Source organism: Chaetodon trifascialis, chromosome 22 (genome assembly GCF_039877785.1).
Source record: "Chaetodon trifascialis isolate fChaTrf1 chromosome 22, fChaTrf1.hap1, whole genome shotgun sequence".
NCBI classification, from domain to species: domain Eukaryota; kingdom Metazoa; phylum Chordata; class Actinopteri; order Chaetodontiformes; family Chaetodontidae; genus Chaetodon; species Chaetodon trifascialis.
In genome coordinates this window covers 4919500-4990171 of record NC_092077.1, presented here as the reverse complement: position 1 = coordinate 4990171, position 70672 = coordinate 4919500, and the positions used below count along the sequence as shown (strand labels likewise).

General features: G+C 42.7%; 5 protein-coding genes across 6 annotated transcripts; 2 read left to right on the top strand and 3 right to left on the bottom strand.

Annotated features, from left to right (window-relative positions):
* Positions 1-30298: 30298 nt before the first annotated feature.
* Positions 30299-32281, bottom strand: phax (phosphorylated adaptor for RNA export). Its single transcript, XM_070991955.1, has 2 exons — positions 32106-32281; positions 30299-31923 (listed from the first exon to the last, which is right to left on the bottom strand). Exons 1-2 carry the CDS (start codon positions 32144-32146, stop codon positions 30699-30701), a joined length of 1266 nt encoding a protein of 421 aa, XP_070848056.1. The 5' UTR covers positions 32147-32281; the 3' UTR covers positions 30299-30698.
* Positions 32282-32995: 714 nt separating this feature from the next.
* pmpcb (peptidase, mitochondrial processing subunit beta) lies at positions 32996-37691 on the top strand. The gene is made up of 13 exons (XM_070991954.1): positions 32996-33117; positions 33431-33568; positions 33980-34066; positions 34314-34443; positions 34700-34898; positions 35090-35169; positions 35312-35424; positions 35683-35826; positions 35972-36132; positions 36276-36361; positions 36452-36540; positions 36783-36858; positions 37491-37691. Exons 1-13 carry the CDS (start codon positions 33034-33036, stop codon positions 37553-37555), a joined length of 1452 nt encoding a protein of 483 aa, XP_070848055.1. The 5' UTR covers positions 32996-33033; the 3' UTR covers positions 37556-37691.
* dnajc2 (DnaJ (Hsp40) homolog, subfamily C, member 2) lies at positions 37584-43068 on the bottom strand. The gene is made up of 16 exons (XM_070991953.1): positions 42864-43068; positions 41949-42139; positions 41462-41537; positions 41271-41369; positions 40959-41181; positions 40777-40842; positions 40603-40694; positions 40344-40465; positions 39535-39684; positions 39367-39455; positions 39166-39235; positions 38850-39040; positions 38578-38678; positions 38236-38346; positions 37985-38145; positions 37584-37781 (listed from the first exon to the last, which is right to left on the bottom strand). Exons 1-16 carry the CDS (start codon positions 42916-42918, stop codon positions 37713-37715), a joined length of 1866 nt encoding a protein of 621 aa, XP_070848054.1. The 5' UTR covers positions 42919-43068; the 3' UTR covers positions 37584-37712.
* A 224-nt stretch (positions 43069-43292) lies between these two features.
* Positions 43293-47212, top strand: psmc2 (proteasome 26S subunit, ATPase 2). Its single transcript, XM_070991877.1, has 12 exons — positions 43293-43460; positions 43750-43787; positions 43902-43983; positions 44091-44190; positions 44506-44637; positions 44743-44815; positions 44977-45072; positions 45327-45491; positions 45578-45665; positions 45905-46107; positions 46237-46333; positions 46926-47212. The coding sequence occupies exons 1-12, from the start codon at positions 43391-43393 to the stop codon at positions 47081-47083; spliced, it is 1302 nt and encodes a 433-aa protein (XP_070847978.1). The 5' UTR covers positions 43293-43390; the 3' UTR covers positions 47084-47212.
* On the bottom strand, positions 47171-66061 carry slc26a5 (solute carrier family 26 member 5). Of its 2 annotated transcripts, XM_070991875.1 has the most exons (18): positions 65841-66061; positions 64087-64386; positions 63085-63224; positions 62522-62632; positions 59370-59551; positions 58923-59087; positions 58544-58779; positions 58203-58350; positions 54895-55008; positions 54693-54770; positions 54336-54431; positions 53613-53719; positions 53388-53457; positions 53187-53279; positions 49548-49649; positions 48874-49080; positions 48641-48695; positions 47171-48171 (listed from the first exon to the last, which is right to left on the bottom strand). In XM_070991875.1, exons 2-18 carry the CDS (start codon positions 64266-64268, stop codon positions 48023-48025), a joined length of 2235 nt encoding a protein of 744 aa, XP_070847976.1. In that variant the 5' UTR covers positions 64269-64386; positions 65841-66061; the 3' UTR covers positions 47171-48022. The 2 variants fall into 2 exon arrangements, with proteins under 2 accessions (XP_070847976.1, XP_070847977.1); XM_070991876.1 differs by lacking the exons at positions 47171-48171; positions 48641-48695; positions 48874-49080; positions 49548-49649 and adding an exon at positions 53031-53115 and having other exon boundaries at positions 53152-53279; positions 65841-66026.
* Positions 66062-70672: the final 4611 nt, after the last annotated feature.

Here is a 70672-nt window from a genome sequence, read left to right as displayed (position 1 = left end):
AGCAGTATCTTAACCTCACAGGCCAACTCTTATTCAAACCCGCTGAGCATGCCTACTGGATTGATGGCGTCCCGGTGAGCTCTGCTCCGAACTAACTCGAAGATGCCCAGATGCTCGTCCATGGCTCGATCTGCTCGGTGGTCCGGTGGAAGGCCCAGGCACACCAAGGTGAAGAGCTGATGTTGGACGGTGATGTCTCTCGAACTGGGTTCTACGGTGTCGGTTACAGATAAGGGACGGCTCCGGATGGTTGTTAACCCAGACCAATGATCAACAGCTGGCTGCAGGGTTTTGGTTCGGTTGAGTCCGTGAAGGATTATTTTAGACTGATAGTAACAAAATTGATAGTCTCTTCGATGGCCGATCGAAAAGGGTCTACAAAAATTATTATTATTTGACTAAAATTTACTGACTAAAACAAAACGTGTGGCTTAGAAAAATGATAGCTTACGGCAAAACTATAGAAACACATCTTCGGAAAATTAAATCACGCTACTCGGTATGGCTTTTGCGTAGCTCGAAGACGGAAAAAAACTTAAAGAGCAAAACGACTGTACAAGACTAAGACAACTAAGAAGTAACAAACAAACTAAAACATAACGTAACATAACTTAAGACAAGACTGAGTAACGCGCACTAAATTCATGCTGCGGCTGCAGACATTTAAATCTCGCTCCAGGGCAGGTCTAATGGGCAGGCCGTCGCACACGTGAGATGGTTTGTGACGCGCAATGTAATCTCGCCTCATGGAGCTAGAATTAATTAATGACTCATGCGAGGGGCTCATCTGCTTCTCACTATGGTCAATCACATATATTTTGAATGGACGATTTTCAATGACATTTCAACATTGTTCACAACATGCGTTAGGCAATTCCTATGATTGGATGACAACATTAAACGATAATCATGGTGACAATTTATAATACTTGTCCTGATATGAATGATGACTCAAGGTATAACTAACACAAAATAAAGAAATAAAGAAAGGTAGACTATATTTGCCCAAAATGATTATCACTTTTACGGTTACTTATTAATAAATGCATCACGTCAAGCGTATTGTTATGAACCTCTAGATGGCAGTATGGTTCCATGATAAAAATTCAGTCAAACTTTATAAAACAGTTAAAATCACAACTTTGTCATACTTCAGGTTAGAGATACTGGGAAAACACCAATATTATGCGTACAATGAGTCCTGTAGGGTGAAAACATCAAAAGTTAAGTTTACATAGAAGTTTGGTTATCCTGGACTATTGAGAAAAAGCACACAAGCATATACCACCAGTTGCTTCAGGAATGTCCAATTTACAACCCATCAGCATTTGCTGATTTTGTGGATTCCTCTGAGGCATGTCATTTGTCTCTCCAGACAGTTTTATTGTCTTGAACCCTTAGGGCTATTGGGGGAGTAATTAGCATTGAGTGGGACATCCTGGGTAGGAGATAGGCGTTGAGGTAAAGGCGTTGACCTTTTGGCTCTCCCCCTTCAACGTGTGAGAAGGGTAGTTCACTGAGCCAGACATCCTGTCTCTCTCCGAAATCACATTTCATTATAAGTAAACCAGATGGTCTATAATTCAATCAGTTGGCTGGTTTACACCTCCGTTTCCCATGAGAAGTCAGAGAGGGTAAGAGAAGGTCAGTTAGAGGCCATTTCTGCTACATCAGTCGACCCATCTGGCAACTTTTTGAAACTAAACTTTCTATTCAGAATCTTGTTCGCATCCATTTCGACGTTTCGCGCTTGACATCCGCCTACACTTTCACAGCTAACGAGCAGGCAAGACCAAAACATGCGTGAGGCGTTCCCATTGTTTTACTAGCAGTGGCCACAGCTTATACAAAACTAGAGGTTCACTAGGTCACAAAGAACATTAATCGCAAAATTAAAACATCTTAACTGTTGAAATCAAATGCAAAAAAAAAATGAGCAGAACTTCCCCTATTTTGAATTTTTTACGTAATGTATTAATTATAACCAATTCTATTTTGTACAATCACTCTAAAACCTCTACCACTTGTGCAGGATCTAATCAACCAATTTAAGATACCTTTATATTTTCAAGTTAGTTTGATAAATAACTTTATTTTTGATTGCAATTATGAACATAGTTTTTTTTTTTTTTTTTTTCTTTTATCTTGCAATTTATTAAATAAGGGCCCAGGTCCTATTTGCTTTACAACAGATATGACTGGGCCCTGTTAATGAAAATGCCTTCACGGCATGTACAACTGCCAGATAGAAGAAAGGAGTGATAAATGTAGCGATCCCGAGCAACAGCAACATCAAGAAGTAGGAACAGGAGAAGCCCGAAAAATACCAAGGCCTGAAAGAGTGAGAAGATGTGGGGAATAAAGACAACAGTGGTGCCAGTGGAATCACAAGGGGCAGTGACCCACAAACTGGGAGAGTGGCTTCAACAGATTACAGCAACAACATCTGAGTTCTCTGTCCAGAATAGAACAGCTAAGATATAGCACAAACCATGACCATCATGGAAGAGTCATCCAAAGAAAACCCTCTTGTGTCCTCATCACAAAATTCAGTGTCACAAGTTTGCAAGAAACATCTAAACAAGCTGGATGCAATTTGGAAAGAAGTCTTGTGGACTGCTGAATTTTTTTTGATCATTGCAATTGTGTAGGTTGGCGAACCGGCGCACCTGGAGAAAACCCATATAGAGAACACAGACGGAAGCAGGGCTGGGGGTTGAAGCCTTACTTTCTTACAGTAAATACAATGCAGCCCTAACTCTCCTCTGGTTGATTCAGAAATGGCTTAGATTGGACCAGCTGTACGTCCAGCACATCTCCTGTCAGCCCTTGTACCTTTCTGGTCAGTCCAGAAGCTTCTTTGGATGACAAGGGGGACTGATGGGCCTGCTGCTCCCCCTCCTTCCCCTCAGTGTGCAGCTGGACACTATCTAAGCTCCTATCCTCCGCCTTCTTTTCCTTGACCTCGGCGTTTTCAGCCCTAACTGTCTCGTCTTGGACCTTGTCGTCCGGCCCTCCAGTGTCTTGTCTCAGGACAGCTATTCGTGGACATTCCTCATATCTGCCCTCAACACATTCAATATTCTGGAGCTCTTGATGGAGCTTTTGAACTTTGTTATGGAGATCAGAATTCTCTTGGCTGAAGGTCTCTGCAGCAGATGTGTTCTGAAGACTGTGCGGCAGAGCAGGTGATGAGCAGAGCCCGACCACTAGGGGCGCAGCCGCGCTCGGTCAAGCTGTATACTGCAGATTCACGAGAGAGAGGTAAACCTGTCGCGAGTAGTAGTTATCGTTTCGAGTGGATGACGTTCCTGTTGTGGCTTCACGTTAGTTTCTACTCTGGTTTGGCTAGATGTGCGTCCAGAGAAAAGTAAGTTTCAGTTGTGTTGTGTTTGCCAAAATGCTTATTATTGTCATGCTGCTACTCTATATGTAGTGCTAATAAACGTGTTGCTAATGATTAAGATGTTCGTTATCGCCAGAAACGGGACGAACGGTCATTCATTATATATTTATTTGCGTTACTGACCGTTCCTTTTTTTTCCTTCTCTTACACATGTGTAAGATAGACATATTGCTGTTCACTGTGTATCTGGTTTCATGTGTTTGAGGAAGTTGTGGAGATAGTAGGGATGATTGTTATGCTGAGTATATTGTGGTTTGTGTTGTTGATTATTATTTCTGTTATCCCAGAACCACACACATACATGCCCAACCAGATCTGGGTGAAGTTGTTTAATTAAATCACCATAAAAGAGAGCACCTGTTTTCATTATTGAGTCTTGGGGGAACTTCGTGGAGTGCGTTCTAACTGACGCACACTTTGCGATTACAAGCAGACGCCAGTCAGTTCTATAAGAGAGCCTTTATGACAAGATGTGATGTTTTTATGCTCCATGTCAAGTGACTGTTGCTGCATGAGCTTACTTTGATTCTTGCTATGGGCGCCAGGGGCGTGTCCTCCACCATGCCTTCGGTGCCTGTTGCTTGACGAAAAAGGGGCCTTTCTGTGTGGAGTTTGCATGTTTTCCCCGTGTTCACCTGGGGTCTCCTCCATAAAAAATATACCCCCGCTAATAACATGCAAGTAGATCACCACCTGACCATTGGTGACGAAGAGAGTTGGTCGGCTGGTAGCCCACCACTCCTGGTCTGCCGCGGAGGAAGACGTACCAAGGATGGGTCAAATGCAGAGAAAGAATTTCACTTGCATGGCTTGTGCAGTATTGTAACTCTCTGTGTGCTGTGACAAATAAAGGTGATTTCTTCTTTCTTCTAATGTGGAGCCATGGCATGATGAGGTCTGATTGAAATTCACAATAGATGCGTTGTGACATCAGAGGTGCATAACCAACACTGCGATGTCCTTTTGTTCAATCCACAAAAACCCGGACCTCTGGAAAATATGGTCGGCAGGTTTCAAACAAACATACAAACTCATGTACTCAAACTCAAAATAATGATTTAATATTGAGTCGCTGTCTGTCAGTGGTTGGTAGATGTTCACGGTAACCTCTTCAGTACGGTGCCCCATGTACAGGGGGCAACCTGGGATGCGTGCGCCGTCGATGATCGATGGTCACACTCGCGAGCACCAATCCTAACTTGTAGCATACCAGAATAAGGGGAGAAACTCAGCTAAAAGCCTCTACCAAGCATTGCCACCAAAACGAAACCTAATTCATACTGCAATAAATTATATGGGCATATAAGGAAAACACGAAAACAGCGTGCGTCCAGTTTAGAGTGTCTGCTGTGTTCACCACTTCATACAAACCACAAAAGCCTGATATCATATGAAAGCAGAGAGTCTGACGATCACGACAATTTCTGCCTCCTCACTGTGCGACCAAAACTCGGCAAGCCAGCAGCCAAAGAGTAGCAGAAAAATATTTCTCAAAAGCATACAGTATGTCTTACTTTTGCTGTTTTATGGTCAAAAGTTATATTCCAGCTCGAAAAAACGCTGCTACAGTCTGCTCCTATGACTCTGCGTTAGTTTACGATCCACCGTCAGGGTCCTGCTTCTTTACATAAAGAGGAGGGGGTTTGCGGCAGAGTGCACACATCAAATACCCTATCTTTGGGCTTACTTCTACGATACCTTCTGTATCGTCATTGGTGTTTTTATGGTGAACTTGGGTCCTGCCCCCCAAATGACCAAATGGGGGGTGGGGGGGCTACTGACTACAAGTACGCAGTTAGTTTCACTTCTTCGTGTCATTCACAAGTGAATAGGCAGAGCGCCTACAGAGGCTCACAGACGACCCTGCTAAGCAGGCCGAGGTGTTATTTTACTGTTTTATTTGTATTTCGTCCTTTCATGAGAGTAAAAACAACAGAAAAAAGAAAATGGCGCTACAGAGAAGATTGGCAGAGAGCTAATAGAGAGATAACGGTACCCCGCTCAGACGAGCGCCTGTGGGAAAACCTCCATAAAACTGCTCAGGTTCATTATTTTGGCACGTACTTTTGCACAATTACTCATCAGATATGACTTTACTAATTCGTAGAAGAATTTGGCCTTCATCACATGATTTAAAGGTGGTTTTTACTCAAAATAATGTTTTGTTTTTTTTAATTAACAATTTCTACTGTGTTCAAGATTAATTTACTCTGACATAGTAACATATATTTTGATTTTGACACTTCTGTAGTAATCTCACAGGTCTTAGCTTTCTTTGAGACCAAGATTATTCATACAGCCCTTGTAGTTGTGAAGATATACGCTATTTATTTTGGGTAGGTCATTTGGGAGAAGACAGACAAAATAAGCCTGGTACTGAAGAGGTTGCTGAGCAAGTTACTTTCCAAATGTGATGACATTACGCATTAGTGTTTACTTTCATTTGAAAGCCACAAGTGTGTAGAGTAATGCGTACACTAATTTGCCGTTACTTTTAACAAAATAACACAGAACTGTAACAATATAATAGCAATTTATATTACAGTCACATTATGATTTGTAATAATAACGCCACTATAGTGCCAACTTAAACTGGTCTCTATGGCAGTGTTAGATTACCTTCTGAATGGTTTTGACAGGATTTTTGCAGGCAGACCCATTTTTTTTGCATGTCTCACCCAACAGATTCACTCTCTTTTGAATCTATGCAGCTGTCTGCAGCAGCTCCTTGCAGGCTTGTGTTTCAGCAGTGTCTCATGGTCATAACCGCAAAAAGTGTTCAGTGACACTTCTGGTCTATTTTGTGGAAAATGCACGTATAAATGTGAGGTTGACACCCAATAAAAAGTCACTGAATAAATAGGATTATCAACATTTTGCAACCTAGGCAGAGCAGAGGCACTGCCCCCTGAACAGAGACAGCCACCAACGCGCGTATGCACACACACACACACACACACACACACACACACACACACACACACACACACACACACACACACACACACACACACACACACACACACACACACACACGTGTTTTTATCACTTGTGGGGACATTACGTAGACTTACATCTAAACCTAACCCTAATCATTTTTTGCCTATTCCTAACCCTATACATAACGTAACCTTACCTAACCCGTAACCCTATCCTCAGTCTTCACCCTAAAATTTAATGTTTACATTAAGGGGACCTGCATTTTGTCCCCATAAGGCAGGTGAGTCCCCACAATGTGACTGCGTAACAGATTTTTGTCCCCACAACGCAATAAATACCTGTTCACACACACACACACACACACATGCACACACGCACGCACACACAGAGTCCTATTGCACTGAGTTTGCTACTTTAGTTACTTTTGTAAAATACTTTCCCAAATTAGGATCAATAAAGTAAAGTCTAAGTCTAATGTGTGCCTACATGGAGTCAAAATAGTGACCCCTGTCTCAGGTGAACACAGATTTAGTGATCAGTGATGTTCAATCAATGTTAAAGATACGAGTCACATGTGGGCCAGTGGCTCCAACATGTGCATTTCCAAAATGTGTCCCAGATCAACATGCTGGAAAAAGGGACTTTGGCTGCTTTTTTTATGCTCATGCTGGTGAGAAAACGTCCGATCTGTGTCACATGCGAAGGCGAAACAAGTAATTTGAGACACTTTGAGATTGTGTGCTGCTTCCAGTGGGAGGAATAAAAACATGCCACAGGTTGATAAGCAGACAGCTACCCGGGCGGTTTACGGCCGACGCCATCAGATAAGCAGGCCAAGTTCTAAAGCTGCGTGCATGCAGTGTGTCAGAGCTGCTGATAGAAGGATAAACGAGAGGCTTCTATTAATATATATGTGTGTGTGTGTGTGTGTGTGTGTGTGTGTGTGTGTTTATTTATTAGCCTGTTGTGTTGCCAAAGTCCAATTTGTTCACCTCTCTGTCACCACCTTGATTATCCAGAACTGCACATGCGAGACAGTGAAGGGAGGGATGCGTTAGTTCACACCACCAGAAATGGGGGGCCAATTATGGCGGCCAGTTACCATGCCGACGGGAGGCAGTCCCCTTCTATAAAAAGCCAGTAGTGTGTTACTTTACATAATTCCAGTCACTTTGGATTTTCCACTCTGCTCCTCGAGTCTAAGGGAGCTACATTACTGAAGCAGGTTTAAGGAGGCACATCCAATCGCTGTGCCGCAGTGCCAGAAGATCCGCACCATAGGTTTAGACCTGCAGCTTGACACGACGCAGGCATGTCATCTCCAGATGGGGCTTTTTGTCTTGATGTCTCTACACTGTGTGTGCACCAGGATACACCAGTGTTTCGTAAGCAACATAGAAAATATGCGACTGCATCTATGCTTCACCTTTCTGCTACAACCCAGATTCCAAAAAAGTTGGCGTTCTGTGTAAGAACAGTCAACGCGTTCCCGAGCCCATGTAGTAATATCCTTTATACAGTCATGTGTGACGCATCTATGTGTTGCTATGTAAGATTAATAACTGTATGATGCAGTGTTTCCAACAGATCAAGGATCTATTTGTGGTGGTGTGGCCAGGGGGTGGGTTAAGATTAATAGATATACATAGTAATAAAAGATATGAATAATAGCTTGTATTTAGTTTTTACTGGAGTATTTATTTAGTTTGTACTAGATATACAAGTATATTTACATTTATAGAGACATTTACATCACTAGTGGTTGCAAAGTTTGCACTCTTTATCTGAGCAATCAATTCTTCTGGGCTTCCTAAAGAAATACTCCAAGGCCTTATCGTAAGGGAAGTCCTCAGGGTCAGGTCCATTGATGGAAATTCTCAGGCAGGCAGCCAGATGTTCACCTCCCAAGTGGTTTCTGAGGTCAGTTTTTACCTAAGGATTAATGTGTAAAAAATAAAGTTATAAAATGTGAAAATATTTGTTTTGCTCCTCAAAGTGATCCTCTTACCCTATTCAGAGTGGAGAAGTCCCGTTCACAGTTGACACTTGAAACTGGGATCACCAAGGCAATGCTTGCGAGGAGGCTGAGGCAGGGGTAGATGTTATCCCACTCATCAAATTCACTGGCCAGCAGAGTGAGGATGTCAGCCTGGTTCTTGTCCTTCCAAAAGCAGGTTTGCATTTGGCAATAGTTAGTGAGTGAGTGAGTGAGTGAGTGAGTGAGTGAGTGAGTGAGTGAGTGAGTGAGTGAGTGAGTGAGTGAGTGTGCTATGAATCCATCCATCCATCCATTATCTATACCGCCTATCCCTTTTGGGGTTGCGGGGGGCTGGAGCCTATCCCAGCTACAATGGGCGAGAGGCGGGGTACACCCTGAACCGGTCGCCAGCCGATTGCAGGGCCACATGTAAGGACAAACCACTGGATGAAAAGTCACATTTCCGTCAATTTCCGTCACTGTAAATTGCCGTGGAAGTTCTCTCTCAGCCGCTGTGACCATGAGGTGTTAAAATGCAAATGTAAATGCTGCAAAGCTTTACAAATGCAAATTGGGATTTTGTGTGTGTGTGTGTGTGTGTGTGTGTGTGTGTGTGTGTGTGTGTGTGTGTGTGTTCTGTGCCTACAGAATACAAAGATTTTTTTTTTCATGAGGATTTAAAAGTGTGTTTAAATAATTTTATAGGTTACATACAGGATAAGTGTCCTGACTCTGAAAGGTCTTTAATTTTCCACTTAAATTGCTAAATCAAAATTCTGAAAATTAAAGCATCTACAGTTCTTGGACACTGGTCACAATTTTTCACATTTTGCCACCACAACACCAGATGAACAATGCTTGTGTGATTAGCTTGCAAAATTCCAGCAGAGTAAGTCCACCGATGATTCTTTAAGTAGGAATAAAAAGGGAATACACCAAAGTAACTTTTTTTTATTTTCGATGATGTCACTTTAAAGAAGTTTACATGTTTTATAAAATATTCAGGTACAAAAATAGAAAATCAAAGTACCTAACAAAATCACAGCATGTTTTTCATTCTACGCAACAAAAATGGTCTCGCGAGAAATTCCGAGAGCGCGACCTCGCATATGATTGGACGCCTCCTCTGACGCAATGACGTCGCAGAAAACGGCCTCGGCGCGTCTGTGAACGCGAATCGAGCTTGGATTACAACAGTTACGTTTCGGGTCCTGCTAAACTTTAACTCTGTTCATACAATGGCCGGACGTCGTCTTCAGTTCATCCCAGAAGGCACTCCTCTGCGACGAGTGGACGGCCTGGCTGCGGAGCGACCATATCCAGAAAGTCCAAACAATGTAGAGAAGAAACTGCTGAGCGTCTTCAGTGGATTGTCTCGGCTGCTAATGCAGCTGATCGCGCAGTTGGCGAGGAGAATGGCCGTGAAAAAAGCCAGACCGCTCGCTCTGGAGGAGCAGCCCCGACCGAACTGCAGCTGCGGAGACGAAGAGACGGGTGCGTAAGTTACGCAAGTAACGTTAGCATTTAGTACCACATTGTGCAGTTTTTAGGGCGCCAAACCTTTATTATTCTTATTGCACTATGTTCCGAACATTTGGTAATCGTTCACGTTACATTTAACATTACAATGTATTTTGTATTTTAAAGGAAAAGGTGCGACGTCTGCACAATAGTGATGGAAATGACAGGCGATATGAACCTGAGCAGGGGTAAGTTAATAAAATACACAGGAAATATTCTGCAGAATATAAGTAAATGTAAACGTTGTAAACGTTGCATGACATTTGCGTTTTACAGACTAAACTCGCCCCACAACGAAACGATGACGTCATATTTGATGGCGACTTTAACTGGGAGTCCAGACATGGATGGTGTGGACAGCAGTCTTTTAAACCCTTTCTGTTGTTTCTTGTTGTTGTTTTTACTGAAGCCTGCCTTTATTATTTCAAACCAATATATATTTTCTTCCAGCGGCCTGTAAGACATATTATGAGATGGTGTGGAGGAGCTTCAGGTATGCCCAGCCAGCTCTTTCAGTTCAGGCAGCAGCTGTGAAGATTTCAGCTTGCAGCAGACAAAGAAGGAAGCAGGTAAGAGTCCCATGAATGCCGCTTTATTTTCACAACAATGTAAAAATGGGCTGAATTTTGTTTATTATCTGCATTGTTTTTGACAAACATGGTCACATATGTTATCATGTGTTATTGTTTCTTTGCAGTACTAATATTATATTAACACCTGTATTTACAGCTGCTGGAAGCAAGAAGGAGTGTCCTAGCTCTCCAAACTCTGCCAGACACTGCAAGAGCGGCTGGAGAGGGACCCAAAGTATGTGGCGACACACTGCAAGAGGCTTCGCATCGAGTCCCCTTCAAAGCAACACGCGCCAACTCAGTATGACCCAGAGGCAGCAAAGAAGCATTTCCATAGGCCTTAGACTCTTTTTCATGCACCATGGACCAGCGGCATGGCCCAACCCAGAGACTCTTATCAGTGAACCCCTCTGCACATTTCCTTGCTTTTTTCCCCAGTAGTCACTGATTTTACTTGGTTGAGCCTTGTTAATGTGTGTGTCATGATTTCATTAAAGACTTTTTTTCAAAATGTTTCTGTCAACTGTGTTCTTTGTGTTCTACTGTGTGGTAGTGTAGAAGGTGGATCACCAAATAAATCAATGAATCATCAATCAAATAAAATATATATATCATTTATATTTTATATATATATAAATATAACAATATAATAACACATTTTAATATATTAATTTATTATATAGTATTTAATTTAATATGTATTTATTATTATTATTATTAGTATTATTTGTGGCGCACAGATGACCAATAGCAGCAGAGTTGTCATCCAATCACATGATCACTCACTCATGTGATTGGAGTTGCTATCCAATCACATGATGGTTTCCTTTTAAAAGTCAGCAGGCCAACCTAAGTAGATCAACGTCGGTAGCATTCATGTGCTAATTAGAGCTATTCGCACCTTCGCGAAGGCGCGATTAACCACGCCACCGCCGACAGATGGTTCGTTTCCGACGATTTTCGGAGCCGGCGAAGTTCCCCGTAAACTTGCCGTAAATTGCCGAAAATCAACGAAATTCGCGGGGATTTACGGGTCGAAAATGTGGTTTTTCATGCAGTGAACACACATTCACACTCACACCTACGGACAATTTAGAGTCATCAATTAACCTAATGAGCATGTTTTTGGTCTGTGGGAGGAAGCCAGAGTACCCGGAGAGAACCCATGCATGCACGGGAAGAACATGCAAACTTCACACAGAAAGGCCCCGCCTGACCCGGGGATCGAACCAGCAACCTTCTTGCTGTGAGGCACGCGCACTACCTGCTGCGCCACTGTGCGCTTAATTCACCCACCTTGAACGCCCCAGTCAGTAGATTGTTCTTGAATGAAGTCCACTCCTGCAGGACCTCATTTTCTTGCTCAGGACAGAATCTTCTGGCAAGATTTTTGAGACTGTTGATTGCAATGTCATCCTGCAGAGAAGCAGATTTTGGTCCCAAGACACTGAAGGCCCCCAGTATTTCCAGGTCATGGAACCTCAGGTCAAGATTCTTCTCCACACCACTTAAGTAAGGGTGCATGACCTACAATGAACATAAGAATGAGCTTAATATAGTCAATAGGAGTCAGACAGTATAGTCAGGAACACAAAAAAAAAATCATGTCAGAGGTAAATTATTATTAACCTCTTGTTGAAATCTGGCCCACTGCGCCTCCCTTGGTGCTTCCTGGCCATCTCCTTGCCCCCGGTCTCTCCTGCCCCTCTCCTCCTCATGCTGGATGTTAAATGTTCCAAGTCCTTGGGGGTCATCCAGGTCCTGATGGAGGTGAGACAGGAATGATCCCGGGAGTGGAGTCTGTCCAGCTTCTCTGATGTTTTTCAGGTTATTTATTGTGACAGGGACCTAGATTTTAAAAATCATGAACAGAAAACCATAGCTGCTATTACTGGTCAGATGGGATTTTTCAATGAATACAAAACACAATGACTTTTATACAATTTTTTAAAGGTAAATGTGCACATTCAGCATACCATCTCTGTTACGGCCGGCTCGTAGGCCGCAACAAATAAGGGAGATGCAGACGGGCGGCTCCAAAAATTAACAAAAGTTTATTAAATACCGCAAACAATAGATAATGCGATGGGGTGTGGAAATCAGTATCAGTGGTGTGTGAGGGTGCATGGATGTGTTGTATGGTATGTGGTGCATGTTGTCAGTGCGAAACCAAAAGACAATAACTCAAAATGCAGAAGGCAGCATGGCGTGGTGGAGACCGACAAGAGCGTGGCAGCAGCCCGCTGCTGCTGCTGTGGTTGACGAGCACGAACCCCCACCCCCACGCGGACTGGGCAGGCGTGCTTAAGTACCCTGGGAACACTGGCCAGGTGTTCCCAGTTACTTGATGTCTTCCTAGCTCCACCCAGATGAGTACCTGCAAGACAGAGCACACACAGTATCCTCAAAGGACTAAGGCCCTGGGGCCGTCATAATCTCCTTTACATGAAGGAAGTTCACATCCGCTTTCTGAAAAACTCTGGACAGGCTGGCAAGGTGGGGCAAAACGTCTGCCTGTAAGTATACGGCAGCCACAAATCTGTATGTGGCATAAAAGGTGTACAGCCCCTTTGCCACCGGACACTTTCGAACTTCTGCCTCCTCTGCCAGGGCTGCCAGGACTGCTGGAAGGTTTCTTTGAAGGTTTGCTATCGCCTTGTATTGAGAAGGCCAGCGAGTGTCTTTTACTTCCTGGAAATGTTGCAAAGCGAGAATATAGAAAGTATCTCACATCTTACATTATGAATAAACGAGAGATAACTGCAACAGTATAAAATTACAATTACCTTAACTTTTAAGTCAGTAACACCCAGAGTTGTGGATGCTGCCTTGAGTGTAGCAGTGCGATTTGCACCGTTACGGAAGTAAACATGTAACTCTTGCAGGTGGTCCCTGAACGTGGCCATGTATTTCACATGGTTCGATGAATCCTTACATGCAAGAGCTAATCTGTGGGCTGCACAAGCCACTCCCACAATCTTTGGGTAGCTCTCACTAAGTTGTTTCACAACTTCATTCACTCGTCCTAAATTTTGAAAAAATGTTTCTTTTTTAATAAAATCTGTAACATACGTAGGTTAACAAACATTTTTACAAGATGTATAATACTAGTACGTGTCATCATAGCTGCTCCATCAGTCCCCACTCCATACAGGCGCTCTGTTGGCAGGCCTTTCCTCTGGAGAGCAGACTTGATGGCTGCCACTATCGTGTCTGCCTTACCATCTGAAAGCTGAACCAGGTCCAGGAACTGGTTATAGACATGGCCCTCTTTATCCAGGTATCTGAGAAGAAAGCAAACTATTAATATTCACATATTACACAGGATCTGAAAGTTGTTTATTAAATTTTACTTCCATACCGGACATGCAAATCAAGCTGCCTGGCTGTGGAGACATCTGTGCTTTCATCAACCTCCAATGCTATTGCTTTTGAGGACTGGATTTCTGATAGTACAGGTTCCTCAATGACCTCCCCCAAAATCTCCAGCATCTCATCAATGATACGATGAGACCTGTAGTTGTTGCGCTGGTCAATCTTCACATTGGGAAAGAGAAAATTTGTGTAATTTTTATTTATTAATGTAAAGAATGGTTTATTATAATATAATCCTGGTGACCTTTACCTTCAATTTCTTAAAATAATCACAACCCAGAAGCTCAGCCAGACTTAAAAGCTTGGGGTAGTTTGTGTGATGGGCCGGTTCATTTTTAATGAGCCAGTAAAGGCATTTGAAGCCACCCATTACTGCCTCATGCTCCACAACAACTGTGGGCTCAAACACATCCATCACTGAGAAGCCTGTAAATGATAAATATTAAATTGTTACACTCAAACTTAGTAAATTTACATTTTTGATGTTGAAATTGGAACCTACCAGATGCAAGAGATGTTTGGCTTTTTATGCTCTGCTGATGGTGCTCAGTGGTGATATGCCATTCGATGTAATCCTTCCTATAAAGCACTCCTCCAAACTCCACAAAGGCCCTCTTTGCTGGGCCTTTCTTAGCAGGGGGCTTGTGCTGCCTGCATAATCTACAAAACATCCCTGAAATGTAGAGCAATCATAAAATTATAAAATAGAACAGAAAACAAAACATGATCATAATTGAAGAAATAATGCAGATACTAAATTTACCGTGCTGCGTGTGATACAGCCAGGATTTAAATTGAGGCATGTTTAGCCACTCAGGGTCAAAACCACTTACCCTGTGTTTTGCTGTTGTCTTCTCTATAGGGCAAAAAACATTAAAAATTAGGAACCTTTTATGGGAAAAATGCATTCCTGATCTGACCCGACCCCTGTTTTATTTCCCTGTGTTTGCCGAGTCTCACCTGTTACCTCCACCCTAGCTGGAACCACTGCCTGCTGCCTGCTGCCTGCGTAACGTTACCCGCTACTACTATCCCTTCCTCCTCCTCCTCCTCCTCCTCTCTCCCTCTTACTGCCGCATCTCTCTCTCTCTCTGCCGCAGCTGCATCTGCTGCCACAGCTGCGGCGCTAGTTGAAACCTGGAAATATTGAAAGCAAATACATTTCACACTGATGGAAGACTTGTCACTACTCCATGCGTTTCTTAAGCGTCTTATACCGTTTTGATAATACCCCGTGAGGTCCAGAGCCTACCTCCTCTTCAAGACGAGGTCTTTTCTTCTTTAGAAAATATTTTTCTATAGTCATCTGTGTAAAGGAGTGAACATCCAAGTTAATTACTAATGAGCAGAGATCAAGATTACGGCAGCAGCTCTGATGCCTGTCGGCTAACATACAGTAACAGTTAATGTCTCTGCACATGTCTCAGCTTCCAGGTATGATACAGACACAGGCTGATATAACATAATGAGTTAGAGTTGTTCGAACCACTTTGTACTGGCATGTCTTACCTTCGTCGTTCAAGCCAGGCCTCTTCCACCACGACTTTTTCTTCTGCGCCTTATTAATTTATAGGCGGCGTTACAATGCATACCGCCAACCAGTGCGCCAGAATTGTAACGACACGCGACATTCTCAAAGCAAACAGTCCGGAGGTGAGGTCGAGTCAAAAGCCGAAAAATGTATTTGTGGCGGCTAAAATTTATTCGTGGCGGGCCGCCACAAATAAATGAACGTGTGGGAAACACTGATGATGATAATCTGTGGGCAGTAGGACAGAGTGAAACTGAAAGTCAGAAGTTGGAGGTGTGCAGCCTGTTGCCCGCAGGCCTTCATCTCACAGCTCTGCTCCAAAGATCATGCAGTTATACTGCAAATATATACAATATTGCCTTCATCAGTGAGCCTTAGGAGATTCTTAATTTAAGAAGTTACTCTTAAAACTATGCTAAGTGCACCATGGAAGTGTACTTCAAATGCACAGTATGACTAATGAAATGCAGTCGTCAGAGGAACCCTTAGAGAACGTGTTTCTGTCACATAATCACACGCGTTCTTTTTGCTTCCAGCAGCATTGACATCACTGCGTTTTCCCAAAGGCTTCCTTGAGATTACTTCGCCTTAAAGTTTTGAGCACAGGTGACAGAAATCCAGAATATTTTCCCACAGTCCTTCCCGTCACATGGCCTCAACACCCTTTGTTTCAATGAACACCAAAAATATAAAGAAAGTCAGACATTTATTGAGTTGAGGAATGTGAATCTAACCTGAGTGAAGTCATCCATAGCCAGTAACATAGAGGGGCATATTGCTCACAGTTTACATTTATCCAAGAAATCACTGTCATGATTGTTGCTTTTATTTTTTGGAATGAAAACAGTCAATGTCCCACTTGTTCCATGTGCAGACCAGGCACTCACACTTCTCACTCCCAAACTTTCCTATCTTGCCTCAGGATGTGTGTTTTGATGGTAACTTATGTATTATGAATATGTTGATATAAAACACACTGGGTTATGTATTTGGAACACTGAAAATATGTGGAGCGTGCAGCACAAACTGCTGAACCACAGGAAGACGGTTTTAAAAGCACCCATGTGACGTCTGCTGATTTCACTGAGAGATTATTCGTACGTGAGCCAAAATTATGATGGTGCTTCATGCTAAAGTAGAAATGCATTTTATTCCACATTATTCTCACAGTGCATTGGGCGGTAAATGATCTTTTTTGTGAAGCGGTCTCCATTATGAAAATATGCAAATGTAATCACAGTAAACTGATTGCTTACGAGCACAATAGTGATTATGTGATTGTTCTACCAGTGTGATTCCACTCTAACACTTAATGTCTGACCAAACACAATTCATTCTCCTCTGGACACTGACGTTCAAGCAGTGTTGACTGTCAGGTCACCAGCTGTTGATCCCTGATGGACCAAAGCATCATTATGGGTATGTCACAAAGCTGAAGCCTTTACTATCCACATAGGTTAATGCATGTTTTTTCCAAGAAGCCATTTCTTATTTTGCTCCAGTTTACGAGCCATAATAAGCACTACTCAGTCTTTGAAAACAAGTATAGTGTCTTCTGTGGCACAGAAGAAGCTTTGTCAAGTCTAAGAAAAAACAAACCCCAACTTATGCAAATGCAATATTAGTTGCTGCTCTTTTAATGTTGTGTTCTGCAGCTTTTAGTTTTAAAAGTTGTACTAATGCACAAACTTAGCATGTGTTAAGATTATTGATATGTATCAAATGAGAATGTGACAATGTAAAAGGAGTCACTCGTAGTGATAAAACTCCAGTTTTGCAGAGCTTTATAATGAGTTTCAGCTCATTGCTTAGCTGTCCAGCCCACAACTTTACTGTTTTGGTTCATTCTCACTATTCTAATCGCATCATTTTCGGCTGCTTTGAATGACGGACTCCTGAGAAGCAAAGCAGCAGAGGACAAATTACCCTGACTCGCCTGTACTATGGGTAACACCGCAAATTGTTGAATCATGTCCCACAATGCAACCAATAGTATCTTTCATTAGACCAGTGGTTCCAAACCTTTTACCTTAGAGGACCCCTTTTTCTGTCAGAATAAACTGATCGTCCCTGTAGAAGTGATGTTTTATGGACATTTCATTTCATATTAAATGCCTACCTGTAACAATAAGAGTACAGAAAAAACTGATAATCTGCACAAATAACTCAAATAGTGAATGCAGTAACTGCAGGAAGTTTGTGCAAAACCAGAGATTTGGATGAATTGAACCGATTACATTCTGACAATATTGCATCAGAGATTCATTTTCCGAATATTTCAACAACAATCAACAATCAAGCATACTTAATAAGATTATTCTTCCAGGTTGGGAGCCAGTGCATTAGACCCTCATTACTTGGCTTTCAATTGTCAAATGCAAACCAGTACTTGGAATTCTATTTAAAATATACTCACAGCCTTGACAGAATTTGGAAATGAGGGTCATAATATGAATATTTTGTCCTGTGTGACTACAGAGTGACAGTTTAACCAGTGAAGTGCTGCTCTCTGTCAGCCTCCAGCTCATGTTGTGCAGCCATGTAAAGTAATACAGTGTTCTACTCACTGTTACAGGCTTTCAGTAATTTTCCGGGGGAGGAAACAAAAGCAATCAGAGGTGCTTGTGTGACTGTAGTGGAGACCCAGTGACTAACATAGTGGCTAATCTGGCTTCCTTGTAGACTGATGTGCTTGCTCTGCTGGCTATTTATAGTACAGATTCATTTGTTGAGAAGAACAATATTTCTATGACCTCATGCTTTCTGTGCCTCTACTACTGATTAATTGAAGTGTGTGTGTGTTTCAAAGTTTGTTTAATTTAGAGGTGTTCTTACCAGCATTCCTCATCTGTCTGATGACCCAAACTGCATCTGCACTGACGCTGTGAGGATCTCTCCACACCACAGACATAGAGCTTATTAATCTCACACTGGTGTCAGCCTGCTGGCAGTGATTTAATGAGCCAATTAATGTTAAACAGAGGAGTCGCACAGATTAGGAGCAATTCATATGAAAAATGAATCCTTAATCGTGTTGAACATGTAGATGTACTCTATGCACCCCTTTCCCTCTCTGGAATTAATAGGGAGTGCTTATTTTGGATGAAGACCACTGGACTTGCTATGAAATATGAAGCCTGCAGAGCTGATGCATGCTTGGCACTGTCTTTCAGCATGTGAAGACATACTGTTTGGCTTTATGAGGCCGCTAATTAATGGACAAAGTTTTGAACCCAGACCTTTCTGACTAAATCTGGAATGTTGGAACAGCATCCTCATGTTAAAAAGAACATTAATTGACATGATGTAGTAACAGAGTCAAGGTTCATCTTTACTGCCACGATAAAACACAGGATTACACAGTGAAATGCAGGTAGAACCCCATCTGTGCTCCACAAAGACGTACTTTATAAATGGGTCAGTTTCTTTTAAATTAGATCAGAATAAACAATAAAATAGAACAAAGTAGAATATGAAAAGTAGCACTGAAAAAAGAAATAAAGTGCTATTTACAAGAAGATATGCAGCTATCTATGTACATAGACAGTATGTGGAAGTTCATGTACAAACATGAGCTCTAGAAAACCTAAATCCAAAGTTCCTTTGGGTCCTTGCGTCAAATTAAGCTCCACTCACACATCCACTTACCAGCTTCAAAACTGTCAACCACATCTTATAGTCAGCCACATGCAAATTGTTCACTTAAATAACTGTTAGGGTGCGTAAGGCCAACCATATTTTAGTTGCTATGTTAGTTTATTACTAACCTTAGCCATACCATAGTTATCTACCCATCCTGTCTCCCAGAAATCCTGTATCACCAAACAAAATCCCATTTACATTGTGGAGACAAAGGTGATCTCTGGCTGGATTGTGTTCACACCCAATGATTTATGTGGAGGACCAGAGGTGGTCAAGGTAGATGGAAGTGTACAGCGTGCACTACGGTGACTCCAGATTCCTGTCTGTGGTTAGGTTTAAGCAACAAAAGCACTGTACTTAAGGTGAAAGATGGTTATATTAAGTTGTTATTTAAGTTTTCTTTTAAAAAAGAAAAGGCAAAATACACATTGCAATGTTACTACATTACAAAATGTCTCATCTCAAAATGATTTGCACAGCAGTTGAGTATTGAAAAAAGGGCTGCACAGCGCAATAGTATTAAGTAGTCAGCAAAGCTGTAGTAGGCAGTGGCAAAGCTGCAGTTTTGGGACAGTTGTCTTAAACAAGCACATGTGCATTTATTCAACTCAAAAAAAAAAAAAAAAAACCATTGTAAAATATACAATATAGTTTGCAGACTTCAGAAACCACATGGGTTTCCCAGAGCTGCAATATAATTATTCATTTAAAACAAAGTCAGAGTTTTAACAAAATAGTATTAAATCAAGGACTACTTCCACACGTTCAGACACATCTCAGAGACATCAGTTTAATTTACTGATTATATATTCTTACAGACTACAAAAAAATAGCTGTTTTTGTCTAATCTACGTTGGCCACAAAACCAACCAGAAACCCTAAGGTTTACAGGAGAATCCTATTAGACTAAGAACAAAGGCTGAATAATAGGCATTAAAATGGTGACCAATGGTGACAAAAGGGACTGGGTCCCCTGGCGCCACTGTCGGCTGGCAGCCCACCGCTCCTAGTCTGCCACGGAGGAAGGACTTACCGGGATGGGTTAAATGCGGAGAAACAAATTTCACTGAAGCATGGCATGTGCAGTTCCCCCTCTGTAATTATGCATGTTGTGCTGTGATCAATAAAGGATGATTCTTCTTCTTTTTCTTCTTCTTCTTCTAAAAAGGAAACCCATCACATTGTGATTATTTTTATTTATGTGATTATTATTATTTGACAGATATTATGATTGTGACATGAGTCATGATTTCAGAGGGAATGCTCATTTTTGTATTTCATTTTCGTATTAAAAATAAGGAAATGATAATGTGATCTCATTACATTGTAATCTTCACACATCCACTGTTTGAGATGAAGATTTGGCTACACAGCCATCTCATAACTCTCAACTGCTGCTTTGCCTGCCAGCCCTACACAAGATGTAGAAAGACTCTCCAGTTCCTCTCTGATGCCTCATAATTCATTGTCATTGAATGATGACACACAACCTTAAGCTGTGCACTCAATTAGTGTAATAGAATCTGCATGTTTGATCTGAAATTGAGTCAACATGTGCCTCCGATATCCCTCAGTGTCTCAGCAAACCACTGACCAATCACAGCCCTCAGACATGCTGGACAAGATTTCTCCTCCATTATCTTTTCTCCTGTCAGCCTCTGTTCTCTCAATCAGTCTGCAGAGAGTGAGGACATAGCACAGTTCTATTGGCCTGGCGGTTGAAAGACACATGATTTAATAATAATTCATGTTTTTCCTTTCTTGTCAGGAATGTCTGCTGCAGTATGTCTGTCAGACTGTCTCGGCTAACAGGGCAGACAGACAGAGTTGGACTTTTACAACAAATGATCAGAACGTTGAAATATCAGTGGGTCGAGCCACTTGGGGGGATGAAATTTGCCTGTTGAGTGTGGGCCTTGGTGTTTGGAAGAAATTTGGATCTCAGTTGCCATATCACAGTGAAAATCTAATCCAATTTAAAGCTGTACTAATCAATTTTTTGAACAAGTGATCAGATTACTTCATAAAATGTAAAAGGAGTCACTCTTAATGACAAACCCAGAGAGAAATAGCCTGTCAGCAACACTGCAAGCCAAACAGCAAACGGTCTCACTGAGTCCATAGTCCAGAAGACAGCAAGGCAAGAGACGCTGTCAAAGACACGAGGCTGAGGTGTGCACCAGGGATGCGAAGAATAAACGAGGTCAGAGACAGGCACGGCCGCTACTGGGAAAATTGCATGCTGCGAAGAACAATCTGGCAACATGTGGTCGTAGGAGAGTGACTTAAGGACCAGACTAATTGGTAATGAGTCACAGGTGTGTGCTCAGGTGATTGGATGTGACTGGGAGGTGAAGAGTGGCAGCAGGTAAGGAGTCAAACGGATGTAACTTTATTCTGACTTGTCATAGTGGCTGACGTATCTGTTCCACCACTTATCTGTCTGCAGTTGCTCTAGCAGTCATTTGGAGTCGTTAACTTTGTCACAGCGGTGGAAGAAAATTAAGTTTGGACATACATCTTATGATACACATACTTGTGTACATGTCATCAGTGTTGTGTCCTGGAGACATTGGGTGTTTCAGGTCTTGCAACAGGCGCCTTCGTCCAAGTGACTCGACCAAGGTTGAGCAAACTTCAGCTCAATGTCTCATGTGCAGCTTGAGCCATCTAGACTATCAGGGGAGGGGAACCTCTTTCCTATCAAGGTTCATTTCAAGTTTTATAACATCCTTCCAGTAGCGCCCCCAGACATTTTTTTTTAGCATGATTTCATGTCGTTGGTTGTCAGATACATCAGCTGGTTCCGCATCAAATGGCATAGCAAATGTGTCCAATTCCTGTTGTTTACTTTTCATGTCATGAAATCTCTCACCAAATGCCTGAAGGAGTTTTCACACAGCGTGTTCAGGATTTTGTTCTTGCAGAGTAGGAAAATGTTCAGTGTTTCCTCTTTCCAGCTGCATTTGGCACACCTTTAATTTCACTTCAAATAATTTCTCATTTGAAAGCAGAGAGCTGAGAGACTGCTGGAGATTGAGGTTCAGCTGTGAGAGGTTTGTGGTAATGTCCACCATGATGACTGAATCACACAGACACTTGCTATCACTGAGTTTCCACGTCAGGTTTTCATTTTGATTTCACCTATTCTCCTTCTGAATGAGGTTTCAGCCTCTCAGCTATGAGCTCACTCACCACAAAACTTGCTGCAGAACACCATCTCTGTCAGAATGTGGTCTTGTGAAAGCTGCTTGTTGGGCATCCAAACTCTGCTGAGAATCTTAACCCAAGTGCATTTGTCCTTGCAGCTCACGTAGTTTAGAGTGTTCGTAGCTATAATGATGCTCAGCTCAGCTTCTTCATCGAGGTCAACTGTCATCACCAAGTCATTTAAGATTTCTGTCACTTTATAACAACCTATACTGTGTTGGTCACTCTGATTGTTAATTGTTAGCTCACCGTTAATGAGCACAACACCAGACACCAAAAACTGAAAGCTCTGTGGACAGCAATTCCAATGTTTGCAACCAGGATAGGCTACAAAATGTACAAAAATAAAAGGAATGTCTTCTCAATGGTTGTGAGTTCAAACAATCTGTGTTGCCTTAAATGTTGGGTTGGTCCTTTAACTATGACACATCAGCAAAAATACTGAAAAGACTGAGGTAACCCCAAATAAAGGCTGCATTCTACAGGTCACAGTCAACTCCAGACACATTGTTATCCCAGAATGTTCTTTCTCCAAGCTTTCTGATACCAGCAACCTACTGTATATTCTCACTGATGTGAGAGACAAATGTGAGACTTGGGCACAGCAGAGAGCATTGCAGGGTCATGAGGGGAACAAAGCAATCCTAGTGGTCTGTGAGTCTGGGCGATTACACACTGGTCGACATAATAGAAGCCCATTATCCGAGGGCCAGATAGGAATGACAGGGGTGGCGAAGTCACCCGACAGATTAATGAGATTGCTGTCCAGTTCCAGGACACCACTGCTTGGTTCAAGCCAAATCATTCAGCATAGAGCATCCTGTAAAGAGAGATGTCAGTAGACAGCAGAGGGGGTCAACCTCAGAACAATAGACTGATAGTTAACCACACTTAAGCACAAAATCAGGATACTGATATCTTATTAAAAATAGAAAATTTGGCCTGCATTTTCTAGATCTGTTTTCACATAATTATACTATTTTGGTCCAGTTTATTATAAATCATATGTACAGCTTGTCATTTTCCAGAACATCCTAAAAGTGTTCACATTGATTTGCAGCATTCCAGGAAGTCATTTGTTTCCATTCTTATGTGAAAATCAATATCCTGAGACTTGAAACTTGCTTCAGATAAGTAATCTATCATAGTGATTAACTGTGGCAATGCAGTTTAGGAGCTGAATTCAACCACGCTTATAGTTAGCAAGCAGGCTTTGCTCGGTGGGCCATAGTGGTCTGCTAGCACTAGCTTGTTACCAGAGCTAGCTGAAGGCTAGGACTTATATATAAACTTCTAACTTGATTTTATAAGATTGTTATTGATCGAGCTCCAAAGATTTTTCTGATTAGTTCAGTGTAGAAATGTTAGGCCCTTGCAGCTCCTTAGGAAAGAAGGAACTCTGGTCAATATAAAAACAACAATAACGTATTAAAAACCCAAAGTTGTCCACAAAAAGGCTCCTTAACCCTACCCACAGAACTATATCTCACCCTCCCAATCATTTTTCTCTCAGATATCAATCTGACATTCGCTTTATATTTTTCTGCCATGTGACTCCCCTGAGACTGTGTCCTTCAAGCAGAAAAAAAGTTGAAACAGTGATGGAGTGTATTGGAGTCATCCATCATTGACTCATATCGGGACACTATTTGTATGCAAATGATCCCTCATTCGGTTCTGAATTGGGCAGTTAATGGTGTTCTCGGGGCAATCTGTCATTCATTGCACTTGACAAGACTCATTCATTGACATGTCTGTCCTGCACTGTCGCATCCGTGAGGCTCCTCTATCGTAACAGTGATCATGATGAGGGGTCTTCAGATAACTGCAAGAAGCTCACTCACACATTCATCCACACACACACTCCCCACCACCTCAGCACACACATTGTAAGAGCATAAAAGGGAAACATCCAGATACAACCAACCTGATACAGAATGGCTGATGTGCAACAGGTGTGACTGTAAATCAGAGTGAATATTTGTGTCCTTGTGTAATCGGGGGTGGACAAATTATAGGAGCAACTTTCAGCATATTCCAATCAAACATTTTAGAAATTACAAAAGCAATTACTTGACCCAGTGTCTTGACACCACCAAACCTCCACCTCATCGACAATTATGCATTATTTTTATTAATCTACTGAAATTGATATGCTTTGCTGAATATTTATATCGAGATAGAACCCTTGTTGTAATGTTTTCTTCTAAGCAAGTCTGAAAAATAGCCAATAGGTAGCACCAGCAGGGCTCAAACTTCGAACCTTGGCAGTTTTAGTGCCATGCTCTACCCACTGAACTACACATACCGAACACCACCCACGCACATTTGGTTTGTTATATTTTAAGCTCTTCTATGAAATTCTAATCAAGGTCGTCCCACGTCACAGCAAAAGTGTTAACCCATTCTGTGTCTGAATAATAAGCGCAAGCTTTTGTTTATACATACACTCGAGGCTTTGTAAGGAAATAGTCATAAATAGTGCTGGCATAGTTGGCTGCTTAACCGCGACTAAAAGAGGCCACCCACGTCAAGCCATGAGGAACATCACTGAAAGGGGAATGCTTCAAAAGAGGCTGTATGAAAGGAAAGCAGTGGCATTGGAGCTACAGTTGGACAAAATGGCTTTGTACCTGCTCACAATTTCACTTGATTCTCAGATTGAAACCATCACTTCTCCAGGGTATGGAGGCATAGTGAGAATTTTCATTTCTTTGATTGGTTCCTGCTTCATGCTTACACAAAGACTCAGTCACTCTTCCCTGCTTAATCAACATCAACCAAAATTCATTCCGCTGCTGCATGGCCGACTGCAGGCACTATGTATTAAGCCCATTAGGAACGTCTTATCTTTAAGTCATTTTGTGTGGTGTAGGCTTCTTCATGGTAAGCTTACAGCTAAGATAAGCAAGGACACAAAAAAGAAGAGAGAGGACAACTAGCTTCAGCTGTACCTAGGCAACCAGCAACACAAGCCGTTTCTCATTTCTGTGAGAAGAAACACTCACACATAATCAGACTGTCCAAAATACAACTGACAGACACACCAAACTCCTCTTTTGTCATGTTTATATTTTGGCTTGTTTGCAGAACAACTGTAGAATTATCTTAAATTCACCAGACAGGCAACCAGCAGTGAGAGCAATAATGAGGGTCATATGTTTAAGAGGGCCATAGAGGGATCAGGTAAGAGTAAACTACAAAGTTGACATAGCGAATGTGTTAGCAACCAGTTGCCTGCTTAGTCCAGTACATACAGAACACCATTAACGTTTAGAGTTATGTTTTCTGGCAATCATGCAAATGTAAGTCCAGTCTTCAGTCTTCAGCTGGCTGTCTGCTGTTTGGTGTCACACAGGTTGTCTACAGTGGGTTTATTAAAAACAGTTGCCTGCTGCAGTTGGAAATGAGGTTGATGAGAGCTGTGAGAGTCAACCAAAACAGCAAAGTGTGGGTTGTAAAGCTGAAAGTCACTAATATATTCTGCAGAGCTGAGGGAGACTGCTAACACCATCGTCATTTGACCATTGTTAATATAAAGATATTGATTATTGCAGGGTGGCACAGTGGTGCAGCAGGTAGTGCACGTGCCTCACAGCAAAAAGGTTGCCAGTTCGATCCCTGGGTTGGGCAGGGCCTTTCTGTGTGAAGTTTGCATGTTTTTCCCATCCCGTGGGTTCTCTCCAGGCAACCTGGCTTCCTCCCACAGAACAAAAACATACTCATTAGGCTACCCTCTAGAATTGTCCTTAGGTGTGAGTATGAGCGTGAATGATTGTCTATATATGTTGCCCTGCAATCGGCTGGCAACCGGTTCAGGGTGTACCCTGCCTCTCGCCCGCTGACAGCTGGGATAGTCTCCAGCCCCCCCGCAACCCCGAAAAGGAATAGTCGGGTATAGAAAATGGATGGATGGATGATTATTGCACCATTAATATTGGTATCCCAAAGCATGTTTAATATGCAGACATCAAGTCACTGTGACACTTTTTACTGTAAACAAATAGATCACCCGAATTATTTCTGAAACAGATTTGTGATAATGTAACATTATTATCAGAAAGTAAACCTTCACTTTTACACGACACAGTAACCTTCTAATTTAATTTGATGCTTGGTTTGAAAGGATAGCACTAACTGAATGTGTGGATTTCTTGTCACACTATTATCAGCTTCATGCTTCATTTGACTGGATTGTCAGACCATTTGGATCTGCTGCGGCATCACTCAAATGCAAAATAGGAATATTAAACGCCATTGATGTGTCAGTCTGACGCTTTGGTCCAGACTGAAATATCGCAGTAAATATCTGATATCTGATGATGCCCTATTAAGTCCTTTTGATTTTTTCCCAGATTCTGCTCTATTTTCTCCCATATTCAGTGTTTGCTGTTTTAATTCTACTGAAATCTGCCTCCATATACAGCTTGAACACACTGGGTCAGTGGGTCTGATGAGAGCTATTCTCATGTTTGGGCAGCGCTTGTTCACAATGCTTGACCAGAAACAGACATGGACTTTCCATTGTAACATGTGACTCCATGCATACAGCCACAAAGTGATGGAGGAAAAAATGGGTTTTAGAAACAGTATCAACATTGTGGCAATTTCTTCGATATTCCATTTTTATTATCAAATGTAATTCCATACGTGTTTTCTGCATCATGGCAGACATTCAGAGCTGTTTTGTTGAATGTGGTGAAGTGTATCCACACTTTGGAGTGTTTAAGGTAAGGCCGTGCACCATGTTCAGTCAGCAGCTGTGCCACTGCAGCCAGATTTCCATCCAAATTTCCCAAAATCTGGCAAGAGGAAATGCAAATTCATGCACATTTCCATCCACTACTGTTATGTCAATACTGGGAGTTGGTTTCATCCATTTAAGTGTGGGTGGCACTAATTCGACAGGCAGGTGACATTATACCATTACAGAAGAAGAGGGCACACCAAGATGGCATAATTAACAGTATGCCAGTCAAAACTCAAATGGTGAATTAAATATTCGATAAATATTGCAGACCTTAAATCCTGGTATATTAACAACTTGGAACCAGATCCAACATGGAACTGGCTATTGAAACCCATCCCTAATGGCATTACCAGTTAGGTTAATTTAGGTCAGGTCTTGAAGATGTGGGTACCAGACAGGTCTAGGTCTCAGTTTTAGGCTTGTGCATAACTACAATTCCTGCGAAGACATCAGACAAACTGGGTTCTTCTTTGGTCTCTGTAACCACACACAGTGAGAGGCACCGAGCACTTGAGCTAACATTGCAACTAATGCAAAACTTTGATAAAAATAAGTCATGTGCAAAATGTTCCTCAGCAACAAGAAAGAGGACCATGGGAGAGTCTTTGCACGAAAATGACATCATCCTCAGAGCTGACATACTTTATGAACGTGATCCACCATCTCTTTTCTCCTCCCAACTGGGTCACCCTTGTTTCAGTGAAAGTGATGAGTCACCGCCTGTGCTCAATTGTCCTCTGATGATGTTATCTAACTCACCTTTGCTGCTTTCTTCTGGCCACTTGCTGGAGCTCAGAGAACATGTTACTGTCAGACAAAGAAACGTTCAAAATCACAGCCTCTCCCCGCCGGAGCATGGATCAGGCGTCTAATTGTGCCGGGTGCATTCTTGCCTCTCTGTCAACATCTCTAAGATTAGCTCAAATGGGTCAGCAGGGGTGCACCGATAAACTTAGACTGCATTTTACTTCTGCTTGTGTGATCATTAAAATAAAAAAAAGTCTTTGAACAGCTTCCTCTGATTTCCTGATTTGTGACATACCAGGTGGTGAGGCATTCATCCGTGACACAGCTCGATGATTGTGGACAGATCTCAAAGAGCAGATGCTCAAAGAGATGTGGTGTCTGTCAAAATAATGCTAATCGCCTGCAAACAAAACAAAAACATTTCATTGCCAGAGCGACATTTTTTGACAACCCTGAGCGGTGACATCATACAGCACCCCCCCCACCCCCCCATTCAAAGATACAAGTCTTTCAACCCTGGTCCTGTTTGATCCAATGGAAATAAGAAACAGTGTGTTGTATCCAGGCAACAAGTTCGTTGCCAGGTGACAGATACAGAGGTCCTGAGACCAGAGACTGCATGCAACAATTCCACATGAATAAGACAAGGCAGAACATCAGTCACCTCCTGCAGCTCACACATTTCTTTGATAATCCTGCTTTGATGGTCTTTACCATTAATGCAAACAATACCCATCTGTTTGCTGTAGTAGGTGCAGTGACTTCCCTTCTTCTTCAGTGGTAACAAATCCAATAAACCCAGCTCACGCCTGGATGAACTGACAGTAAAACCCAATTGCAGGAAGCTGATCGCCGCACCTTTTGCAAACCTTAATCAGCTTGCCTAATTGCTGCATGGAGTCATGATGTACACACTGATGGCTTATCAAAGAAGACATATCCGTCGGCAAATATGAAAACAGCCATAAGTGGTGGGATTATCAAACATGTTTCTGCCACAGCGCTGGGCCTTTCATGTGGCAGCCATGAGCAGAGATAATGATCATTTCCAAGGCGCTTCAGCTGAAAAATCCACCGCCACTATTAAAGGCTTTCATTCTCCCCCGGAGCTGTGTGGGGTGACTGTATATTTCTACTTTGATTCAGATGCAGCTGCTTTAGCAGGTCATTTGTTTTCTGATTTTTAAAGCAAATATTGGATGGTAAACTGTTTCCAACTTCACAGTTCCTGATGCACAGGGGACGTTAAAGCTGCACTAATTAAGATTTTCTATGTTGACAACAGATCAGGCAAGTATTTATAATGTGAAAAGTGTACGTCAAAGTGACAAAACACCAAAGATTGCTCACCTGACTCTGCAGGTCCCCTCAGCTCTACGCACCTTTTTAGCATGTTTAAGCTCAAACAGAAACTTAAACAAATGCTAATGTTACTTCTGGTTGTCAAAATGGGCAGGTTTGAAAGCACGTTAGCTGCAACAACTGTATGAAGTGATATGTCACATATTGTGTTCAGAGGTTTTTCTTTAAGCACTAAGTGGCCAAAAGGAAGGTTGAGTGTTACAACCACAAATTCCCACTAATTCTAGATAATTTGACTAGTATTTATGGTGGAATTTCTCATGAAATTTACAATTAGCTCAGTACAATTCACTAAAAATAACATTTTACCTTCAATTAACACTGAATTACATAGTTCATACAGGAAATTATTAGGAAATAATGGGTCTGTAAACTTATGTTGTGAATCATTCTCCTTATGGCTAATGAGGCTTTTTTGTGTTTCTATTGTGAAAATTCAGTTTTGTGGTGGAATTAACATGAATACATTTTTCAGACAAAGTGCAGGCTTTTAGACTGAAGACCCCTTTAAATGAAACGCTGGACCCGTCATTCAGAACACCCTCAAGGACAAATCATTCATCCCATGTTTGACTCCTTGCTTTATCAAAGACCACCACAGCCATGTGCGGTGAAGCTCACACCACCATAATCAGACCTCTGTTGCCACCCATGTGTCGTGTGTGGTACACACAGGAAGAAAGGCACTGAAAAAGACAGAAGACAATAAGACTGTGACATTCTCTGTGACAGACTTCATCACCACCAGTTTTCCTTCAAAATAAGAATCGTTTCATCTGCAGTCTTAATGGGGACTATTTCTTTGGTGTGTGTTGAATGCAGAGTGTGGACAGTCCTCTATCTGTTGCTGTCCATGTTAAGGTGGACAACATTCTCATTCAAATATAATACACTTACATTACAGTATCTTTTACTGTTTATAGTCCAAAGCACCTTCCATCACACGCCTCATATGGTATACAGCAGTTTTTCTAACATATACAGTATTTTTCAACTACTTTTTCTATTGTCTCCTTTTACTTCCATGTATGGGATAAATATTTAATCTAAACATAAAGAATTTAATTTAATGTTTATGGTAATGTAACGTGTCCGCCATCGAGTGGACAGACATCTGCACTACAATAGCTGTCGAAACTACATTGTCTTTGTCCCTCTGCCTGTCTGGCCCTTGTACTTATGATCCTGACCTGCTGTGAATGCTTGGATATCAGCAACTTAATCTGTATCACAATGCTAAAAATGCCTCTAAAATGTTATTTTTCATACCCGAGTCAACTTTATTTATATTCCAGATACAGTCACACAAATTAATTTAATAAACCAAGACCTCATTATCTCAATGAAAAATCCAACAACGAAAGTTACTGTAATTGAAAATCAAGAGTGCATCACTTAGTCCAATATGATGCAAACACTTCAGTGAGTTTTTGAACATTTTGATTGAAATCTACACACCATGTAGTATCAAACAAAAACTGTATTTTAGTTGACATATGCTCACCTTTTATTGCTAAGGTAAAGAAACAAACAAAAAAAGGACACTCACGTGTGAATGCATACTCAGTACAGACAGTACTATACAGTGTTTTACGTGTTTCGATTTACTTTCAATAGAAAATGTTCTGTCCTGTTCAAACCTCGCAGAGTTCACACAGAAGACCTCAGAAGACCTCCAGGTCTGCAGAGTTGTAGACCACTGGCATCTCCTCAATGCCCACAGCGGTTTCCTCCTGAGCCTCCTCTTCCTCTTCTGCAGGCTCCTCCAATGACTCCAAGGCCTCGTTGGTGTCACTGGCGAAAGTCTCCCTGGAGACGTCGTCGTGCTCCTGCAGGTTCAGCGTGCTGATGGCCTGCTTCATCTTCTTGGAGACCAGCTGCCGCCTCCTCTTCTGGGCAGCCTTCTTGCTTTTGCACTCTTTCTGGTTTTCCTCTAAGAATATCTGCTTGATCTGGGCCTTGGTGATGCTGGGTGTGTTCTTGAGCAGGTTGAGGTACACACCACCAGGTGTCCGCCGCCTGCTGCCATCCAAGGTGTACACACCACCGGTTTCCTCCAGTGTGGCAGTCTCTCCGAGCAGTTCAATGGCTTTTTTCTTCCCAATGACTTCAACAACTCGCTCTATCAGGTCTGTTTTAGGCTCCTGCAGCCTGTGTGCGATCTCATCGGCCACCTTCTCCTCAGGATCATCCTCTGTGATCTCATACCGGCCCTTGATGTCCATCTCTGCCCGGGGGCCCAGTCTCTCTTTAGCTGACCTCTTCCTCTTGGCATCGCCTCCTGCCCTCTCCTCTGAGTCCCGGCCCCTCATGTACTCTTCCAGCTGGGCATCCAGCATGCTCACCTCTCCTCCTTGCTTCTGCTTCTCCATCTCCCTCTCCTTCTCCATTATCTTACGGGCCAAGACAAAGTTATAAGTTTCTACGTTTCTACTGGACGTGCTAACTTCACCATCCATGCCAAATATGCACAGTTCTGAAGCTATGGCATCCTGGCATTGCTCCTGAACCACAGAGCCCCAGATGTTGTTCACCTTGCGGCCTCCCAGTGCGGACGTGCGAGTCGGCCCAGCCCGGGTGGTGCTGGCGGGCGGTGGAGGAGCGTTGGACACTTTCTGTCGCTTCCGGCGCCAAACAGCCGCCTCCTCGTCCGACGACTCCGTGTCACTGTCGCTGGACTCCACCGTCCTGCTGATGCTGCGGTAGGCGGTGGCAGAGGGCTGGGCAGCGGCTCTGTTGTGGAAGGACTGGCCGCTAAAAGCTGGAGGAACCTGGGGTCGAGTTTGTGTTGCTGCAGCGGTCCCCATCTCGGTGTCCGAGCTGGACTCGGAAATCTCTCCATCTTCCAGATCACCGTCCATTAGATCTCCGCTATCCGCCATTTCTTGTCTGGAAGGCACACACCACAGATAATGTTAATGGCTGTTGACTGCTGTGGTGGCGCATCAGCTTAAGTTATGGCCAGTCATTAGCGATAATAGCTAACTCTACACCATTAGCCGCTAACAATGCCAAAGAACTTCATGTTAAATCCGGCAGGGAAACAAACAACTGTGTTAAAAGAGCAATACCTTGAGATACCTGACACAGGAACCGACTCTCTGCTCGGCATGGACTAGTATTTCAGCTTCGCTTCGGTCTTCAGTCCACTGTGAACTACCGGGACCAGGTTGTCAATCAATAGACAAACTTAAACCCGCTGAAGACATTTCGCGCTAGGCTAAAGCCACACTTCCGCCCTGCAACTGTCAAGCCCTTTCAAAATAAACGTAAGCATGGACAACCAAAGTAATACCACTACTTCATATAATGCTGAGCAAACCGGAAACTCAACAAAGTATTTTTTATTATAATCCAAAGAATTATAAATGCGTACACTGCGACAAAGACTGCTAATTAACTAAGAGTCATTTAATCGTTTCATAAAAACTGCACATTTGCCTTTCATATGTAGATAGAAAATAGTGATTTTGAAATTAAGAAAGATGAAAAGTTTTTAATTGTTGCTTAGACTATGTACTAATTTGCCAATACCATAATATTAGTGGAAAGTAGAAGCCGAATTAACAAAGCCAAATAAAAATTAACAGTAACATATGGTATTGCAGCATTTTTAGGAACATGCACTGCATTATATATGCGCTTTATTGTTGATTACAGTTTCCCTCAATGTATCCATTACCTAAATCGCTGGAAAAAAGTAAATAATCCGATTTAGAACTTTTTCATCCAGCATTGTTTCAGGTTTTTCTTTTGCCATTATAACTTTTGTTTGTATTATGAATTTTGTAGGAGTACTTTTATCTGCGTTTCTTTTTCTTTATTTTTTGTTTCTATTTTTTTATTTTTTCTTTTCTTTTCTTTTCTTTTCTTTTCTTTTCTTTTCTTTTCTTTTCTTTTCTTTTCTTTTCTTCTAAAATCGTCTCGCCATCTCCGGCGGATGTTGCGTAAGGTTGCGTCAGTGAAAATAGCACCTGCGCTGTGTTACAGATAAACAACATGGCGGCGTCCTTACAGCGTCTCACATATGCTGGGAGATGTCTCCTACAAAGACAGTTACTGAAGACAAATTCCTTAAGCAGGGTAAGAAGAATATGTTTACAGTCATGTGTTTTGGTATAGTGTTATCAGTGGACAGTCTAACGAAGGAAAACCTCTCAGCTGGGCCTGCCAGGCTTTCTGTTTGCGAACAGTTAAAGTGAGCTAGCTCTGCGACTTGCTCGCCTATTCGAAGATGAATTCTCAATGTTTCAAGCTTGGCCTGTGTGAGACTGTAAAACAGTCGACGGCACAGCTTAGTTACATTTAGCTTGGATGACAGGTAACTGGTAACAGCTGACGTCACTGTCCTAAATGTGTGGTGTCATCATGACTGGTGTCTGTCTTCAACCTGCAGCTCGCAGCTGAACCACACAGACTCTTGGCTACTCAGGCTGCTCAGCAGGTGGCTCTAAATGTTCCTGAAACTAAGGTCACCGCTTTAGAAAACGGACTCCGGGTTGCTTCTGAGGACGCTGGACTTACAACCTGCACAGTAAGTTTAAAGTTGTCCCCTTAAACACACACACGCAGGGTCTATTCATTACATAGACTTATATTCATTTCCTGGAGAAGTACCCTAAACATAACCACTATTTGCCGAACCTTAACCTAAGTTGTTACTCATGTAATAGTTTATCTTATGGGGTCCAGCATTTTGATTTTCCCCACAAAGCCATCGTGCCCCACACTGTGAGGTAGAATATAGAAGTGTTTATGTGGTACTTAAATGTATTTATAGTAATACTTCAGAATACGAGACTAAAAAAATTCCCTCGGTCTCATGACACACATGTGTTTCAGTACAGGAGGAAGCCTGACCTCTTGCATGTGTCTGAAGCTGTACAGTGGCAGCAGAGAGTGTGTGTCTGTTAATATGTTGATATTCATCACTGACTTCTTCCAGGTGGGCCTCTGGATAGATGCTGGCAGTCGCTACGAGAATGAGAGAAATAATGGCACAGCACATTTCCTGGAACATATGGCATTTAAGGTGAGGTGATAATAGTGCAGCAAAGCTTTTACTTCTGCTAACTGGACTTACTGCTTTGTCTTCTGCTATTTCTTCTTTGTCTATATGCAACGATTCCAAAGAAAAGACATATTAGCAAAGAAGACACAGCAGAATTCTTCAGGCTGACATAATGCAAATATAATTAAAAGAATATGTTGCATGTCTTGTCATCAGCAATGCGAAACCTCTCCCAACCTTGGTTCACCTGTGTGTGTGCGTGTGACAGGGCACCAGGAAACGCTCCCAGTTGGATCTGGAGTTGGAGATCGAGAACATGGGAGCTCACCTGAACGCCTACACGTCCCGAGAGCAAACTGTGTATTACGCCAAAGCTTTCTCTAAAGATCTCCCACGAGGTACAGAGCAGCAGGGCAGAGGAGCTGAGTGTTACAGTGAGGTTAAGGTCACATGTGGAAGATGCTTGTTATTACAGAGTGAGGGCTTCTTTGTGGAACCTCCATAGACAGATGTTCATTTAGAGAGAAATCCAACAGAGATGAGGCGGTCAGTTCACTTTAGTTAGTTCTCTTAATCGACCAGATGAAGGTGTCTGCCACTCCTGGAGAAATTGTAAAATGCAAATAAAACCTTCCGTGTTTTCTTCCTCCCAAGCTGTGGAAATCCTGGCAGACATCATCCAGAACAGCACACTGGGTGAGGCAGAGATCGAGAGGGAGCGAGGGGTGATCCTCCGAGAGATGCAGGAAGTAGAGACCAATCTGCAGGAAGTGGTCTTTGATCACCTGCATGCTACCGCGTACCAGTCCACAGCTCTGGGCAGGACCATCCTGGGCCCCACCGAGAACATCAAGTGAGCCTGAACATGCATTATCAGTTCTCTGGTCTGCAGGACGTGGACATGAACACGTAGCTTGCAAACATCGGATCACAATGCAGTCGATGTAGTTGTCTCACATGGTTCTGCTGTAATCAGACTTGCTTTAGAAATGCTGTGTTCTGCCCCTTCATGTCATGCTAGAAATGGGCTGTGTTTGCTTGCAGGACGATCAATCGAGGAGACCTGGTGGAGTACATCACTACTCACTACAAAGGCCCCAGAATAGTGCTGGCTGCTGCTGGAGGTCAGACCTGTTTATGTAGTTTATATAGGTTCATGTGTTAGGTCATTTGTTTTAAATGATTGAAGTAATAGTTGTTGATTCTGCTTGAATTCACATCAAACCAGAGTCATGAATTGAGACTCTGTCATGTGTTATTAATCAGGAGTTTCACACAATGAGCTCATTGATTTGGCCAAGTACCATTTTGGAAGACTTCCTGGCAGATATCAAGGTGAAGCCCCTGCACTTCCTCTGTGCCACTTCACGGGCAGTGAGGTAAGGCTAAAGGCGAACACCTTGCTCTGTTTTTTATTTTTAATTTGTCAAGTAAATCATCTTAGAGATGTTGAGGTTTGTGGTCAGTGTCTAAACTAACCAAGCCACTGGATTGCCCCTGTCTTTGAGTATTTTGAAAGCTCTTTATGAATAAGATGTATTGTTTGTTGTCATCATCAGAATAGAATAGCACAACCGTAAATAACCAACAGTGGAAATATGATAATGGCCGGTGAATGTGTCATGCTATCGCCTCAGATCCGTATGCGTGATGACAAGATGCCTCTGGCTCATATCGCCATCGCAGTGGAGGCCGTTGGATGGTCCCACCCTGACACCATCCCCCTTATGGTGGCAAACACACTCATTGGAAACTGGGACCGCTCGTTTGGTGGAGGTGTGGTGAGTACTGCTCAAACATTTTTAGCATGTGAGGTTTTTGATTTTACACCAACATTATCCATTAAAATCTTCAGCACACACACAGCACAGGTCGTGTCTCCATCCTGTAACTGTCCCTGTTGGACTGTGTCCTCTGTGAATCCAGAATCTGTCCAGTCAACTGGCTCAGATGGCCTGTCAGGGAAACCTGTGCCACAGCTTCCAGTCCTTCAACACCTGCTACACAGACACAGGCCTGTGGGGGCTCTACATGGTGTGTGAGCCCAGCACCATCAAAGACATGATGCACTTCACTCAGATGGAATGGTGAGTTCATACACACACACACACACACACTGTAAAAATTCTGTTTGTGCAGCTGCTGCCTACTTCCAGACCTAAATATACAACCTAAGATCATCCATGTTTTGAGTTCTGGTGGGATGATGAGTCTCGTTGCTTCTTCTTAGGATGTCTCTCTGCACAAGTGTGACGGAGAGTGAGGTGGCACGAGCCAAAAACCTGCTCAAGACCAACATGCTGCTGCACCTGGACGGTAAGGCTGCACCGATGGTGAGAGAAGCTGTGTGATGCTTTTTTTTTTTTTATATATACTGACATCAGCTTGTTTATGTGCTGCCCCCAGGATCCACACCTATCTGCGAGGACATCGGCAGACAGATGCTGTGCTACAGTCGCAGGATCCCTCTGAATGAGCTGGAGGCTAGAATTGATGTGAGTGGATAGATGCAGATCCTGATCCTGCCTTTCTCTCCGTAGCTGATACCTCATTGGTTAAGAGTTCAGAATGATCGGCACTGTTGTATTCCCATGCCGACATCCTGTTTCAATGAGAAGTGTCTCAGAAATGTTGGAAATATGCAATTAAACTTGATCTTTGCTGCTTAAGGCTGCTGGGAACTCAGGGTGGAAAGGTAAAAAGATGATGTAATGTTTTTTTGCTTGCTGCTCAACAGGCTATCGATGCGAAGACCATCAAGGATGTGTGTACCAGATATATCTTCAACAAGGCCCCTGCCATCGCAGCAGTTGGTACGTTGCAGATGTTTCCGAATGGATGTAGAGTAACATGTATCAGCACAGCTTGCACACTGTGCAGCAGGCTCACCTGCCTAGTGTGTAGTAGCTGCCCCTTGAGCTCAGTGAGCTGTCAGGTCAAGAGATGTTTTGATTAGTCATTTCCTGTGTGTGGAGGAAATATCCTTCTGTGCCAGAATGTCCCTTTATTATCTTTCTCTGTTCTGTGGCAAGAATATGGAAATTAGCCCCCCCCCCCATTCTCTCTGTGCTCTCATTTCATGATGATGCCTGTCTCCAATTGTGTATATCTACTGAGATACATAATGGAATAACTGAACTCCACCATTTATGCACAGTGCATCATACTCATTCTGTTGCTTACAGTAATGTTGCACTCATCAAAGGAAGTGTTGAGACCTGTGAATGTGGCAGGAAACCTGATCTTCCAGGTTGTAACCAAAGTGGCAGTTTATGCCGGATTATCGAAACTCTAATATCACTACAAATCGCTCTTTTCACTGGAAAACTGTCACTGTGTTCCCAGCACTGACTTTGAGTGAGAGCAACACATCAAACCCATGTTGTATGAACTGAAGTTTTCCAGATTTAATAATAACAGAAATACAACTTTTTTTTTGTCTCAGGCCCAATTGAACATCTGCCAGACTACAACCAGATACGCAATGGAATGTTCTGGATGAGAAGCTGAACAGACCTGCTCTGTGGCCAGATTCCCCTGTACAGCATACAAACACAGTATTCAAGTCTTGTCTGTAGTCTTTTCCTCCTCCTTTAATTTTTATTATAAAATAAAGACCAACACAATAATGTTAAAATAACACAGATACTATTCTTTGTGGTTCTTGTCATTTTTTACTCTTGGCCGCCACTTGTTCCTGTGCAGCTTTCTTGGCTTTAACCATCTCGACCAGTTCCTGTCAGAGAAGCAGGGAAACAGCTGTTAGAGTACCAGTAATGGTTGGGAGGCTGTAGGTTGTACTACTGTAGTAATGCACTCTATTAATATAAACGGGGTGGGCCGTTGTACCTAATAAAGTGGCAGCTGAGGGTAAATGTTACTGTTGGCTGGAGACACTGATGACAAGCCCAGAAAAAGCAGAGCAGCCCATCATCTTACCTTGTACCTCTTCATACAGTCTTTCTTGCTTCGTCCTGGGACGGCAGCAGCGATCTTCTCCCAGCGCTCAGGTGTGCTGACTGGGTAGGTCTTCAGGGCTTGTTCCAGAAGTTTCTGTTCCTCTGTGGTCCAGGCAGCCGTGTTACCTTCGCTCCCAGAGACTGAGGGACGACACACAGCGGCACATTGTTACCCAGAATATCTATAGCTTGTGTAACACTGACACAAAGCGGCCGTACAGATACACTCACCATCGAATCTCTCTGAGGGCGCAGCGTTGTCTATGGAGGGCGCCACTGAAGTGTGTTCCTTCTTGAACTTCTCAAAGGCTTTTCTGTTGATCTCATCTTTCTGGAGTGGATCTGAGGAGATGACACATTGATGATCAGCATGGCAAACAGTATACTAAAGTAGAAAAATGTTGAAAGACAATATTTCTGTCACATTCATTCATCTGTTAATGGCTCTCCAGGTCTTAATAAGCAGCAGTGCATTTATCTATATTCATTTAAACCATGACTGTAAGTTAACACAACTGGATGGAAGCAGTCGTGCAGCAGGCACGGTGGTACTTTCTTCATACGCGAGCTCACCTAGCCTTTGTAGATTCTTCGCTTTGTTGATGACGTCTTTGGCAGTCCTCTTCATGCCACTGGTGGAGTGCTGGTTCATATAGTTGGCAATAACTTCCCATCTGGAAGGAAAAAACAAATACATTTCACTCTGTCTTTCAACAGGTAACTTCTGAATGCATCTTTGATCAATGGTAACTACATGGATTGTGTGTTGGACTCAGAGTGCTGCCAAAACGCTGGTGACCTACACTCCATAGTGTGGTCACTGAAGGCATCGTGTGAGTGTCTACCTGGCATTGGTTCCAGCAGGGAACAGGTTGACAGCTTTGATGAGCAGCTGGAGGTCTTCCTCGTTCCAGCCCTTCCCCCCACCGCCACCACCTCCTCCTCCTCCACTGGCCTGATCAGCACTGCGAGCCGCCTGCCTCGCCTGGACCTCCGCCTCCTTCTCCCTCTGCAGCTGGGCGTTCACCTCCTGCACCTGAAGGGGGGAACATGCAGCATGTTTGTCCACTCGTGAGGACTTTATATACTGTATTTGTGGGGTCTCCTGGTGATCTTCACCGTGTATCTCCTCTGTGAGCTAACAACATGGTGCCTTCTTACCTGTTTCTCCACGGCTGTCTTACTGTCGTCTTTTGAGCCTGAGGCCAGGATTTCATTCAGGGACTGCAGACTGGAGACACACAACAACCATAAAATGCTGTTAAACATCTCAGGGTTCTTCAGGCTTGGACGATCAGAGCTTATTAGACATTATGACAGCATTAATATTCAACCAAGTGACGATCCTGCAGCCAGCTTTACCTTGTCAGCTCGAGCCGATCGCAGAGCTTCTCCACTTCCTCCATCATCTTCACGCTGTCAGCTTCATTATCAGCAAAGTAATTCCAGTTCTGTGGAGACAGAAAATGACATCAACTAAAGCGCTGTGACTGAAACGGTCCAGCAGAGAGTGCTTCTACGAGCATGAACCTTGCAGGTGGTCCTGAGCTTCTGCCTCTCCTTCTTGATGGCCTTTTTCTGGATCTCCTTCTCTTTCTTGGCCTGCTGGGCTGCCTGCTTCGCCTCCTCCTCCTCCTTCTCCTTCAGCAAACGAGCTGCCTCCAGCTCCGCCTGCCGGGCCTGTAATACACATTGAAAACTGACAGGTCAACGTTTGCAAAAATTCATTTCAAAGGCAAGTTTAAGTCACCAAAACCTAAAGCCTGACCTGTCTGAAGCTGGACTCCTGCTGGTTTATGATACGTTCAGCGGGCTGACTTTGTTCCATTTAGTTGTCCCAGTCATTCTACTGGGACCAGTTAAAATGGTGAAAGATTGTGCAACATGTCCAAAGAAACTGGACTGACTTGAGGCCTGTGTGTGTGTGTGTGTGTGTGTGTGTGTGTGTGTGTGTGTGTGTGTGTGTGTGTGTGTGTGTGTGTGTGTGTGTGTGTGTGTGTGTGTGTGTGTGTGTGTGTGTGTGTGTGTGTGTGTGTGTGTGCGTGCGCGCGCATGCATCAAGGCCTGATTTATTTTATTCCTCCTGTGTTACAGACTGATACATATTTGTGAGTTGCTTTTAAAGATTAACTCCGTCAGTAGGAACCAATGGGCTTGGAGTTGAGATCCACAGACAGTAAGGAAGTCCAAGTATTATAACACAGACTAACATGTTGTTCTTTGTCTTTTCAGTAAAAGTAAACTATAGTGTGTCTTAGCTGACAGGTGGTAATTCCAGTCATTTCCAGATGCCGTGAAAAATTTGGACAGGCAGGCGTTCTGCTTAGAATGAGACTTACTCGCTCCTTCTCCTCCTGCTCTCTCTTCTTGGCGTCAGCTTTAGCTTTCTTCTCAGACTCCTTCCTGGCTTTTTCTTCTTCTTTGAATTTCTTTATTCTAGGGTCACAGCTGTAGGCAGTATCTGCAGAGGAGCGACAAAACTCATCAAGCCACTCGTTTTTAGCACCAAGTTATAGACTGTTCACACAAAGGGAGGACTTTACAAAATATTTATCATATTTTTAATTGTTCCATCACAATCTTGCTCTGAGACAGTACCAACTAGTGTTCGTATTCTGTTCATCTCCTCCTTCTTCCTCTGAGCTCTGGAAGCTCGATTCTGCTTTTCGATCCATCTCCTCTCATCTCGACTGCAAGACAGAGTTCAAACGCATCAGTCAGACACTTCAGACCTGACCAGGGTTTCACATACACACACACAAGCTCGCTTACCATTCAGCCTTTTCCTTTTCTTCTTCATCCAAGTATGAGAACTCCCTCCATGAATCAAAGTTGTACCTTTCATGAAAATCACAATCAAAGTTAGAGCACTGGAACTCATTTCTGACACAGGTTAATGTCACTGTTCATCAACATCTCTTGCTAGGAAGCCACAAAAAAACTCATCCACTTACCAAAAAGAGTAAAAATTGTCGACTTCTTCGAAAGAGGACTCCATGGTTCCAAGTTTGGGCACGTGCTTTTTGGAAGACCATCTGGCATTTCTCTCGAAAACGGGAGCGAACACCTCAAAGAAGTTTTCTTTGCCTTCGCTCTTTGAAGGCACAGCGTTGTCAAAGGTAGGATCTACACTGTCGAAGGCTCTCCTCTTCACAGGGTCCGACAGGATTTCTATAGCTAAGGTTCAAATAGTGACAGACAGAGGGAAGAGTGACGGTGAGTTCAGGAAACGAGTGCCCCCGACATGTGCAAGCAGGGCTACATACCTTTAGTTATACAGGTGAAGTAGTCATTGTCTCCCTCTACGATCTGCTCTCCTGCAGCTTTCCTCTTGTCAGGGTGGTGCTTCAACACAATCGCTTTGTCTGTGGAGAAGCAGCGCAGAATATAACTGACAGAGGTTATTTTAGATTTTCTGTAAATGATCCAGTGGAGCAGGAGGAAGAGGAATACTCACGGGCAGCTTTGATCTGCTTCTGTGTGGCTTTGTACCTCAAGTGTGCAAGCCCGAGGACGGCATAGTGATCTTGATTCTGACAAACAAGTGACGGGAAAGTGAAGAGACGAGCTGATGAGTCGTATTCTTTGATTGGAATTTGATTAGTAACGTGAGTTTCCAGCTGACTGTGTCTATTATTTCATCATCAATTACTATTCAGTATCAATGTAATGTCAGATGATAGCAGGAAATGTCCACCACAGTTTCCCAGACCCCGTGATGTCAACTTCATGCCTTGTTTTGTCCAACAATCAGTTCAAAACCAAAATATATTCAGTAAAGCGGGAAATCCTCTTGTTTGAGTCACTGGAATCAGAGATTGTGTAAAGCACAACTGTAACAGCTGTGCTTTACACAATGACTGAAATGACTGTAAAAATAGCTGATTAATCTTTTTGATTAACCATTTCAGCTCTTCCTGCGATTGTCTGACTTCGAGTGATACCTTCCAGTCTTTGGGGTCAAGTGTCCGGAGCATGGGGTACTCCTCCAGCTGAAACTCCTCATCCTCTGACTCCTCTGAGGACTCCTCTTCCTCCTCCAGCTCCTGGAAGGACGCAGATGTGCTCCTGTTCCTCCTCTTCACGTAGGCCTCGAACCATCGACCCACAGGCTCCACATGGACCTGCACAGAGGCTGACGAGGACACACAGGTGTGAACAGCTGTCCTCGCTCATCAAGACAATAACATGGAGCCTGACTGGACGGAAGATTTTTAAGCCGATGAGATACATCATGAGTGGGACACTTAACAGTTGAAAAGTGAAAATACCATGTGGAAGCACATCATGCATTGTCTAATCTATGGAACACACTTAATGACACCTGCTCTTGAATGGTGCGATATCAAACTCAGAAAATTTAAAAAGACTTGGACATGATTATTTTTTTCTCAAAACACCACTGAGCCACAGTAACATGTATCTGAGGTGGTGACAGTCAGTACAGCCAATCCTCTGCAAACATCTGAAGGTACAACAGGTGTCCGGACATTATGTAACAGTCCGGTATCCAAGTCTAACACGCGTAGACATGAGAAAGTGTGTTAAATATCACGAGCTGCCTACGAGCAAGAGTTCCGCTGATGTCAAGCTCTAATAAATCACTGCAGCAAGTGCAACCATGAGTGGGCAGCAGCTCGGTTTCATTATGCAACACATGACAAAAACAGCTGGAAAAAAAACGAGAAACTACACAAATCACTCAGACTAAAGACACTCGTCCAATATCTAAAATTAGCTGATGGTAGCTCGCTCCTTACGGTCTGCTTTCTTAGCTGCATGCTAACGAGCACAGCAACATACTTGATAACATTGGTAGCTTAGCTAGCTGCCTTCCTCTGGCCTCGCTCAGTGCTTACCGGCAGCGGCTGTAAAGACAACCGTTTCATCGCCGTCCAGCGCTTCTAACAACATCTTAGAAGAATGGGCTACACGAACATTCAGGTAAAGAAATTAATAAGTGAAAGCTTTCTAAAGTGCTGAAGTTTGTGGCCCGCTCATTAACACACCACATGGGCCTCCCTTTCCAAGTGCCAATCCAAAAACGAGCTCTGCTGTCACGCCGCTAACCGCTCCGTGTTATGATGATATTATGGTTCCGCGGCTCCGCGATAGGTGTTTTATTGAGCAGCGCTGGCAGCCCACTCATATTAATGGGAATTTTTTATTGCTTAACTAACATTTACAACTGACAATTATAATTATAAGTGTTGTTTATGTGAGAAATTATTTGTTTCATTGGTGGTACATCATCAATAAAATTCCGACCTGTATTTCCGGTGACTGGCGGACAGTGGCGGAAACTCAAAGCTGCTGTGTAATGGTACAGTTTGGCTGCTGAAGCAGCTCGGTCTTTTCGTGACAAACAGTTTATTCTCTGACTAAAATGCCGGACTATTTAGGAGACGACCAAAGGAAGACTAAGGAAGAGGAAAAGGATGACGTACCTATCAGAGGTAACAACTATATCTAAATAGGAAATGGATTTCTTAAAAACAGCCCATCTTCTTTGCCGACTTTAGCTGTTTGGCTAACAATAGCTCTGCTAGTTAAACTTTCCGGTTAGCCACAGGCTCAGAAAACGTTAGCTGTCATGGTTTGATGAATGTAACATTTAAGATGTGTGCAGTGAAAGCAGTTGCTATAAAACGTGTAGCCATGATGAAATAAATTGCATCGAGCAGTTGGTCAATAATGCTAGCGGCCCGCTGACGCTGTCTCATTGACCCTGTCTTATCCTCACAGCTTTGGATGAAGGGGACATCGCCCTGCTGAAGACATATGTAAGTATAGCCACATCAAAGTTGCACCCGTTTAGATCTATCCACGAAATTCTCATGTTTGAATGATTATTCATTTAAAGTTGTTCTAATGTGGTCCTTGCTGCTCATCATCAGGGTCAAAGCACCTACTCCAGACAGATCAAACAAGTGGAAGATGACATCCAGCAGCTGCTCAAAAAGATCAACGAGCTGACAGGTGGGCGACAAAACCACACATATGTTTACAGTCAGTGATGTTCTCAGGAAACCACTGGCTTTAGGTGTTCTGACTGTATGCTGGCTTGTGTTTTTTGGCTTTGGCAGGCATTAAGGAGTCAGACACCGGCCTGGCTCCACCAGCTCTCTGGGATCTGGCAGCTGACAAACAGACTCTGCAGAGTGAACAGCCGCTGCAGGTAGCAAGGTAAAGCTAGCAGACCGACAGTTAGAAGAAATCTGTGTTTTTGAGTCTGTTAAGTATATTTTTGTGGCAGAGATCAAGATAATAAGATTTTAATGCATTTTCCTTCTGCATTAATGTGAAAATTTGAGACAGAATAATGGAATAAAAGTTATTCCGCCTCACAGATCTGAATTAATCTGGCATGATGGCCTGTAAACAATGTTTATCATCTTTCCTGCGAGTACAAGAGACATCTTTGCTTTCATGTTTGGATTTGAACAGTATTTCCATTTTGTAGTCCCATATGTTTACTTTTTCTGTGTATTACTGAAACAGATGCACAAAGATCATCAATGCAGACTCCGAGGACCCCAAATACATTATCAACGTCAAACAGTTTGCCAAGTTTGTGGTGGACCTAAGTGACCAGGTGGCCCCGACTGACATCGAGGAGGGCATGAGAGTCGGGTGAGGCGGATGTATTATTTAAAAGTCTCAAATGTCATTTAAAAGTCACATTTATGTCAAATGTCCAGTGAAATAATCTGCTGTCTCCTCTGTCCTCTCTTCCAGTGTGGACCGAAACAAGTATCAGATCCATATTCCTCTGCCTCCTAAGATTGACCCAACTGTCACCATGATGCAGGTGTGAATCCACCCAGTTATGAGAACAATACTGTCGTCAAGAAATCTGTGTGTTGAGACATTCAACACGTGCCTCTCGATTATCTATGTCGTTTTCCGACATTGTCCTGATGTGAGTTTCACAAAAAGCTGCAGCACCAACTCTTTGTTCTCGTGCTGTAGGTGGAGGAGAAGCCTGATGTGACCTACAGTGACGTTGGCGGATGTAAGGAACAGATTGAGAAGCTCAGAGAAGTGGTCGAGACCCCCCTGCTCCATGTGAGTGTCCACAAATGAGCAGCATTTACTGAGGCCAGATGTCCATTCACCAGTTTGAAGCAATTTCAATTTTAAGTGACAGACCTGGCATCACACTCTTGCTCTGTAAATAATCAGGTCTTAGGTTAAGTTTCCAGTCTAGAACAGCCAGCAGGAATGAATTAAAAAAAGCTTCAGTGAAAGCCATGTGAAAGAGACATACATGCATCCATCCTGACTGATCTTTCTGTTCCTCCCTGTCCTCTGCTCACCAGCCGGAGAGGTTTGTTAATCTGGGCATAGAGCCTCCAAAAGGTGTGCTGCTGTTTGGGCCACCCGGCACTGGAAAGACCCTGTGCGCCCGCGCTGTGGCGAACAGGACCGACGCCTGCTTCATCAGAGTCATCGGCTCCGAGCTGGTGCAGAAGTACGTGGGAGAGGTAAGTGTGAGAGGAGGTGGAGAAACAGGCCAGGCAAAGAGTAGCAGCTGTTTAGAGTCCTGATGAATGGAAACATCCTTTTGCAGGGCGCCAGGATGGTGCGTGAACTGTTTGAAATGGCCAGGACTAAGAAGGCTTGCCTGATCTTCTTCGATGAAATCGATGCAATTGGAGGTAAAGCGCGCCCTACTGTGTGTTTTTTGTGTTTTTATTTGCAGTATTGTTACTCTAGTATGCCCATGATCACATCAGGGGAACATTATTGGTCATCAGTAATCTTAAAATTAACCATAAAAACGTATCCTATCGTGAAGTACTGAGTGTTATTATTATTTTTTTTACTAAGAAAATGATTATCACCACGTAACACTTTCGCATTAACGTGGAAACTTACTGTTTGTTTTTCCTGCCAGGTGCTCGTTTCGACGATGGTGCTGGTGGAGACAACGAGGTCCAGAGGACTATGCTGGAGCTCATCAACCAGCTGGACGGCTTCGACCCTCGAGGCAACATCAAAGTCCTGATGGCCACCAACAGACCAGACACCCTAGACCCGGCCCTGATGAGACCTGGACGTCTGGACAGGAAGATCGAGTTCAGCCTGCCTGACCTTGAGGTGAGTTAAGAGCTCGCAAGACACGACAACATATTCTTGTAAATCAGCAGCATTATTAGTCATGAAATTGGACTGTACTCCTCTCAGCTTTTATGGACCCGTAACCTCACCCCAGTTGTTGTGTTTCAGGGTCGCACACACATCTTTAAGATTCACGCCCGCTCTATGAGTGTGGAGAGAGACATTCGCTTTGAACTGCTGGCTCGCCTCTGTCCCAACAGCACTGGTAAGACAGACACAGCAGCATTCAGCCTGCGCATTTGTCCTCTAACAACCCACGTTCTCTCTGTGACTTCCCTCTCGTGTTTTCCTCTTTTTTTTTTCGTTTACTTCGGTTGACATTAGATTTCCCTCTGTCCTGTTCTGAAATGATGGTTCCAGGTTCACTGTAACACTGATTAAGCTTCTAGTTCAACCAGTCAAAAGTTAAGTGTAGTACTGATGGTTGGCCACAAGAGTGCCCTGAAACACCATTTTTTTCACTGTCCAATTAAAACCACGGATCTCCAAACATAGTGATTTTGGAATTTTTCAGATAAACCAAAAGGATTAAATGTTCCCTGTGTGTTTACAGGATCACCATTCTCTTTAAGCTCAATAAAACCTTTGAAATTCCCAGTGAATTATATGTTGCCACAAAGCTGAAAACAGTTTTTATGAAGTCATGAAAAGTTGATGTTTTGATGGTATATGGTTTTCACAGGACAGAGATGACGAGTCAGGGGAAATTTGAATTCTAGTGCAGAATTCTCTGCACAGTATTTCCTGTTGCTCCTGAAAAACATTGTGTAAGCAGAATTTGACGTGTTTCCTGCCAGGCGCTGAGATCCGCAGCGTGTGCACAGAGGCTGGCATGTTCGCCATCAGAGCTCGCAGGAAGATCGCCACAGAGAAAGACTTCCTGGAGGCGGTGAACAAGGTCATCAAATCCTACGCCAAGTTCAGCGCCACCCCCAGATACATGACTTACAACTAATAAGTGTGTGTGTGTGTGTGAGAGTTTCCACTTTGGCTTTTTATTGCCTGGAGAAACAGAGAGCGGAATCAAAAAATATTGTCCCTTTGTTGTCATTCTTGTTCACTTAAAATAAAAGTTTATTCCAGATTTAAGTCTCAGTTTTGTTAAATTGTAAAATAATCACATGGTAACTTTAAAGGCCTCCTGTGTTATATAACGACAGCACAACTCAAGCTTTAAAAATAGAATACTTGTTATTCTATAGCATGTACAATATTACGTTGCACTCTGACCCAGCAGTAGACAGAAGTACAGGTGTACTGTAACAATAATTATGACACTGCAGATTGACTATAAATACACAATCACACGGAAATCCAGCGGAAAATACACTCAAATCCACAAATACACAACTTCTCAGTAACCATAAACCTTTGATACAGCATGACAGTGATGGGCAGCTTCTAGTCAGTTTCACAGACATTTGTGAAGTCTTATAGAAACTAAGGAGGTTGTTCGGACCAACAGCAGTTTAAAATGTACTTCTCCCAGCAGCGTAGTGAGACCTTCAAGAGAAATATAAAAATACTTTCAAAGTGCAACTCGAGACGATCCACTCGAGAGAGAGGATGCAGAGGAATAAGGCTGTGGGAATGTCAGTTGGAAATCCTGAATTTCTGATTGGATAAAAGCTTCATAAAACTGCCTTGTGTCTCGCTGCTCTGGGCACTTTTGAGATGACAAGGGTGTCAGACTCTGCAGAGAGAAAAACATCCACCTGGACTACAAACATTATTCAATATGAATGACTGCTCAGATCATCTCTACAGTGACACTCCATCATCAATAGAGACAAAGTTAATCACTCCTACAGTCGGGGGGCAGAACCTCCCATATCTGCCGTCCAGGTCAGGATCTTGCTGCTGCGATTTGTCCTCAGTTACAGGCGTCATCACGTCAGGTTGTGTCACTGGTTGGAGCAGATGGCAGGCAGGACTTTGAGTGTTGACAGTGCAGCACAGCATCGTGGACGGTGGGGAACACCATGTCTGGAGTCACGATCCCAGTGAAAAACTGTAAGGCGTCCAGCTCAGACAGTAGGTTTCCTTGTAGACAGAAGCAGAGACACAAGATCAGTCTTTGCTGTACCATTAAGGAACCTGATCACAGCCCACTAGCTTGACCAACGTGCTCCACGCTACTTTTAAAACAAAGCATCCAAAACAGTACAAAACTGCTGTGGAGGACAGAGGGGGCTGTCTGTAGCTACAACATATACAGTATAATCCAACAGCCCTGCAATACATTCTGATTCCACTCCAGGGAGGTGTTGGTGGCTCCTAAAGAGGTTAGCATAGATGCTGCTATAGCATGAGTTATATCCCACTACATCATATAGTTTATTGATTTGATTGGTTGAAGTTTGGTAGATAGATGGCTGATCCAATCACAGGTCAAGTGCTTTTTGAAAGTGCCTGCCCTTTTCCAAACAGTTTCCATGGGCTACTTCCCATCAGGTTAGCCCTGCAGTAATGCTATAAACAAATCCAGAGAGAAGTCATCATGATTACTTACTGCTGCAGCTGGCTATGACCACTTGAACGTCCACAGCTTCATATTCCTTAATAACCTGCAGAGACAGATGGCAACTTACTCCCCGAGGTCAAATCCTGAACACCAGGATGCAACATACAAGCATCCCTGAACTGACAGCGACAGCACAGGAATGAAACAAGCATTTGCATCTACACTCGTTGTCATGGTAAACCTGATACCAATAATATCCTCCACTGAAAAAAGGGAAGAACCTGTTTGATGGCTTTGGCCCCCACAGAGTCGATGAAGCTGGCAGACGTCCAGTCCAGGATGATGGAGTGGACAGTGCTGAGAGGTTCGAGGAAGACGGCTTCCTCCAAGTCTGACTCGCTGTGTCTGTCCTCCAGCTGGCCGTTCCTCTGCTCCTCCGTCATGTGTTTCTGGGACAAAACCTCATGGGTCACTCCCTGCTCCTTATACTGGAACCCAGGGAAGAAGCACATTGTTTACGATGGGAATTTAACAAGCCACAGAGCATGTCAGGTTAGCATCTTTCTGTATGTTCTGGTGTGACGACTGAGTCAGAAAAGGGCAAATTCTACACAGTTACATGTACATTTGTAAGCTTTGCATATGCCCGTCTGATGACAAGGATGAAAATGCCGTTTTTCAATTCACCATTAAAAATAAATGAATATTTATTTATCTTATTTAAATGAATATTGTATTCATGGATTGGAGAATATGAATGCACCAAAGCCTGGGAACCATCATCCAATAAAACCCCGAGGGATCAGTCACACCCTGCTAATGTGCCTGGGAAACAGGTATTCCATCAGTCCAGGATTTACACAAGCCCCTAAGTGACATGTAGCAGCATGCTGCATATTTACACTGTCAACAGAGCCGACTGTGTACACAGGCAGCGAGCTACCAACCGACTCACCCTGGCACAGATCTTCAGCGCAGAGTTTCGGTTGCCATTTGCCTTCTTCTGTTTCATTCGGGCTTTCCGGGCAGCTTGTAAGTGTGCCGGGTTTACTCCAGTCTGTGAATGCATCATCAATATTAGCAGACACATCAGTGAAACAGTTTGTGATGACCTTTTCAGCAGCCTTCTTCTAGCAGGCACTTCTTTTGTCCATGCTTATATGGTTCCAAACTGAAAAAAGCAAATGCCAAAGACTCATTCATTCCCTGGCATGGTTTGCTGGTTTCCAAGAGAAATGGACAAATGATTATTATTTTTGTTGAAGTCAAAGACGAGTCAGTGTGTCTGTTAGTTTGTGGGGACGCACTCACAGTGATGAAGAATGCTAATGTGTCATTACAGCTACAAAGAAGCTAAACTGGAGAGCTTCAAGGACGAGTGCAGTTGGATAAAGTTAGTTTGTGGAGTTTGGGTGTTCAACAAGCAGTTTCACAAGACCACATTCTGACAGAGACGGTGTTCAGCAGGCAAGTTTTGTGGGTGAGTTTTGTGAGTTAATGGCCAAGAGGCTGAAACCTCATTCAGATGGAGAATTTGTGAAAGAGAGTCTTGTTGTTGCTGCTGCAGAGCTGTTTGTCTGGAATAATTCACAGAGATGAAGGAAAAGCTGACGTGGAAACTCAGCGATAGACACTGTCAGTGTGATGGTGGACATTACTATGTTGAAGGAACTGAACATGTTTGCTCTGCTGTCTAATGTGGAACCACCTGATGTTCCTCATAGTCATTTTCACCACTAATAATCTGCAATTTAGCACCGTATGTGGATATGACAAAATTTCTTTGTTAACATCCATACTGATGATAAGATAAAATTAATACCACACTAATGTCTGCCGACTATGTTCAGTTCAGTTCAGTTGGGTACTGGACGCAGGCTGCAGGAAGCAGCCTGCGTCCAGCTCCTATATGTTGTCTTCATCTAGTTGGCTAGTGGGTCGTATGGGTCTTTGGTGAAGTCGTATTGGCAGGGGTGGTCCTTCCAATGCTTATCCAGCTGTCGCTTGAATGCGTTGACATCCTTTGCCATAACAACTTCCTCAGGTAGTTTGTTCCAGATCTGGCCCATTCACAGGGTGAAATACTTCTTTCGTAGGTTGAGTCTTGCCCTCCTTATGAAGATCTTTTTCTGGTGTCCCCTGGTGTAGGTGCTTCCTTTAGGTATTTTTGGTGTAACCTCATTATCATAAATTCCAGACATTATTTTGAATACTTCTATCATATCACCTCTGAGGCGCCTGAATACCAATGTCGGAAGACCAAGCTTCTTGAGGCGCTGCAGATAGTCCAGATGTTTCATGTCTGGCACTTGCTTTGTGGCTCTGCGTTGCACTCTCTCTACTTCAGCTATATCTGATTTCTTATAAGGCGCCCATACCAATACTGATGTCTCAATGAGAGGCCACACCAGACTTTTAAAAAGCTGCAAGAACATGGTATGGTCCAGGTAATCGAATGTTCTTCTGATGACTCCCATAACAGCATTGGCTTTTTTCATTTTGATACTGATGTGATCTCTAAAACTGAGGTTATTGTCTATGTGAACACCAATATCATTTTCACATATTGTGTTTTCAAGTGGGACTCTATCTGTGGAGCCGTCATCTGACTGTGTAATCATATTGAAGATTGGTGGGACTTCATCTTGCTTATAGCCCAGCGACATTACTTTGCATTTATCAGGGTGGAATTTGAGGAGCCATAAAGATGACCACTGGCAGAGACTATCCAAATCTTCTTGTAAAGCCTCTTTCTCTTCAACCGTGTACGTTCGTGCATACAGCTTAGTGTCATCAGTGAACATAATTGCTTTAGATTTGTTCCAAAGTGATTGTGGCAGATCATTTATGTACAAAACAAATGAAGTAGAACAGAGCCTTGTGGTATGTCGCCGGTGACTTGGGCCCATCTTGATGTCTCATCCCCCACTCGAACCCTTTGTTTTCTTCCAGTGAGGAAGCTTCTTATCCATCCTAACAGGGGCCCACCTGCGCATAAGATTCAATTTTTCTGAGCAGACGTTCGTGTGGCACTTTATCAAAGGCCTTCATGAAATCCATATACATGGCATCTATGGTTCCACCATTATCGATTGTTTCGGTCCAGTCATCCAATACATAAAGTAGCTGTAGTGTAGTGGACCTTCCATCTATGAAGCCATATTGACAGGGGCTGAAGAGTTTGTTTCTTCTCATATGAGATATGATTTCTTCCCTTACTACTACTTTTTTCCAGTGGCTCCGATACCAATTCTGCAAGTTCTTTCAGCAGCCTTGGGTGCAGTCTGTCGGGGCCTGGGGATTTTGTTATGTTGAGTGATAATATTTTTTTCTTAATACGATCTTTTGTTATCTTCACATCTTTCAACACTGTCTCAAGATTCTTAAATGGTATATCAGGTATTCCATCCATATTTTCCTTTGTGAAGATGCTTCTAAAATATTCTAATAGCACTTTAGCCTTATCCTTGTCTGTTGTGGTACTTTTTTCTTCCCCGTCGCCCCCACGGTAAACAAGGTCAGGTATACCTTGACGTAGACTGGTTTTTACCATTGACATATTGCCTGAACTTCTTCGGGTTTCGTTTGGCCTCCTTCGCCACATTTCTCTCTGTTTGTTTCTTGGCTTTTTTTATGAGATTTTTGACCTGATTTGACAGTCTTCTGTACTCCATGAATTTCTGTCCCGACCTTGTTTCTAGATATCTTTGCCAACATCGACGTTTCTTTCTGATCTTCTCTATGATTTTTATATCGTGTGGCCTTTGTTGCTTCGCCTTTCCTCTTTTTTGTGCGGAATAAATTTATCGCATCGTGTCCTCAGTACCCCTGTAAAGTGGTTCCACAGGTCATTTACATTTGATGTATTGTTGATTTTTTTTTGACAAATTCCTTTTCAGCAAACAACCTCATTTCATGGTAATCTCCTTTTTCATAATAATACTTAGTGAATGTGTTGATTTGACACTATGACACTAATTCCAGCAGTCAGTTAGCTTAGCTTAGCAAAAAGCACCCTGGAAGCCTGAGCTTCATATTTACTATACAGACATGAGATTTTTTAACTCTTGGCAAGAAAGCAAAACTCCTTCAGACATTTGTCAGTATTTCCTAAAATGCCAAACTATTCCTTTAAATAGGACAAATTCACTAAATCTTATTAAACATATTTCTGGACTTCTTGCCTTTACACCACATTCAGTCAGTCAGTGCTTTGTTAGATAGGAGATAGATATATAGCATGTTTCCTGGTTCCATCTGTCTTTCAGCAGTCAACATTTAAACTGAGCTAAGACACATTCCACAGTGTGGCTTCATAATAAAAGAGTGCAGGTACTAGACTGGCCTGTACAAACACACAAAAAACAAAAACAATAAAGTTTATCAGTTTGAGCATGAGATATTTTGTTTTTGTGCTGTGCTCTGATGAATTTCAGTGAAAAGAAGCTTCACTCTGTTTTCAGTAGCATTTTACACAGCATCCCAATTTTTCTGGAGTATTGGTCAGTTGTAATAGCTCTTTCCTCCATACATAACATTCTGTGCAGCACTTCATAAACCTGCACGTACACTCACACATTCAGACCGAGATTACCTTCTCCTTGAGGGCGTTCACATACAGGTCACTGTTAGCAAAGTAGATTGAAGTGTTGGAGTGGAAAATCTTAATCCCCTCATATTCAGCCGCCTGGGAACAAAAACACCAATCGCAGATGTTCAGAGTTCAGGCCAGCAGGCTCAGTGTGACATTGTTAGCCTGGGTTCACACTACTCTTTTCTCTTCTGACAGACCCACCTCTTCATACTCATCCACATCACAGTACAGCCCTGTGTTGGACACATGGCCCAGGACGGCACTTTTAGGGCTGAAAGACAAGGAGAAAGGTCAGAAACACTTGTCCTGCTAGCAGGCCTGCAGCAACATCCATCCTGTTCATACAAGTATATTTACATGCTATGATATGTGGTGTGTGATAAGAACAAAGAAATAAACAGACAAGCAACTGCACATTATCAGCACCTCTGTGTTCTGTAGATGACTGTTAGTATAGCGAATGCAATGGCCACCAGGAGGCCATAATCCAGGCCCAGCAGCACAGACGCTACGAAGGCTACCAGCCAGATGGCCTGAGAGAGAAGAGGGAAGAAACAGAAATACAGCAACATGAAGTATTACAGCAGAGGTCAAATACTAACAGCTACATCCTCATTTCCTCATCTGAGAGGGAAAGAACAGGGAAGGTTTTTTATTTTGTCACACTGTGACAAAACAAACAGCCTCTGATGAGTGACACTTCTGTCACTGTCAGAGGCTGCCAGTCATCTCTGTCATCATCTCTCACAAAACAGAGGAGAGGAATGACAATGGATCTGACAATGAGCTATTGTTATTTCAAAACCATATATTAAGCAACTTAAAAGTACAGCTTTGCATCCCTCTAACTTACTTAACATTATTTAAATGCTCCTGTAAGCTTAAAACTTTTAGAATCTGCAATCACATCATGGTTACAAGGTCAGAACTCTACATGGTTCTTGACGTAAAACTGGACACCAATCAGATTAGATTTGGTGCTCCTGAGCTCCCTACCAGCTAAAAACAAACCCATTCAAGAACCACAGTGGACTGAAAAAAGTGCAGAACAGGACTCTGGTGTGGCTTCTCCAGGTTTTCAGTGGGTTGCTGTCTGGGGACTGAACACTGAACACATTTCTGATGTCTCTGTTGACTTGACAGACTGACCAGTTCGATCTTGCTGGTCCTCCACAGACTAGGAATGTCTCTGAACTGTTTGAACATCCCCAACAGGTTCACCATGATGATGGCAGCCAGCGCAGTCTGCGACACAGAACAGAGGAAAGCACAACATGAGAATAAAACTAGACAGAGTCTCCTGGCAGTCTTTGGACCTCATGAGGTAAATCTCGAAGCATTAACTCATCAACTCTCTTTTTGTGACTTCAACATTGTATCAGTGGAGCTGTCAGTCACTGTTTGCTCAACAGATTGAGCAGAAAATAAGAGCGTCTGCAGCTCCGCCTGTGACGCCAAGCTGCCACACGGGAAGCTCTGCGTCATCAGCTCCACAGCTTCACCCACCTGAGGGAGCGGCTGGAAGATGAAACCGATGGCCATCACCACCAGCAGCACCACGAGAGACGCCAGCAGCCCTGCGATCTGAATGCAAATACAGTGAGAACTGCGTCAATGTCGTCTCTCATTGTGATCATGGTTTTACAACGGCAACTTAGTCAAGCGAGCAAATGCAGTGTGTGTGTGTGTGTGTGTGTGTGTGTTATACCTGCGTTTTTCCACCAGTGCTCTCCTGCACCAGGCTCCTAGACATGGAGCAAGTGATGGCGAAGGTTTGGAAGAAAGAGCTGATGAAGTTACACAGGCCGAGGGCGATCAGCTCCTGGAACACAGACGTTTGTTCTCAGATGTTGACAGAGTAAACTACACTGAGCTCCAGAGAAGGTTAACTACAACATCAAGCGCATATGCGTCAATTTGCTTTTCCAGACTGCCCAGTGTGACAGATATGATTATTCATACCTAATTGCCACCAGGCCACACAGAGACACTGAACAAAAACTATTTTATTGACCATCAGAGTCTGAAAGAAGTTTTATTTTGAAAATCAGGTGCATCTGCCTGTGCCTCTGTACACATGTCAAACCACTCATCTCGGGCATGTGATACGGTAGTAAAAAAGTAAGCCAAAGCTAGCAAAAATGAGTAAAAAACAAATGTCTTTGGAGCACTTCTTCTGAAAGGGGAAAGGCCAAATTATGAGACAGAAGAAGAAGAGCCTACAACTTCCAAGAAAAAGAAAGCTGCATTTAAGAGACAATATCAGCAGTCCTACTAAAATACAGGTTTATCGCTTCAGGTGATTCTCACACACCAAGCTCGCTCTGCGTTATATGTGGCGACAAATGAGGCAATGAAGCCTTCTCGTTGAAGAGAAACAAGCGCAGGGCTCCCACTAATTACAACATATACCACCGCTAAAGGGTGTTCTTCTGCCCCCCTTAGCTTTTATAAAACAGTTACTAATAATGGCAATGAAAAAGGAATACATAATAATTTTCATGTAGTTTTTAATTAAACAGAAATACATATTATCTAATAAAATAGCCCCGCTGTGAAAAAATAGTCCCACCTCTCCGTACATTAGCTCTGCATGTCGTCTATTCCTCGCCTTTTTTTCGGGAGAAAGTCACTGCTCAATCAACTCTACCATTGTTAACCCCATCTGGAGGTGAAAGTTAACCTTAAACATGTGAATTCAACTAATTTAGTCTATTTGTTAAAGTTGTCAAAACCCTGCAGCAACTTTTTGCTACATACTGTAACAGTTTGTTGTCATGGATATATTGTTGCTTCGCTGACAATCAGCCCCATAACGTAAACATGCAAGGCCCCCCCACAGTTAACTATGAGTGAGTGGTCTGGAAGAATCCACCCAAAACCTCAATGTCCATCCATCCATCCATTTTCTATGCCGCTTATCCCTTTCGGGGTCGCAGGGGGGCCGGAGCCTATCTCGGCTGTCAATGGGCGGGAGGTGGGGTACACCCTGGACCGGTCGCCAGCCAATCACAGGGCACATACACACAACCATTCACACTCACACTCACACCTAGGGGCAATTTAGAGTAGAATTTAATCAACCTAATGAGCATGTTTTTGGTCTGTGGGAGGAAGCCAGAGTGCCCCGAGAGAACCCACGCATGCACGGGAAGAACATGCAAACTTTGCACAGAAAGGCCCGACCCGGGAAACGAACCGGCAACCTTCTTGCTGTGAGGCACGGCGCACTACCTGCTGCGCCACCGTGCAGCCCAAACCTCAATGTATGAGAGGTTTTTTTAATAGTTTTAGCTTTGAGTGATCACTGACTTTATTAAGCCAACTATGTGACATCGCAGCAGGCACCTGGAGACGCAGCGGTGGCATCTGAATATCGTGACTTTAAAAGCACCAAATTACTTGCCTTAACGAATTTCGTTAGTAAATAATGTGAAGAATTGTAAAACATAATTTCCATGAGGCTGTTCAATCAGACAGTGACAGATCATCCTATAGAGCCCTAAGTGTCGTAGTCACTGTCAAGGTGCAGGATTTTAACAGGATTTAAACCGGCTACTTTTTGCTGCGTACTGTAACAGTTGGATGTTGTCATGGAAACATTGTTGCTGAAGCGGAGTGATATGCAGTGATAAGGCTTTTTAGAATAGTAGCTCTGGTATACACTCATTATATCACAGTTAACAGCAAATCAGATTGCCGGATTTCACCTTTCCGTTTTATAAAGCCTTACACTGAATATGCTGATGAGTGAGAAAACTCCTTCATACGTTTCGTGAGAGGTTTCATGACTTCAGGAATAGAAAATATTTGCTCTGCTGCTTAATGTGGAACCACCTGACAACCTACAACACAAAACCATTAAGCTGCAAAACAACACTCGACTCGACAAAACTGACTCTTGCAAAGACTCAGTTCATCTCACCACTCTCTTGTGTCAACAATATTTTCTTATCTGAAGTCTTTGTCTTGCATGTGCTCACACATAAAAAGCAGGTTAGAAAGCCTAACGTGGTTACTTAAGCATGTGTAAATGCATTTGTCAGGTTAGCATGCATGGCCCATGGCAGAGCTACTGTTGCTTTCGTCAACGAAAATTATGACTAAATGTCATCATCAACGAACCTTTATCACGTGACGAAAACGAGACGAGACACAACGTAAATGCTGGTCATGTGACAATAACTATAATTAAATAATAATTAAATGCAATATTGTTGACGAATAAAAACGAGACTAAATGTGGATTACAAAATAAAAATTCTGCTAAAATGTGCTAAAAAACGAGATGAGACGAAATGTTATAACGTGATTTTGTCTCATTTAGTCGCATTGTTATTATTATTTTGCAGTATTTCTGTTTCCTGTGTCTCACTTCAGGGGCTGCATCAGGTCGCACTGCGCAGTCGCAGGCGACGTCACAGCATTAGGTCCCACTCGCGGCGTTATTTAGAAGATGCAGCTGCGGAAGGTTAGCGTTAACGACAGACAGCTGACACAGAGAACGGGACCGGTGGCCGGCCAACTGGCTTTGCATGATAAAATAAATATGTTGTAAATTCAAATCAGAGCGTCTTTGTGTCTGGAATGGATGTATTCTTGAGTCTATAAGGTAAGAATAATATAATAAGACAACCTTGTTTGAATTGTGAAATGGGTTTGGCTAAAAGAAAATTTTGGTTTCATCTATACTACTAGGCACTTATAGTAAATTGACTGGGTTAAATAGAATTGCATTACTAAAAAGAGACTAAAATACATTTTTCATTGACTAAAACTAGACGAAAATAGTCACAGATAATTCTGACTAAAATAAGACTAAAATGCTCAGACTTTTAGTCGACTGAAACTTGACTAGACTAAAAAGAGTATGAACGTGACTAAAACTTATAAAAACTAAAATCACAGCTTGACACAAAGACTAGACTAAGACTAAAATTAAAACAGGCCACCAAAAACAATGTTAGGTAGAGCTCACTGTTCCGGGATCTGTAGCTCCTCACACGTCAGACTCACCTGGTTGCCGTCCACACTGTAACCGTGCTTCAGGGCAAAGATCTTAGCCAGTGAGATGCCCATTGAGAATCCGACAATTGCTACAGCAAAGGAGTCTGTGACCAAGCTGGGCAACAGGGAGAACTCTGGGGCGGCAGGAGGGAGAAGCCTGAGGACACATAAGGTAACACTTTTTAAAGAAGAGCAGGAAACTACAAATGAACCCAAGGAAGATGAAACACATGTTCGATGATATATTTCATATAATATAATATTATAATATTATATAATAATATATAATATATTTCATCATATAATCCACTGACTGGATTCTGCAACATTCCAGGTAGGTAACAACCTACCCTGCTGGAATCTCCCCAACCACATCCACCTTGTAGTCGTCTGATAAGGACAGGCCATACGAGACGCCAGTCGACACGATGACCACGATGATCTCTCCAGGAATGGGAATGGGCAGTTTCTTTTTGAAGCGCTCGTTGAGGTCTTTGACCACGTACAGGAAGAGGAGGCAAACCAGGCCCAGGATGAGGGTGGTGACATTGGTGCTGGTGATGTCACTGAGTACCGCCTTGACGCTCTGGGGTAAGAGAAGCAGGACAGTGGGACCATTTGTGATGCACTGAAGTCATGGATTATTGCAAATGTGCAACACAACCAGACCTAGAAAATGCAGTAAAAAGCTAATTCTCCTAACTCCCTCCTAACCCTCCAGAAGCTCACATAAACTGCAGAGAGTGGCCCACTGAAGCGCTGTGTTTTCACCCCCAGCAGGTACTTTAGCTGAGAGACGACGACGTGCACGGACGCTGCTGTGGTGAAGCCTCGCACCAAGGGCTCTGTGAGGTAGATCGCCACGAAGCCAAACCTAAGAAGACCTAAGACAAACTGAAAGATAGGAAAAAGGAACGAAGAAAGCATGACATCAGGAAGAGGTAAGGCGATAAGAACAAGCTACACAGTTTTGTTTCAAACGAAAACATTCATTCAACGTGTGGATACGTCAACAGGGATTCAGACATCCTTTGGGTAAACAGCGATTTTTGAGCGTGAGAAGATTTCAGAGAGCTGTATCACTTTACTGTGTATTTTAACCAAATAACAGACGCTCTGTGGGGGCTGAAGGCAGTTACGCCTGGCTGAGAGTGCTGGTTGTTTTTCAAGGCTGACCTGGATGATTCCCACCAGGGTTGTGAGCACAACGGCCACCTGCACCCGCCTGGCATCACGAGCCGCCATGTCCAGGACGGCAGACATGTTGGATCCGTTGGCAGGCTGGATGTAAAACATGGAGTCTGGGGCCTCCCTCACTGCAACACCCCCAATCATCAGACTTATCACTGCAAAGGTGCCTGCAGATCACACACACACACACACACACACACACACACACACACACACACACACACACACACACACACACACACACACACACACACACACACACACACACACACACACACACACACACACACACACACACACACACACACACACACACACACACACACACACACACACACACACACAATCATGCACCTGAACTGTGTGCGTCAGTGTGTGCCTGCACCCGATCATGTGCAGTATCCCTTTGAGTGAAAAGGCCATCTTGTCCAGCACTTGAGCAGCAGCCAAGTTCTTCCCTCTCGCTCTCTGCCAGACATTACGGGATCATCATTTTCACAGCTACCTGTTATGAGGCTAAAGTTTAGGCACAGGCCGTTTTACAGTGAGTCCAGCTGTGTCTTGTTGTTCAACTGGGATCAGATCTTTTGTTTCAAAATGTTGAGCAGGTTTGGTTTATCCTACTCGTTTGTCAGATGGAGTTAAAGGCTAGAGCTGACATTTGAGATGTCTTGGAGGCCTTTCTTGGAATGGAAATAGATGGGTGAGAGGCAGGGAGTGGGGTCACGGAAGTTTCACAATCCCACTGCTCATGTCAATAGTAGCTGCAGAGAGCACATGAAAACACCTCAATCAATCTGGACCAGTGTGGAACTTCTTTATATTATTATCATTATCAGATTTGTAGAGCTGCATAGACTCAGTCCAGACTCAGGCTGCTCAAATCAGATTTGAAAGTGTCTTTTGTGTCAATCGCAACAGAACACACAATGACGTCAAATCCAGAGTGACAGCAGTGCATCAGAGCAGCTGAGCAGAACCCACCTCTGAACAATCCAGCATGACTCTTCACAGACGGATATGAAGGGTCGCCATTTCTCATGCTCCCCGTCACCAGTGCTCACAGTTACTGATGCCTATGTTGTTACCACAGCAACCCACACAGTTAGGTTGCTAATGTCTGGACAAACAAATCTAATCTGATCACTTGCAAATAACAGTGTAGATAGTCTGTCTTAGAGATGTGATTTAAGAAGCAAATCTGATTAGCCTGCAGCCTGAACAAAGCTTCTGATCTTTTCACACTTGAGTTATTGCACAACCTCTTGGTCACAGGTAGCATTTATGACAACCAAGCCTCTCGTGATGATGCACAATTGAGCAATAAACTTTTTGGACAGGAAGCTGATAAAATCACATTATTGCCACATTCCTATAAAGTTTTGATCATCTTATTAAATGTGCTCATTTTAAACTCATCTGTCAACGTCTGTATACTCAGGCTCCTCGGGTGGTGACCTTGTGGCTCCACACACAGTTTCAGGTTCAGTAACTTGTGGAGCATCCAACAGGAATTGTAAGGCGACAAACAGCTTTTTCTCTTCGAGGGATCGGCATGTGGAACTGCTTACTGGCAGAACTCAAACTGGATCCCGACCGGGACTTTAAACCTGAACCAAAACCATTTTTGAAGCGAAATCAGTCAAGCAGTAATGACTGATGTGACGTTTCTTGTACAGTCTGTGTCTTGTATTGTCGTTTTGTGTTCTTAATGTTTGTATTCATAGTTCCGTTTGTGTTTTCTACTGTCTTCTGTGTATTGTTGTTGAGCCCGAATTCATTATAAGGCTATAAATGATGTGACGTGTGGCATCGCTCAATGCTACACCCTTGTCCCTATACATGTAAACATTAGATAAATAAATAATTGAGCTGACCAGCTTGAGCTGAGGGATGGTTAGCAGTTTGAGCTCATCATCCTGCTCTGTATGTGGAAAGCAGCCTGGCTGTGTGAAAAGGCCACTGACAGCCTTAAAGAGCACCACAAATTTGCACCAGGATGAACATTAACAAACGTAACAGCATGTGAATGGTACTAAAACGCCATGAGAATAAATTTACTTGAAATACTGTGCCAAAGGTTGAAGGTGTGAAGAAATGATGACGTCATACTGACATGGGCATCACTTTTTTCTCCCACTAGTGCTTAACACACATCCACATGAAAGTACAGCTAGATTTATGCCTAAACATAACTGTATACCTTTGCTCGCTTTTTTACCAGCATTGGCCCTCACTGCAGGAAAACGCAACAGAGTAACACCAAAACAAACACAGCAGTCCTCTGTCAATCATCATCATGTCTGAATCATAGATGGAATTCACCTTAGTATCACTTCCTGTATGTCCAGGCGAAGTGCTGCACAGCACATGAATGTGAGTGTGTGTCCCCTGGAGTGAAAAGGCCACTTTTAACAGCAGCCGAGTTCTTCCCTCTCACTCTCTGCCAGACCTTAAGGGATCATCATTTCCATCGCAACCTGCTATCAGGCAAGATTTGTGGCAGAGGCCGTTATACAGTGAAGCCAACTGCTTCCTGCTGTTCAGTTGAGATCAGCTCCTTTGTTTTAAAAGGTTGAGCAAGTTTAGTTTATGGTGCCCATTTGTCTGATGGAGTCATACCTTAGAGCTGACATTTGCGATAACTTGGCACCCTTTCTGGGAAAGAAAGCAGTCAGATGGGTGAGACGTCTTGGGTGGGTCACTGAAATTTCACAACCCTGCCACTGATGTCAGCTGAGGGCACAGTTATCACATCTGACTGAAAACATTTCCTCCTTGTGGCATCTCAAAGAAGACTTCATCTTTCATCTCACAATCTGGACCAGTCTGTAGATTGTGAAAGTTCACATAGTTCACTGAGTCAGTACCCAGAGCAGCGCTGTGGCCGCTGTGGGTGTGAGCAGGACGGAGACGGCTGGCAGTTTTAGTTGATCAGTGTTCAGCTAAATGAGTGTGAGGAGCAACCTGGCTGTGTGAAAAAGCCACTGGCTGATTATTTCTTGATAGCACATCCAGAACAATACACACAGGGACATACGGTAACAGGTGCCTACTGAATCTCCATACAGGCACCAACCACAGTTTATAGGAGGAGATTTATGACCTCCACACGAAGCTTTACATTCATTTCTCACCTACGGATATGTGTCTGGACGTGCCGAAGAAGGTGTAGAGCAGGACCGGGTAGAATGAGGAGTAGAGGCCATAAACTGGAGGCACAGCAGCCAGCATAGCATAGGCGAGTCCTGTGGAGTAGAGGAGAGGGACGGAGGGAAATAAGCTCAACAGTCCCAGAAGTCAAGTGATTGCATCACAACTTCAGAACTGCAGAGATACCAAAACAGAGACAGTGTGAAGCTGAACGCAGCCCCTCGGGAGCTGGAAGCTGGCCCTTCATACACTTAACCCTTTTGTCATTCCAGACGACTAGCCTTTCCAAACTTGGCTCACGCTACTGTAGAAGCTTGTTGCTGACTTCATCAGCCTGTAAAGGTAATGTTTGTTAGGCCTTCAAACATACAGCTGGCTGAGAAATAAAGTGTCTTAATAAGGTGTTTGTTTTGTTTCCCACAATCCTTCCTGGTCTCTGTCATAGATTCTTCAAGTCTGCAGATGAAAAGATGAACTCCACCATTCTTCCAAAGATATCCCCTCGTTTGATGTTCTGAAGTAAGAGAAGTAACTGCAGGGTACTGACCTTGAGGGAGCTGCACGACTCCTGTGCTGAGACCTGAGACCACATCCGAAAACAGGTACTGCTTGACTGGATAGGAGGGCAGCCATGTCAGAATTGGTAGGAAGCTCAAAGCTGCCGCCTTGGCCTTCTCTGATGAGCATCTTTGAAAGGAGAAAAGTGGATTAATTTATCAGTTTGTCATCAAAAAAATAATTAGTTCAACCCCATCAGAAAAAAAGCAATTACACACAGTCTTTCCTGGAATCCGTATTGTTTTACAGCTGTAGTTCCTGCTCCATCAAAAGGTCAAATTCTGTATGACACAAGAGGTTCCTCTTCCTGAATAAAGGAAAATATTTTTGCTTCACACACTTGACTCCTAGTCATGTGTGCAGCTATGAAGTTAGCACATCTTTATGGGTAAACACTGACAAGATATACTTCTTAAATCTCACCATGAGGGAGATGTGAGGATTAAACTGACCAAGGAATTAAACTTGACATAAAGTAAATGGCCACCACATGCTCCATCATGCTCCTCTCCATCCACAAACTGTGGCCTTATGTTCAAACTGACCAGGTGGGACAGTCACTCACTGCTGTTGCTCATTCATTTCATTAATCATATAGCATCAGGCTGGCCTGTGACAGAGCTGGACTCCCTTCACGTTAACAGGCTGGAGGCACGAAGACAAGCACTTTGTGTAAGTCAACATCAGTCAACTGTAAATGAATCAACAATGCATCCACTCTGTCAATATCTAATTCTTGTCAAATAAAAGGCTTCTGTTTTATGTCAGTTAAATATCTTCAGGCTGTTAATCAGATGAAACAGGATGTTTGAATATGATGATATTTTTGCCCTGGAAAAATGCTACAAGCATTTTCACTTCATAGTTAATTGAGCCCAGTGGGAATATTTCCTTGATGTGTTGTATGGATATAGCTACAGGGATTCCATGATTTGCATGACAGCACTTCGGCAGGACATATCCACAGGTAAATTCCTCAGCCTAAACTTACCGGAACTGGTTTGCCAGCCTCTGCCGGAGGGTGGTAGAATTTTCTTTGCGATGGAGAAGCTGTGAGCGGATGAAGGCTTCATCATAGACTGGACGCTCTATCCTGTACATCAGCTGCACGCCTGCGTCCTCCCGAGCTGCAGCTTCTTCTTGATCCATAACAGAGACAGGAGGGCTCATCATGCTGAGTGGATATGTCTCTCCGGTGTTGCTTAACTCTGCTGCTTTCAGGTCTCCGTCATTGTTCTGAATGGTACAACTTCATTCCTTTAACCGCTCCAACTGTCTGCACTTCCTCTTTCTGCTCAGTTGGCAAGAGAAGACAGGATAGATATTATTCCAACACACTTCTGCCTTTTGGTTCACTACGTTTAGATAAGAGCCAGAGCGAAAGATAACCAACCAGGCCTTTGTGTCTGTGCATTTTTGTACTGAGACTTATCAGATTTTTAGCAAATATTTGGTCTTTGGCCAGTTTATGCAACAAAGTGGGTTGTATTACATGTGATCTATTGTTGGGACAAAGTTTGCTGGATAAAATCAACTGGCGTAAAGACTCCTTTCGCCTTCCTGTCAGAGTGTGACAGGTTTCATAGCTGAAGTGTCAGTCCTGCAATCAAATGCTTTTGTGTTTCGTCATCTATGAAACCAATAATATAAGCAAATACATGGAAATGTAGCTTGTTTTATACTGTATATGTAACAGAAAACACGCAGCAGGGTGACATACAGTCTATGTATGACTTCATAGTGAACTTAAAGTAAGCTTATCTCCTGTGACTGAAAAAGCTTTCATTCAATACAAAATTTTAGCATATCCATACATGTGCATGTCGGGATCCAACTGAATTAATCAACTATAAGATAAATAAATGATGCTAAAACTTTTTAACAGTTATATTTTTTCTTTGAATTTATGAAAGTAAGGCTGCAACTTATTGTTCTCATTATGGATTAATCTCTTGATGATTTTCTTGACTAATCGATTAGTTGTTTGGTTTATTAAATGTCAGGGAATGGTGAAAAATCTCGATCAGTGTTTCTCAAAGCCCAAGCCGGTGTCCTCAAATGACTTGTTTTGTCCACAACGCAAAGATATTCAGTTAATAGAAGAGTGAAGAAACCAGAAAATGTCCGCATTTCAAAAGCTGGAATCAACGAATTTAGATTTTTTCAAATAATGGATTAATCATTACAGCTGTAAATATGTGTTGTCTGTGAAATGCAATTTCATGTCCATGTCATTTCCATGTTAAAGAAAGTGTGTATCTGTAAAACAGACCGTGTGAAATAAAGCAGCTGACCTGCCCTAATGATGATACAACAGACAGTTTTGTACTGTTAATTGACCTGTTCCGATATTCTCACTTTGTCACGGACACACAGAGTTAATCGACGATATTCTGGTGTTTTTCAGAGTTCTGTTAGGTTATAAAATGAAGAAAATGATTTATAGTGTGACCTGACGGATCAGACTCATCGTTCTTCACATTCAATCAGCGCTGACGCACACACGGTTCAGAGGCTCGCGCTTCTTCTCCTGCCCTTTCCTTGTCGTTAGCTGGCAAACGCGACATAAAAAAACAAAAAGCGACTTTAGAAGTCTAAACTATGAGAACAATAATGCTCGTGTTACAACTATTAACCAGTGTCCAAGTGTACTATCCTCGCTTTGACAGGAGAGCCCTTTTTCTGGTTCTCCACAGCTCAGCATTGAAGCTAACACAAAGATGCTAGTAAAGACACGGCTCTTACCTCCGCACTCCTCCAGCTCCTGGAGATGCTGCCGGCTGAAGGAGAATATGAAGATATAATGTGACCTCTTGAGTTAAACTTTAACAAGGACGACGTCCTTGGGCTGCAAACGGTAGCTACCGCCTGTGGGGGACTAAAGATTGTCTGTGTTGAAGCGATGGCCATCTGTGTAGTGAAATTCCTTTTCGCTTTCCGGTCTACAAAGATAGGCGTTGAGCCTCACGCATGCGGTCTCCTCTTGCCAGTTTGTAGTCCTTTAGATGCTTTGTTCCCGCGAATTTCAGTTTAGCATATTATTTAACTATGAAATTGGCAAATATTATTTTCATGTTCTTATATATACCTTTCTGTCGACAGATATGCCCATATGGATTTTCATTTTCTATTCATTGTTCATTTATTAACTGTTCATTTGTATTTGAGTAGATTTTATTGACATGGAGGTTTTAATGCTGTTTTAAAGCCCTCTAAAATCGCATTCAATAAAATTCTGGTGAATAATACAGACAGAAATGAGTCTCAAAAAGTGTCCAGTATCAAATGTATCTAGCATTGAATGTTTGGGTAGTTTCTTGGCTTTTTTGATTTATTCTTTGATCAAATATGCCCACTTCAATTCAATTCAATAGTCCTTTATTAGTCCCGCGATGGGAAATTCCAATTTACAGCAGCATCTATAGAGCAGGTAGAAGAGTCAAACAAGTGCATGCAAATTAAAAACAACAATCATATACAGAATTTGTCTTGATGTAACTCAGGAAAAACTGCTTGAGCAGTATGATAAAAAAAAAAGGATCATATCGATACATATATTGATAGCTAATCATTTTTCAAATTATTTTCCATTGCCTACAATGCTGTCAGTGTAAAATACAGTATATTGACAAGATATTGTCGCTGAAAACTGGATGACATCCATGGCGTGAGCCTCGAATGAAAGTGAAACGTTTTGGTAGTCCAAATTGTTGTCATAGTGAGAGCTTTTGTCTGTTGTGGATCTCCGGCTGTTTAGGGGCAGGAAGCTGAATGACAGAGCAGCCCCGCCCCTGTCGAGCACTGACATGTGGTGGTCACGTGGCTCTCTCTCCCTCTGCTGTCTTTTCAGTCACGGCACAAAATCAACAGAGGATTTGAATGATATCTCCCTACATTGTACCTTTGAACGTTCAACATTTATAGAAATAATAATTAAAAAAGGTCGCAATCCTTCTCCACGTCACATACTCCTTAAACAAAGATTTCCGTTTCCAAACATGATGATATTGATGTTAATGATGACGTTGAAGTTTTATGTTTGGGTTAGGTTGGCTTTGCAGTGTTATAATGTAACTCAGTACTGTAAGTACTATACATGTGTACATGTATAAATCCGAGGTATTTGTACTTTACTTGAGTATTTCTACTTTATGACACTCTACTCCTACTCCACTTTGTCTCAGAGGCAAATTACTTTTCTTCCACTACATTTGTCCGACAGCTTTAGTTAGTAGCTATTTATGAGATACCCTTTCTGTCCAGTGAAAGCAACTTCTTAGACTAAATAATAAATAAATAAATAAATAAATAAATAAATAAATAAATAAATAAATAAATAAATAGGCTTTTACTTGTAATTTCTCTGATCATACTGATCTGATCAAACCCCCAGCCAACAGTATCACATCCGCAAATAAAAACTAAAGAAAAGGGGAAACTAGAGCATGTTGTTCATATACTGTGTACTGTATGCAGGGCAGAACATGCAATGGGTACATTTAAAGTTAAACTGAATGTGAAACACAGACATATTCGACGCATCGATGCCACCTGTCTCTCTGTATCAACAGTTTATTTCCATTAGGGGGCAATAACAGCCAAAGAGTTAACAGATTTCTGTCAATGAGTGACCATGTACTGCAGAGTGTAATCTGAAATGTATTCAGAAGGTACATTCAGCTGTAAACATGATGTCACAAAATGAACTGATCTGACATTATTTTAATGGGACAACTATGACACCACTGAGCTTTAAGGCTGCCATAGTGTCATAGTGTCAATTTGTGTGTTTTTTATTGCTTCCCTGATGAAAAGATGAATAAAACTATGCCAGATTTGATGTGTAATGGCCTGAAGTTTAGAATTCTTTCAACTTATTCTCATTCAAACACACAACACATTTCCAAACAATGATGAAGATTCTTTCCTTCTCTGAGATATTTGTTTGACAGCAAAAATGTGGAAGCTGATTATCATTGCACCATCATCCCAGCAGAGCCAAATGACCATCATAATTGTTACTGTATGGATTCTGTCTCATAGTACTGGTTAAGCATTAGAAAAGACCTAAAGACATTAGAGGGATAAAGACATTGAAAACACATACAATTAATTAATGAAATAAAAAGACTCAATTAATTAATGAAATAAAAAGACTCAATTAATTAATGAAATAAAAAGACTCAATTTTACTTAACTAGTGAAAAGTGCCAATTCAACAATGTAAAAATCCATCCATCCATCCATTATCTATACTGCCTATCCCTTTCGGGGTTGCGGGGGGGCTGGAGCCTATCCCAGCTACAATGGGCGAGAGGCGGGGTACACCCTGAACCGGTTGCCAGCTGATTGCAGGGCCACATACAAGGACAAACAAACATTCACACTCACACCTACAGACAATTTAGAGTCATCAATCAACCTAATGAGCATGTTTTTGGTCTGTGGGAGGAAGCTGGAGTACCCAGAGAGAACCCACGCATGCACGGGAAGAACATACAAACTTCACACAGAAAGGCCCCGTCTGACCCGGGGATCGAACCAGCAACCTTCTTGCTGTGAGGCACGCGCACTACCTGCTGCGCCACCATGCAGCCCCAATGTAAAAATCCTCCTAAAAAATACCTTAGTATCTAAATGACCATTCTGCAGAGGAAGGACCCCATTCATTCACTATAATTATATCTGATATTATTACATGTTAATACTGATCCATCATTGTGGAAGCAGTGTTTTACTTGTGAAGCTGCTGTAGGTGGACTAACTGTTTTTATTATAGCATTAAATCATACTAGGTCTTTGTGTTGTTGTCAGATTGAGCCTACAGGTTCCAATGCAATGATCAAAAATCATATTTATCTCTGTGTATTACGTTGTTTGAATTGGACCAGCTTGGTTTTTGTTTGTGTTGAACAGCTCAGGGATATGTTAATCCTGTCCTGGCCATAGTGGGCAGTACCTGCTCTTCCTCCCTCACCTCATCACGCTCTCTCTTCCTTTCTCTCAGTCTCATCATCTTGTCCCAGGTCTCTTTCCAAAGCTGAGCTTTGATTGACATCCGGTCTTTTTATTTTTGCCTGTCTCAGTGAAGAAAGTAAACACAGGGTCAAGTGATATTTATGTGTTACATCCTCCACTGGGATAATCTCACAATGAAAACATAATACACATAATAAGGGTATGTCATTTTAACATGAATTTCAACCTCTTACACAAAGGGAATTAAAAGAAAAGCATTTTAACTTTAGCTGAAAGTTTATCAGTCTCCTATTGGATGGATGCAATTAATAGCTGTGTCGCTAGCTCATGGCATGAAATTTGAAATAAGCATATAATCACATAAATCCTTAAATATATTGTCTTTGTGCTGTTTTCTAGTGAGTATTTGTTAGAAAGTATTATTTGGCTTTGTATTTGGTTGTTGTTGTTATTGTTGTTGTTTTGTTCATTTTGCAGCATTTTTTCTAAACAGAGATGATTTTTGAATTTGCTTGTGTTTGTGTGTTTGCAAGTGTTTTCTTTTTAAGCTACAGTGCATTGAGCTCTCAGGTCCACAGAATTACTTAGTGTTGTAAAGCATTTTGTAATGAATTACTGTTATTCCCCTCTTGTTGGTGACCAGCAGGACCTGCAACGACACTGTTTTTATTCTTTTATTGTGTTTATTATTGTTCATGCTTCTTGTGCTAGCTGTAAACTGGACTGGACGTTTTGGAGACTTCTGAGTTCTGAAGCAATGTCCAGGTTAATGAGTTCTGAGCACATAAAAGATTAATTATTGAGTCACTGGTGGTGATTAACGGTTACTTCCAAGACTGGAATACTTCATGGCGTTGTTCTGTTCCATTGGGCAGTAAAGCTGTTTATGGCTCCTTGAATTAGACGTGGGTGAACATTGCTGCTGTGATGGCTGCCTCTTCCAGCCTTCAGCCTGATGACCACTTCCTACTCCCTCCAGATGGAAGTGCTGCTGTTAGTGGATAGCTGATAGTGGAGGCTAAGGCAGGTAAAACAATTACAATCAGGTGCTACTTAAAACTAAAGTCCTAAATTGCAGTAATCATGTTCCTCTGTGTCTCAGTCTTAATCAATTACTGCCCAGTGATCTATTGTCTCTTTGATATTCTTTCCTTCATGTTTCTGTCTGCAGCACAAGTTGACCAAAAGCCTCAGCACGGCGCCAGCATTATGCAGGCAGGAGCACTTCCCGTTTCTTGTCCTTGCTTTGTTTTTGGCCTAATTGCATTGTCACTACTGCTAAGTAATACAGCAGACATGGTCAAAAATGTGCCGCCAGAAATAACAATGCTCAGTGAGTCCAGTGCATTGAATTAAACTGCTACACAAATATACAACCTCTGTACAGACACACTGTACTGTCAGCATATAAAGCTTATATAAACATACGTAAAATTTCTTCATCTGAAGGATTATTAGAGACTGCAGGTACTGGGCTTCATATATTAAACTATCTGTAAATTTTAATCAGTGTGAGAAGAAGCATTCATATCCTTTGTTTGAGTAAATACCATCATGTGCAAAATACTCAATTATAACGGTTCCTGACAGTGTTAATT

Bases quoted from the DNA above. Each gene is read 5' to 3' on its own strand.
- phax (XM_070991955.1), bottom strand. From the start codon at position 32,146: ATGCCGAGCAGAGAGTCGGTTCCTGTGTCAGGTATCTCAAG. The intron at 31,924-32,105 runs GTATTGCTCTTT...TGTGCCTTCCAG, and splicing joins CCTGTGTCAGGTATCTCAAG to ACAAGAAATGGCGGATAGCG.
- pmpcb (XM_070991954.1), top strand. From the start codon at position 33,034: ATGGCGGCGTCCTTACAGCGTCTCACATATGCTGGGAGATGTCTCCTA. The intron at 35,170-35,311 runs GTCAGACCTGTT...GTTATTAATCAG, and splicing joins AGTGCTGGCTGCTGCTGGAG to GAGTTTCACACAATGAGCTC. The intron at 35,827-35,971 runs GTGAGTACTGCT...CTGTGAATCCAG, and splicing joins GCTCGTTTGGTGGAGGTGTG to AATCTGTCCAGTCAACTGGC.
- dnajc2 (XM_070991953.1), bottom strand. From the start codon at position 42,918: ATGTTGTTAGAAGCGCTGGACGGCGATGAAACGGTTGTCTTTACAGCC. The intron at 39,041-39,165 runs GTAAGAAGGCAC...TCCCCCCTTCAG, and splicing joins AGACAGCCGTGGAGAAACAG to GTGCAGGAGGTGAACGCCCA. The intron at 38,679-38,849 runs GTAGACACTCAC...TTTTCCTTCCAG, and splicing joins CCTGCTGGAACCAATGCCAG to ATGGGAAGTTATTGCCAACT.
- psmc2 (XM_070991877.1), top strand. From the start codon at position 43,391: ATGCCGGACTATTTAGGAGACGACCAAAGGAAGACTAAGGAAGAGGAA. The intron at 43,788-43,901 runs GTAAGTATAGCC...GCTCATCATCAG, and splicing joins TCGCCCTGCTGAAGACATAT to GGTCAAAGCACCTACTCCAG. The intron at 43,984-44,090 runs GTGGGCGACAAA...TGGCTTTGGCAG, and splicing joins AAAGATCAACGAGCTGACAG to GCATTAAGGAGTCAGACACC.
- slc26a5 (XM_070991875.1), bottom strand. From the start codon at position 64,268: ATGATGAGCCCTCCTGTCTCTGTTATGGATCAAGAAGAAGCTGCAGCT. The intron at 62,633-63,084 runs GTCAGTACCCTG...TCTACTCCACAG, and splicing joins AGTCGTGCAGCTCCCTCAAG to GACTCGCCTATGCTATGCTG. The intron at 55,009-58,202 runs GTGAGTCTGACG...TCTGTGTTCCAG, and splicing joins ACAGTGTGGACGGCAACCAG to GAGCTGATCGCCCTCGGCCT.